The 72,089-nt window shown below is 44.0% G+C and overlaps 1 long non-coding RNA gene across 1 annotated transcript; it reads left to right on the top strand.

Moving 5' to 3' along the window:
• Nucleotides 1–36,724: 36,724 nt before the first annotated feature.
• Nucleotides 36,725–42,769, top strand: LOC309531127. The gene is made up of 3 exons (XR_014219094.1): nt 36,725–37,087; nt 42,067–42,151; nt 42,512–42,769. It is a non-coding gene; the product is annotated as an uncharacterized lncRNA (long non-coding RNA).
• Nucleotides 42,770–72,089: the final 29,320 nt, after the last annotated feature.

Raw genomic sequence — 72,089 nt, forward strand, 5'->3', positions numbered from 1 at the left:
TCCCCCTAATTATCTATCCATGGTTCTATCCTATTGTAGGGTGTATATTATAATTTTGTATTAGTGGACAAAATATCACAGGTCTTGTTCACACACAGTGGGGCATGGGAGCAGATCTTGTGGCTCTGTACCCTTCCCCACTATGCAAAGTGCCTCCAGTGTGAATCAGACTCTCTGAGTATAAATGTGCACTTATATAGGCTCTACTCAGGCCAGGCCCATTATTTCTGAATCCCATCATGTGACATGTGAAATCACAATACCTCTCAATTATATAATTTCCCAGAGGATTGTACAGCATAGAGGTTGCATCATGTGCTTGGCCCCATTTTTATGGACAGGTACAAAAAGGTAAAGGTAAATGACCCCAGATAGATTAAGTCCAGTCAAAGGCGACTATGGGGTGCGGAGCTCATCTAGCTTCAGGCCGAGGGAGCCGGTGTTTGTCCACAGACAGCTTCCGGGTCATGGGGCTAGCATGACAAAACCGCTTCTGGCGCAAGAGGACACCGTAATGAGTGCCAGAATGCACGGAAATGTCATTTACCTTCCTGCCGCAGCAGTACCTATTTATCTATTTGCACTGCTATACTTTTGGGACAGAGCAATGGGAGCTCACCCCATCACGGGGATTCGAACTGCTGACCTTCTGATCAGCAAGCCCAAGAGGATCCATGGTTTAGACCACAGCGCCACCCACGTCCCTGGATTCTAGGGACAATATGATGACTGAATAGGACTATATATTTGATGCTGTGAGCTGCCCTGAGATCTATGGGTAAAGGGTAGTATACAAATTTAATAAATAATAATAATAGATATGTTTTCCCTTCCAATGTCTCCCTGCCCAACCTTGACTTCCACACTTCCTGCCCACTTTCTCTGCAATATTCCTGGCTCTTCCGAATGGTCCACATGATGTATATCAGAGATGGGTTATGCTGTCTAGCCACAGCTGCTGCACTTCATGTTTCAGAATAGTTTACTCATTCTCTTCCTAGGCAGCTGTGACACTTCGGCTGTGACAGTAGAGGTTCCGGCAAGGAAAGCCTTGCATGTTGCTGTTCATGAGCTGGAAACTGTGTTGCTAGGGAAGCTGGCCCTGTTGCAGACTGTTGAGGCGCACAGTGTGATGTGCCCTCTGCGTTGTGACCACTGGTGGGGCCTTTGGCTGTGTGTTGTGATCCCGTGTGGTCATCTGAGTTGTCCAAACCTTGGCATCAGTCCCATCTGGAAGATTGTTTAAAAATAATTGTCTCATGGCCTAACCTTTATTCTTGCTTTGGTGAGCAGCATGCCTTTGTCTCTTCTGATTAGCAGCGGCTGAGGCTCACAGGGCTGGGCCCAGTACAGCACTTCTCCTGTATTAATGTGAGATAATAGTTGCCTGAAGACTTCTTTTTCTTCTGAGCTCCGCGGCTTATGTATCATCCCCAGAGGTCAGCGACCGCTGCAGCCTTCCTGAACTGCTGAAAGCTGGTGTGAATTCAGCTTCCGAAGCTGCAAATGAAGCTGAGAGGAGCGACTCTGCTTATAACCCTTCATAACTGAGGAATTCTGCGTCTTTCTGTGTGTGCAGTGCACAAAACCCTAAAGACTTATAATGGGCCGTTTGGTGAAATGTGTCGTGCCAGCAATCCCTCAAACAAAGGGAAAACATAGGACGTTTCCTTGACAGGCCTAAGAGCAAAAGCTGTGTGTGTATTTAATGGAATTGGGAGAAAGTGTGTAAAATTATTTCCCCTGTGTGGCAGATTGACTGGTTTACTTTCAGAAATATCGAACGTCGCTTCAGGAAACTCAAATGACAAGAAGGCTAGCCTTTGACTGGAGCCCATTTTGGACTGGGGACTTCTTGTGTGTGGTTAGAGGAAGACCTCGGGAGAGAAGCATTTCTCGGTAACATGAAAAAAGCTTATTTGTGTGTAAAACACATGTCTTTAATTTTTACTATGACCCACCAAGTCCTTGGAGATGGCGCACTGTGACCTTCCTTGGCTTGTTTTGCTTTCCCCTCTCGGGCTAGCTATAATTTGGATAATGTGGGCAAATAAATCTGCTGTTAAATTAGGAGTATTTGGTTATCAGATGTCCAGCTCTATAGTTCTGAAGGATTAATCGAAACTCCCCCTACAAGCCTCTGGACAGAAAGGCACGCACCAGTTGTTAAAGGATGCCAGCTGTAGACAATTGTTATGAAATATTACCTTGATGTGAGAACTGAAGTTGTGTGCATTTGCTACCTAATGAAGCACAGGAAAGGGTTTTGTATCAAGTTCAGGAACCAGCTATTAAGACTATACCCTCCTTTTAAAATTTGATTCCTTGGGAAATTCAGCCTGGGGATTTGCTATACATCATTCAAAGCAAAGGGTACAGTTTAACCCTTGCTATCATCTTAAGGCAGCACTCCCACTGAAGTAGATGGTGTTAGTGCCAGCGATGATTTATGGCCCCCGAAACTGCAATGGAGTGGGTGGGTGCCCTGGATGTATCAAAGAGGGTGTCTTTGAACTTTTAACCATAGCTGTCAACTTACAGATTTGAAAATAAGGGACCAGCAGCCTCAGAAATAAGGGATCAGCAGCCAAAATAAGGGATTTTCAGAGCAAAGGTATGTTCAACTTCTGAGCCCCTCCGAGCCAAAGACAAAAAGCCCAGCCAGCAGCCAAACGAAGCCACAGCGCAGCAACCCGGCAAAGGGGATGCAGCAAGGAAAACCACCGTCACCACTCTGCTGGGAAGTGCTGAGCAAAGGCGAGTCCTCAGGCAACGTGGCCGATTTGATCAGCTCAAGGCATGCAAGCTCCACCCCCCCCAGTCGTTCTTAGACTCCTCATTGGGTGAGCAACTCAGCCAAGAAACACAGTTGGAGCCTCCCTCCTCCCTGGCCAGCAGGGAGGGAGAGAGAGGAGCTGCTTCCTTTGAAACCTGGGAAATTTAAGGGGCATCATCAATAAGGGACAGCAGTGGGACACGGCACTGGGATAAGGTACTTTCCCATCAAATAAGGGGCGGTTGACAGCTATGCTTTTAACTGGATCAAGTTTCTTAGGAGGCATTTCTGAATCGTTTTAATCACTAGAATAATGCCTACGTTAAAGTGGCTAACAAAACAGAGTATTTTCGCCGATGTGGGGAAACATATTGATTTCCATCAGCTGCTGTGATAAAAATGACATGATGCTCTTTCCAAGGTGGCAGTTCTGGGGCTTTGAGGATGGGAAAGCTCATTTAATCATAGCAGCTGCTAAAGTTGGGAGCCAAAATGTTTTGCCACTTAAATGAAAAAATACTGTTTTGTTAATCACAGTAGAATCATAGAATCGCAGAGTTGGAAGGGACTCTGTGAGCCACCTAGTCCAACCCCCTGCAATGGAGGAATCTCATCTAAAGCATCCATGACAGGTGTTCATCTAACCTCTGCTTAAATACCTCCAAGGAAGGAGTGTCCACAACCTCCTGAGGGAGACTTCAACTGTCAAACAGCTCTTACTAACCCATGTGTTGCAAAATATGAGTCAGCAATACCAAAGCAACACAATGGCCAGAAATAATAACAATGTGAAACACTTTATGGAATAATTCAAAACATCAAAACTAACAAATTGAAGTCTCTACATAATCGCATGAGCACTGTTCCAGAGTATTTTTCATTATATCGATTCGAAAAATGATTGGTTAATGAAGAAATTCCATATCTTTCTACTTACAAGTGTTGAACTAATTGGCTGATGAAGAATTCAATGAAACAGTAGTTGTTATCCGGAAACACTGTTCAGCAGAGTTCAGAGTTGGACATCAGAATTGGACATTTGCTAATTATACAAAGCTTCACAGCTTGCTCTCTGCCGGGTAAAGTCTGGCACCGTGATTCATTTAAGAACTTTCAGAGACTTTCAGAGACTTTAGTTTGTTAGTTTTGATGTTTTGAATTATTCCATAAAGTTTTTCATATTGTTATTGTTTCTGGCCATTGTGTTGCTTTTGATATTGCTGACTCCAACAGCTCTTAGTGTTAGACAGTTTTTACATATGTTTAGTCGGAATCTCCTTTCTTGTAACTTGAAGCCATTGGTTAGAGTCCTACCCTCTAGAGCAGGAGAAAACAAGCTTGTTCCCTCTTCCATGTGACAGCCTTTATTTGAAGATGGCTATCATATCTCCTCTCAGTCTCCTCTTTTCCAGGCTAAAAGCCACACTAGAGAGCCAGTGTGGTGTAGTGGTTAAGAGCGGTAGTCACGTAATCTGGGAAACCGGGTTCGTGTCTCCGCTCCTCCACATGCAGCTGCTGGGTGACCTTGGGCCAGTCACACTTCTGTGAAGTCTCTCAGCCCCACTCACCTCACAGAGTGTTTGTTGTGGGGGAGGAAGGGAAAGGAGAATGTTAGCCGCTTTGAGACTCCTGAAGGGGAGTGAAAGGCGGGATATCAAATCCAAACTCCTCCTCCTCCTCTTCTTCTTCTTCTTCTTCTTCTTCTTCTTCTTCTTCTTCTTCTTCTTCTTCGCAAACCCAGCTCCTTCAACTGCTCCTCATAAGGCTTGGTTTCCAGACCCTTGAACATTATTGGTTGGTTGCTCTCCTCTGCACCCATTCCAGTTTTTCAACCTCCTTCTTAAATTGTGGTGCCCAGAATTTGACACTGTATTCCAGGTGTAGTCTGACCAAGGCAGAATAGAGAGGAACTATTATTTCATTTCATCTGGACACCATAGTTCTGTTGACAGATATGCAACATATGTGTGTATTTTTCTACATATATACACAAAGCCCTTGATTACTAGGCAGCTTTCTTATAATTTCAGTCTTAAAGATGCAGCTACCTTTCATCAGTAGCAAAAATGGGAGTGGAGAATGGCTTTTTTTAAAGTTCTTGATCTTTACAAGTTTTAGCAACCTGGTTAAATGAATGACACACATTTCTTCTCTGTGCTGTATGGCATAACACTGGGAGGCTAGTGAAAGAGGCTCCCCTTCTGCTCTGCTCTGTTCATGTTTGTTTATCAAATTCAAAATGGATAACACTAGCTATCTATTTGTTTTGCAAAGAGGTTACTTGTTTGGCTTCCAAGGGCGCAAAACATTCTTGGCTATCTACCAGTAGCCTTTGCTGTTTATTCTGCAGTGCAAACAGATAGCTGTCATGCTGACTTTTGGAATAACAAATCCAGTCAGCCAGAAGGGTTTTAATAACAAACCCAGTCAATCAGAATGGCTTTTAATAATTCTAATTAAACAATAACAACAACAACACCCTTCTCATTTATGCATAAACAGCAAAATAATTTATTAATCAGAAGATTTTTTGGGGGGAGGGGACTATGAAATCGCAGCACATCTGTATATTAGTCTAAAGTGTGAAGTAGATTGAAGATACCAAGCAGAAAATACTTGGGCATGCACAATTTATGGAATTCATTGCTAGATTTAGTGATGGCCATTCATAGATGTTCTTTTTCTGAGGCTCTGCTTTGGGTCAGAAATCCAGTTGTGGATACCCCAGACCTTATCAACTCTGTTACATGAACAGCAACCACAGTTTTATTCTGGCAACCTTTCTGGAGTTTGTTTCATTCTTGAATGTATCAGATCCCAAGAAGCACCAGCAGAAAGGGGTTTAGCAGGAGGGTGGATATCCCTAGCAATCTCCTGAAAACCCTTAGGGATGCCCTTGAATTCCTGAGGGTGGGGGGGGAGAAGGTGGCACCACCAAAAATCAGGAAGAAGTTGAGTTACTCTCATGAAAGGTGTCTCTGCCTGACTTTTGAGATTTTCTTCTGAGCACACCTACACAATGATGGGCTGTTAAATTCATGGTCTATGGCTTCTGAAGCTTGCATTAAAAGTGTAATATTTTTGCAATATGTGTTTAGTTTTTTATACTAGTACCCAAAAGAACCGGCTAGTGTGAAGTGAAAAAATGTCACTTCTATCCAGCGTAAATCTTGTGGGTCAATTATGTGCACTTAAAAAAAAAAAATCTGCATGGGAGATGGACTCTTCAAATGCTCTATGACTGAAACATCATACAGTGTACTGCTGCCTATATGCATTTATCTGGAGAAAAATAGTTGATCCCAATGCAGCTTATTTCTAAATAGAGATGCATAAACCCCCACATGCTCCTTCCATAGCAGAACAGTAGATATAACCCATCATTTGATCTCATGCAATACTCAATATTTTTCCTTCTGTGCAGATTTCATTGGTTTGGGGGGGAAAACGCTATGTAGAAAAAACAATCTCCAGAATTTTAGTCAAGTAAAATCCATAACATTCTATTTCATTAGTTTCAAGTCCAGAAAGAATTTGAATAAATGGTTGCTAAATCATCTCGTATCACTATGCTTTACTTGTCTGAGAATGGGGTATTTCAGTGGCAGACAAGTTCTTTGATAACAGCTTGAAAAGAGATAAACCATAGTGTTGAAGAGACTCATAAATTTGCCGCAACCATGAGTTTTTAAATAATGACTCTTCCTGAACTTCTTCCATCAGACAGAGTCTCAGAAGATTACCATCAGTTCTTTGCATATTTTGAATCCAAAAAAGACAAGGCTCTTATGTGAGGAGCAGCTTTGATTTTTAAGACTACACTTTCTTTTCTAACCAAAGGAATTTGGATATTATTTCAAAAGGAAAGAACTTGCTTTCAGAAACTTATTTTGTAATACTTCAAGTTCCTTTTCTAATCCCGTGCCCCAGAGTTCTACAGAATCTCTCTCTCAAGCAGGGTGAGGGGAGAGAAAGATTTAGCTTATTACAAATCAAGGACCTTCGGTTGCTGGAATAAGTACCCAAAATTTAGTGCTCCAGAATTTTAACGTGGCTTAAAAAGTTTTTTCAACCCAAAATTTAGAAAGGTGAAATGTGATGTTGCTCCCCAATAGAAGATTAAAAACTCACCCTTCACTATCTGAAATACTGTTCTTCTAGGGCATAGGTGGGGAATGTCAAGTCTGGGAGCCAAATGCAGCTATTCAGCCCTCTTCATTGAAATTCTTCCTAAGCCACTTGGAATGTTCCTAGAATGCCCCTCCTTTTAAAGAAACTTTATTGTTTTAAAAAATGAAGACAAATATAAACAACATCAAACATACAGGTGAAACTTGGAAGATTAGAATACACTGGAAAAGTTCATTTATTTCAGTAATTCAACTTAAAAGGTGAAACTAATATATGAGATAGACTCATGACATGCAAAGCGAGATATGTCAAGCCTTTATTTGTTATAATTGTGATGATCAAGGCGTACAGCTGATGAAAACCCCAAATTAACAATCTCAGAAAATTAGAATATTAAATGAAATCAGCAAAACAAGGACTGCAAATAGAGCAATATTGGACCTCTGAGAAGTAGAAGCAAGCATGCATATGTACTCAGTACTTGGTTTGGGCCCCTTTTGCATCAATTACTGCCTCAACGTGCCGTGGCATGGATGCTATCAGCCTGTGGCACTGCTGATGAGATTCTGCAGATGAGAACTGAGAAGGGGTAATTCGACCCCCTTTCCCAAAGAAGACACTGTTAGGTCTCAAGAAGTTGAAGAGTTAGGAGGCAGCCAGAGCATTGCTAGGCAATCCATACATAAGCAGAGGACTGAGAGTGTGTTGAGTCCCCATTCTAGGAGACTGGATAAGATCAGAGGACAATGAAAGGGCAAGAGGGGAAAGGCAGGAATTTGGCGTCCTTTCTGCAGTGAAAGGGTTGGTGATTCAGGCTGACCAACTATTGTCAATGCGAGCAGGTGAGAAGCCGTGCTCTAGATGTTTTTTGTTTGTTTGTTTTTTGCAATTAAAGGTCCATAAAACATAATGATAAGAGTCATTACTTCTTATTGGGGCTTGCTTGCCTGCCTGATATCATTACAGTTACATGTCACAAGATTGGGGAAGGGAAGTGGATGCACAGCGCATGTTTGTACATGCAATTTCCCACCCAGTTATGCATATGAATACAGACATACACATAGTGAAAGCATTTACAAAGAGAAGAAGGTGGACAGCCTTCAAAGACCTGCATATAGATTTGGAGTAGGCAGTGTGATGCCAAGCATAAGTTGTTAGACTATCCCTTACCTATGTTGGCTGATCTGAAGGGCACCACATTGGCATCTGGCATAGATTCCAGCATTCTTTGCAAGCACATCATTTTCTTTTCCAGAAACCAACAAAAGATACACAGCAAAGTTAACTGTTTGTTCAGAATGTCTGTATAGTCTCGCGATTTTCCGGAGCCCTAATATTTCCCTCTAGGTTGATATGTGACTTAGGTTAATTTTAAGCTATGGGATAATTATGCAGGACAGAACAAGTTACCCCGAAGGCATATTTTATAAACCAAAGATATTGAATGCAGCTTGTTCTGTAATGGTCTCTGGGTAACAGGAACTTTTTTTTTAAAAAAAAAGAAGAAGGTTAAATTAGCAGGTAACCTTGAACCAGTTTTGTCAGATCGTTGCACCAGAGAAAAAGATAAGACACCTGGCAGAGATGTTAGATCCGATTGTTTGTGGCAGTGAGGGAGATAAGCAATGTGGACATGAATATTGTAGCTGCTTGGAGTCCAAGGAGTCTCACACTGACCTGTACATTAAGTTATGTATTTGGATACCTGCCATGATTTAAACTCTGTTCCTTGGCTGCAGGAAGCAAAGACAGATTTTGCAATACTCCGACCTCATTTGGACCTCCTCCATGTCCTGTTTTTGAGCACTGAGAAGAATGAGGCCAAATTGTAACCAATTAGGGGTTTTTATAGATTTATAACAAATAGATTTAATGGACAAATAAATACTGCATAATATTTTTTAATAGGTTCAGATTTACATGTGGAGAGGGTTTCTCTGGGTAGCCGTGCAAAATCATTTAGTGGTTATGCTTAAATACCATTGTAAGTTGTGGGCAATAGTAAACACGGAAGGTAATTCCTATGGAACTATTTTTTTCATATTTCATTGAGATAGAAGAAGAAGAAGAAGAAGAGTTTGGATTTGATATCCCGCCTTTCACTCCCTTTAAGGAGTCTCGAAGCGGCTAACATTCTCCTTTCCCTTCCTCCCCCACAACAAACACTCTGTGAGGTGAGTGGGGCTGAGAGACTTCAAAGAAGTGTGACTGGCCCAAGGTCACCCAGCAGCTGCATGTGGAGGAGCGGAGACACGAACCCGGTTCCCCAGATTACGTGACTACCACTCATAACCACTACACCACACTGGCTCTGTCTTCATTCACACTGGGAGTCTTCATTTTGCAGTTTGAAGATGACCTTTTCATGAAGAGTCAGTTCAGACCTGATTTCAATCCATCTTCTTCCTTGTTAATGTCAATACATTCATTAGGTATGTGAGTACATAAGTTCCCGTTTCCTGTGTATAGTTACGTAAATGGACAGATTATGCGACTAACTTTGAACAAGGGAAGACCATTTGCAGGAGAAATTGTCCAAATCGGAGAAACTCAAGCGAGTGACAGTGACTTACAAGGCCGCAAGAAGCAAGATTATTATGAGAAGCTTAATGGGAAGCAAGACTTGCAGGAAATTATCCAATAGTACTTGGAAGAAAGGAAGTAAGATATATTTTGCTTAAATGATTTAGTGCTGAAGACTTGATATTTCTTATATCTTTTGTAACTCAGGGTCAACCCAATGTTTTTCCTCCTCTCTCTACTATTCTGAATAAGGCAAACACTGAAATTCAGTTCATTGCTAGTCATGAAGTCCCTTTAGGGCACAGAAGTGAAACAAAGAATCAAATCACTGAAAAAGAATGCTACTTCTCTATGGTTTTATCTTCTGTTTCATAAAATGTGTGTGTGTGTGTGCGCACACATGCACACACACATGCACACTGTATATTTCTTCACTTAAATGAAATAGTACAGGGCAAGTTCTGATGGCTGTATTTCAAATGAATATTTTTTTTGGGGGGGGCATATTGATGGTAAGAGCAGTTTGAAAATTTAACCAATTACCTAGAAGGATGGAGGACTCTCTCTCACTGAAGGTCTTCAAGCTGGTCTGGGATTGAAGCTGTTGCAAGTGTTCTAGCTCTCCATTTCCTGCATTGAACAGGAAGGTGGACGAAATGCTTTACACTGTCTCCTTCAACTCTATGATTCTGTGTTTAGCCCATGGAAGCAACAGCTCTTTGCCAAAAGAAATTGTACACTGCAAAGCTCTATAGCTAAGCCAGTGGGTCCCCCCCCCAAAAAAAATATCCCTGTTTTGCTCATATTCAAGGAAGGGGAAGGGAGGGAAGACCCCCCCCCCCAAATCCAGACAACCCCCAAACAGATGATGAAGTGGAAGCTGGTCCATTTGGGCAAATGGGTCCTTGTTCCACCAACCTTATTCTGCAGCCTCCGCCTGCCTGCCTTCCTATTTATTTAATCAACCAATCCAGTTACACAAGTCAGCCGTGGCAAAACTAAATTTAGCTGGCTCTGGCTGTCATTGCTCCTAGTTCCACTTTTTGCTGGCATCCTTGTCTTCTGCTTCACCAATCCCAATGGGCACCAGGAACCACTGGTGATGTTCATTCCCAACAAAAACAATTATGTTTTTGGAGGGCAGCAGTTGAAGAAGGAGCAAAAAGGGTTTTCTTGTGTGTTTCTTTGTGGCTGATTAGCTGTTTTCCCTGTGTAAAGGTCAGAGGGGGCAGGGTTTCTGTTGAGGCAGGGGATTAGCTGTGGGAGGAGCTTATCAGAGTTTGGAGGGCAGCAGTTGAAGAAGGAGCAAAAAGGGTTTTCTTGTGTGTTTCTTTGTGGCTGATTAGCTGTTTTCCCTGTGTAAAGGTCAGAGGGGCAGGGTTTCTGTTGAGGCAGGGGATTAGCTGTGGGGGGAGCTTATCAGAGTTTGGAGGGCAGCGGGGCGCGCCTAGCGGCGCGCGCAGTTATATCCATCTTTTAGATTTAGGGGAGCTAGTCTCAAACGTTTGTTGGGGGAGACCTAGGTTTTGTTTTTTTTTTTGTGCGGGAAGTTATTTGTCCTGTCTTCAAGCTTTTTATGATGGAGGACCTCTGTAGCCACCCCCAACGACACGATCTCAAGATGGAAGGGGAGGGGACAGCTGCAGTCGCCTGCGATTCCTGCGCAATGTTTGCCATCTTGCCAAAGGTTGCAGGCAGCTTTACCTGCAGCAATTGCATGTTGATTGCCCTCTTAAAAGACAAAGTCCAGCAACTGGAGGAACGTGTAGCTACGCTCCAAAGAATTAGAGAGCTGGAGCTCTTCTTGGAAGCAACAGAGCACACCGTCTCCACCAAGGAGGGGACAGGGGACTCCCCTGAGAAGGAGTCTAGTTCACCAACACAGGAGCCAGATATATGGAGAAACGTGACTCAAAGAAGTAGGAGGCCCAGGGTTCACTCTGATTGTTTAGAAATACACAATCGCTTTGAGGTCCTCTCCCCTAGCATGGAAGACGAAGAGCAGACTCCATTTGAGGATCTCTCCCTCATTACAGTCGATCAGGTATATGAAGACGAGCAGCAAAGTCAGTCCTCAGGGAATGTGCAGGCGACCTTGGAACGGACAGCTCACGGAAGAACCCCTACCAAACCCAAGAGGAGGCGTGTAGTGGTGATAGGGGATTCCCTACTGAGGGGAACAGAAGCAGTGATCTGTGGGCCTGACAAGATGTCTCGGGAAGTGTGCTGTCTCCCCGGGGCTAAGATCCAAGATGTAACTGAACGACTGCAAGGAATCATAAACCCACTGACAAATACCCCTTCCTCTTGGTTCATGTGGGAACCAATGACACTGCAAGCAATAGTCTCCAGAAGATCAAAAGAGACTACGAGGCTCTCGGCAGGAAATTGAAGCAACTAAATGCACAAATTGTCATCTCGTCTGTCCTCCCAGTTGAACGACGTGGCCCAGGGAGAGAGGGGAAAATAGTGGAAGTGAACAGCTGGCTTCGCAAATGGTGTAAACAGGAACGGTTTGGATTCTTAGATCACGGACTGCAGTTTCTTGAAGATGGACTTCTGGCGAGTGATGGGCTGCACCTCACAATGGTTGGGAGAAATGTTTTTGCCAAAAATCTCAGAAACCTCATCAGGAGGGCTTTAAACTGACTAATGTGGGGGAGGGAGACAGTGCTCCTGAAGGTAGGAGTTTATCAATTAATGAAGATGATCATCCAAATGTCATAGACCAAATGGAGCAAACAGCACGCGGACCTAGTGGTGGGAGGAAAAAATCCTTAAATAAGAGACACGGGGGAATGATTAATGGACTTCAATGTCTGTACACTAATGCGCAAAGCATGGGAAATAAACAAGATGAGCTTGAGCTCTTGGTACAGCAAACTAAATATGACATAATAGGCATCACTGAAACCTGGTGGGATAAGTCCCATGATTGGAATGTAATAATGGGGGGATACAATCTATTTCAGAGAAACAGACCAGACAAGAAAGGAGGAGGAGTGGCGTTATATGTCAGGGATGTGTATACCTGTGAAGAGATCCAAGATTTAGATCCTCAAAGCCAAAGTGAGAGCATTTGGGTCAAAATTAAGGGAGAGAAGAATAACAGAGACCTCATTGTGGGAGTTTACTATAGACCCCCAAGCCAAACGGAGGACATAGATGATGCCTTCCTGGAACAGATGGCCAAGCATGCAAAAGGAAGGGAGATAGTAGTAATGGGGGACTTCAATTACCCAGATATTTGTTGGACGTCAAACTCAGCCAAGAGCATAAGGTCAAACAGATTCCTCACTGGCCTTGCAGACAACTTCATTGTCCAGAAAGTGGGAGAAGCAACAAGAGGAACAGCCATTTTAGATCTGGTCCTAACCAATGTTGATGACCTGGTTAGTGGGGTAGAAGTGGAAGGATCATTAGGTGCAAGTGATCATGCTCTTCTGAAGTTTACTATACAGTGGAAAGGAGCAGCCAAGCATACTAGGACTCAATTTCTTGACTTTAAGAAAGCCGACTTCATAAAACTTAGGGAAGTGCTGGGTGAGATCCCATGGACAACAATACTAAAAGGAAAGGGAGTTCATGATGGCTGGGAGTTTGTTAAGAGGGAGATAGTAAAAGCACAACGTCAGTTTATACCAATGAGACGGAAACATGGAAGGTGCCTAAAGAAGCCAGGGTGGCTATCTAAAGAACTTTTAACCGAATTAAGATTAAAAAAGGATGTGTACAAAAAATGGAAAAGGGGGGAAACCACCAAAGAGGAATTCAAACAAATAGCCAGCACGTGTAGACACAAAGTCAGAAAAGCTAAAGCACAGAATGAACTCAGGCTTGCTAGAGAGGTTAAAAGCAACAAAAAAGGCTTTTATGGGTATGTTCGTAGCAAAAGGAAGAACAAAGAAACAGTGGGGTCACTCAGAGGAGAAGATGGTGAAATGCAAACAGGGGACACAGAAAGGGCTGAACTCCTCAATGCCTTCTTTGCCTCAGTCTTCTCCGATAAAGAAAACAGTGCCCGACCTAAAGAATTTGGAGCAAATGATTCAGCCAAGGAAACACAGATGAAGGAAACGCAGTGGATGTAGCCTACCTTGATTTCAGCAAGGCATTTGACAAGGTGCCCCATGATATTCTTGTAAAGAAGCTGGTAAAATGCGGTCTTGACTATGCTACCACTCAGTGGATTTGTAACTGGCTGACTGACCGAACCCAAAGGGTGCTCATCAATGGTTCCTCTTCATCCTGGAGAAGAGTGACTAGTGGGGTGCCACAGGGTTCTGTCTTGGGCCCGGTCTTATTCAACATCTTTATCAACGACTTGGATGATGGACTCAAGGGCATCCTGATCAAATTTGCAGATGACACCAAACTGGGAGGGGTGGCTAACACCCCAGAGGACAGGATCACACTTCAAAACGACCTTGACAGATTAGAGAACTGGGCAAAAACAAACAAGATGAATTTTAACAGGGAGAAATGTAAAGTATTGCACTTGGGCAAAAAAAAATGAGAGGCACAAATACAAGATGGGTGACACCTGGCTTGAGAGCAGTACTTGTGAAAAGGATCTAGGAGTCTTGGTTGACCACAAACTTGACATGAGCCAACAGTGTGACGCGGCAGCTAAAAAAGCCAATGCAATTCTGGGCTGCATCAATAGGAGTATAGCATCTAGATCAAGGGAAGTAATAGTGCCACTGTATTCTGCTCTGGTCAGACCACACCTGGAGTACTGTGTCCAGTTCTGGGCACCACAATTCAAGAAGGACACTGACAAACTGGAATGTGTCCAGAGGAGGGCAACCAAAATGGTCAAAGGCCTGGAAACGATGCCTTATGAGGAACGGCTAAGGGAGCTGGGCATGTTTAGCCTGGAGAAGAGGAGGTTAAGGGGTGATATGATAGCCATGTTCAAATATATAAAAGGATGTCACATAGAGGAGGGAGAAAGGTTGTTTTCTGCTGCTCCGGAGAAGCGGACACGGAGCAATGGATCCAAACTACAAGAAAGAAGATTCCACCTAAACATTAGGAAGAACTTCCTGACAGTAAGAGCTGTTCGACAGTGGAATTTGCTGTCAAGGAGTGTGGTGGAGTCTCCTACTTTGGAGGTCTTTAAGCAGAGGCTTGACAACCATATGTCAGGAGTGCTCTGATGGTGTTTCCTGCTTGGAAGGGGGTTGGACTCGATGGCCCTTGTGGTCTCTTCCAACTCTATGATTCTATGATTCTATGTGAACACTCTTTGCCCAGTGCTCACTCTTACACAATCTCATTCCTTGAAAAAAGGAAGTTGGGTTGCGGTTGCTGTTGCTGTTGACAAAATCTTGACAAATCATGGGGCACAATCTAAACATTGCAGGAAATCTCCTCCTCACAGAGGGGAGGCGTTATGATCGGAAGCCGTTCCCGCGCGGAGCAGGGGGCATTCCGGTCCCTGCTCGACATCACCGCTAACACGCCACGCCCCCACTAAACCTGGCTATCAGCAGCGGGCTCGGGGGCAGGGTTTAGCCACTTAAATGCGGCCACGGCAGCCCCGTCCCTCATTGCCCTGCCAGGTTATGGCCATTGAAAAGTCCAGGAAACTCATAAATCGTGTGGTTGCGCAAATTACGTTATATGAATGGCCAGGTTATTCCGCATGGTGACATTTGAATTGGCAATGAATCATTGTTCCGGGATGACGGTGTTCATCTTTCAGATCGTGGCAATGACATATGGCTGGCCGACATCAACAAAAGCCTCAGGGATAGGTTGCAGCTGTGAGGGTATTGGCGGCGAGCTTTGGGCTCGGGTGGTTGTTAGGCATTGGAACGTGTGGTTGTTGTATGGAAGGGCAGGGTGTGGCCATTGCCTACCCCTTCATTTATGGGTATTCCGTTAAAGGAATCCATCAGTCGTGGATCCTGTCCGATGCCCTGCTGGGCTGGTGGCCATTGGCACGACCCCCGGTGACATCAGGGGAGAGCTTACAGTTGTATTTGCATCAACAGGCTCCCCCACTAGTGATTAACCCCCGCTAGACTAACCCCTCTCTGAGTGGGTGGAGTCAACTTTGCTGTTATTCCAATGCCTAAGCCAATACCTCTCACATGCTGTAATCAATAAAGTTGTGGCCTTTTCTAGCCCATAAACCTAGAATACTGTGTCCATGTGTCTTTCTTGTCCCAAGCAAAGGAGGCGGGTCTTCTAATCACAAGCTGCCTTATCCTGAGTCCATTGGCCCATCTAGTCCATTATTTTCTACACTGATCGGCAGTGGCTATCCAGGCAGATTCTTTCCCAGCCTTACCTGGAGATACTGGGGACTGAACCTGGGATCTTCTACATGGTGTGCCTGTGTTCTACCCCTGAAGTATGGATGTAAAATGAGGTAACATGTTCAGAGAGGTTCATCAGAACTTCCAGGTACCGCTAATTTTGAATGTTTAGTGCTCTGCCATTGGATTCAGCGAGATTTGAAGTTTGGCTCAGCCATGACCCATGATTTGTACTCAAGTTGCTGAACAAATCAGCAGCTTTATTAGACCTGTCAGTGAATAATAAGAGGAAGCGATGTAACATCAATTTCTGTGGGGCCCTACAAATCATTTTGATCTAAGATAAATCTCTTTTGTGTGACAAACCATTTCTGATTTGCTTGCATCCCACATAACTGACATGCTTATGATTGTATCTTTAGAAAAGTTCATTGAAAATATCCTACAAGTTGCAACACCAGCAATTGTGTCTAATAACCGCTATATGATTTAAAAGCAGGAATTGATCCTTCTTCCGTGTATAATAGCTAAAGGTTACAATCATCCACCCCTCGCTCCCCACACTGCAATAAAAAGGAGCTACCTTTTCTTTTGTGTTTGATGGAACACAAAGTAACTTTGCCAGAGTTAAAGCAAAAGCCACTCCAACTCCATATACTAGTTTTAGCATGACGATGCCAACAAATATAAGCTTGGTTCCTAGATTCATTTCTTCTTCATCCTGGGATGGGCAATCTGTTACTTGCAGTGGTGAGTGGTCAGTGTATTAGGAAGACTAGGCCCGGGAACTAGGCTCCTTCCCAAAGCCCGGGAAGCTTCTGCCTACTTAGGGAGTGAGGCATAATGCTCTGATGGGTCCAATAGCCATTCCATCACCTTGCCAAAACTTGACTGGCTTTGGAAGGAGGACTACAGCATCCCGTCAGATAGCACCTCCTTCCCAAAGCTCAGTGTCAGGGGCTGGACTGAGGAGGAATGGTGAGAACAGGAGGACAGTACCTCGGGTTACATACGCTTCAGGTTACAGACTCCGCTAACCCAGAAATAGTACCTGGGGTTAAGAACTTTGCTTCAGGATGAGAACAGAAATCGTGTTCTGGCAGTGCGGCGGCAGCGGGAGGCCCATTAGCTAAAGTGGTGCTTCAGGTTAAGAACAGTTTCAGGTTAAGAACAGACTTCTGGAATGAATTAAGTTCTTAACCCAAGGTACTATTGTATAGATTTAGAACAGTGGTTTGCAGAAGGCCATTGTTCAGAGGCAGCAGAAGGAAAAAGCTGGGAAATATTGGAAGAGGAACAGCAGGAAGAAGCAGCACTGGGGGAGAAACAGCTGACAGACTCAGTGTCTTTGGAGAGAGTTCCTGATCCCACCACTCCCAGGACTAGGCGGACATTGAGGGTAGGAGAACAAAAAGCTCAGATCAGCTGGGAATGATGTAGGATAAGGGAGACGGAAGGGCTGGACTTTACTTGGAGCAACCACCATTATCTAGAGAGAGACCGCATTCCTTTCTCTCTCTCTGATTACTGAATAAACTATTTGGAAAGAACTTTAAAATCTGCTTCTTTGCTGCCACCATGGGAGGGAGTAGATTTCCTGAAGCCTGACACCCTGGAAGCTTCTGCCCAGCTTAGGGAGGGAGGCATGATGTTCACACGTGCGACATTAACACACATGATGTTGCCCCCCATTGCCCTCACAAGCTGGTGCCTCTGGTTCTAACTGTACCCCTTTGAAAAAATTAGCCACACATCATTGGTTGCTTGGCCTAATTGCTTGTGCACGGTAATGGGTGGGGTAGAGAGGAAAGGGAGTTGGAGGGGGTGCTTGGCTGCTTTGGGTTCTGGCCCCACCCAAATTTGGCTTTGGCCTTGCCCACCTCTAACTTGCTTCTGGCTCATGTCCTGCCTGCTGACAGCAGGCACTCCCCTTGACAGATTACCTCCTTGAAGAAATGCAACTCTGGACTGATAAAGATCAAATATTTGGCATGCTCTGATGAAATTGACTCTGGCCTACAGAAATGTATGTTGCAATGTGTTTGTTTGTCTTTTTGGTGCCACAAGACGCACCATGGAAGAAGACTCAAGAGACAGAGTAACAGTGAAAAGGTTGAAATAAATAAAGAAATAATAAAAAATTGTCCAGTAGAACCTTAGAGACCAACTAAGTTTGTTCTGGGTATAAGCTTTCGTGTGCATGCACACTTCTTCACATACACTGAAACAGAAGTCACCAGACCCTTATATATAGAGGGAGGGTGGGGTGGGGGTTTTTGCAGAAGGGTAGTAGGAGATGGGTGATTGACTCAATAGGTATGGTAAACCTGTTGACGACTGTGAACGACTGCAATTAGTCCTACAGGAAAAAGCAAGGGATAGTATGCAGATGACCAAAAATAGCTTTAGCATATGTAATGAGACAAGAATCTAATATCTCTATTCAGACCAGGTCTCTCCATAGTTTTAAGTTTAGAAATACGTAAACCATGTATCTGAAGAAGCGTGCATGCACACGAAAGCTTATACCCAGAACAAATTTAGTTGGTCTCTAAGGTGCTACTGGACAATTATTTATTTATTTTGATTGTGTCAGCCCAACACGGCTACCTACGTGAGTGAAAAGGTTGTATTTATTCAAATATAGCAATAGAAGATCTGCCAAACAATAACCAAATTATGTAAGCATGAGCAGGTGGGTTTAAATTGACCTTCTGCTGAAGAAGGTTTGTCACATGAAAGGCAATGGTGGTGAGTTGCATACTCTCTTGGTCTCCTCTTTGAACTTCTGCAGATCTGGCTACTGTCCAGTGAAGTGAATGGACCAATTGCCCAACACATCTCTAATGTTATTTCTTTGGCTGATAAAGCAGAAGTTGTTTTAGTTTGCACAAAAAATGTATCTTGGTTTATAGAGCTATTATGCACCTGTTAGTGATCATAAAGAGCCTTCTGATCTGCCCTTCATAGACCTGGAATTTCCTACTGCTCATCAGTGCAGGAGTTCCTGGACAGATGGAACACCCATTAAGCTGGATTGCGCACCTGCTATTGGCTGTCTTGGGCTCTGTAAATCGGCAAAAAGAATGGGTGGTCCAAGTATGAGCAAATGGAATATCAAAATCCGTCTTATGTACCATAGAACAGGCAGTTTCCTGATTATATTCTACCTGGGCTATTTAAAGTTATTCGTACCCAGAGAAATGGGTAATAGGCACATTCAGCCTTTCCTTTGTCGATTAAGAAGCATAAAGTGGTCACTGGAGTCTAAAATGTCTGATACATGCCATTGCATTATGTGAATGCTGATAGTCCATTGCTGTTTCCAGCAATGAATACACAAAATGTGGATGGGACATTTTATTAAAGAACTATTTGCACATGCTGGGGATTCTAGTTGTGCCAGTGTCACTGCAATGTATCCACAGATTCATGCCAGTCGTATTAAATGTGGAATTATTCAAAGGTTAAAATCCCATCTTACATTTATTTTGAGGCAAGATGCAAAGTACTGTCACCTGTTATTGTGCTTAACTCTATTGTCTTGGAATCAAAGGAAATTTAGGCTATCAGTGAGTGCCATGACAAAGCAGGGAACACTTTGAGACACTGTCTCTTTCTTCTGAATAAACATGCATAGGATGTCACTGTTAGTTGATTATTGAGTGCTATGGTATCCCACAATCCCTTTACATAAACTCCATCCTCAGTGAAGTAATAAAGATACTTTCTAAAATATGAATATTCTAAAATTGCCCTAAATATTTGTTAATAAAATAAAATCCAGTTCAGTCTTCTAGTTTAGCAGCGTTCTTGGCAAAATGAAATTTAAATTAGCAAATCAATCTACATAAGAGCTTGCATGTCATCAACTTTTTAACACCCTTGTTGAAAGCTAGGCTCTTCCAACACACATTATAGATGCACATAATTATTAGCCAGAAATTAAAAGCAAGATTCATATCCAAATATTTATAGAGTGTTTAGCTAAATTTATGGAATGCACACATACATATACATTGCCTCTCCATAGGAGTCCATTTGTGCAAGTTTAACTTGGAGTGTTATTGACATAAAACATTACAAATTTATCACCAGGATCCGGGAGAAAAAGTTAAAACATTATTCACCCTGCTTACCATTAAAAAATCTGATTGTAAAAATGTCTGATTCATACTGCAAGAAATGATAATCTTAAAGGTGTCTTATATTATGCACATTATGAAGCATATATTTATATGAAGCTGGCTAGAGCCTACAAATTGTCCACATAGTAAAATGGTACCAAACTATGGAACTAAGTGTGTCATAGATGCTGCCACTGTCTTTTTAGCCGACTAATTGAAAGGACTGAAAAATGAAATACAAGTGGTACCTTGGGTTACATATGCTTTAGGTTACATATGCTTCAGGTTACAGACTCCGCTAACCCAGAAATAGTGCTTCAGGTCAAGAACTTTGTTTCAGGATAAAAACAGAAATCGTGCTCCGGCGGCGCGGCGGCAACATGAGGCCCCATTAGCTAAAGTGGTGCTTCAGGTTAAGAACAGTTTCAGGTTAAGAACAGACCTCCGGAACGAATTAAATACTTAATCCAAGGTACCACTGCGTGTTGTTCTGTTTTCATTACATTTTTTCCCTTCAATGATCAATGTAAAATATGAATGTGTAACTCAGGAAAAATTCTGTGGTATTCTTGCTCACTGTGGTTACAGAAAAGACACAAACCTGATGTCAGGAATGGCATTATCCAGCAACCAGGAAGAGAACATTTCATTGAAGTATGCCATCAGGTTGCAATTGCACCCAGATGTCATTTGTGTTCTGTCAATACTGTATGCGGCATCTCTTTCAGCTTCAACATTATCACTTCCCAAAGAATTCTGGGTGGCACAGAAATGGGGGTGTAAAACCTTGCCTTTGAATCTGACTGTTCTAAATCAAATTGAAGACGCTTCTTTTAATATCAAAAAGCCTTTAATCCTGTAAAGAAAGTTCCTGCGCTTTAGTGGGGATACTAAAGTACTTTCCCTTGTACTGATTGTTCAATCAAGGGTGAAATTCTTCCTTCACATTGAATGCCTTTTGTATAATGGAAGGACATTTCATACCATTAATGTTCAGAACAAGAAAATGCTTTAGTTACTCCAACATCAAGGACTTTGACTTTTATTTTCAATTAATTCAGAGGATCAATGTAAAGAGGACCACGTGAAGCTCTGGAGTGTATTGAAGAGTTCATGTGCTCAAAATTAACCATGTATGATGAATTTTAGAATACTTTTTCTTGGGCTCCAAATAGAAAGAGACATGTTGTGTGGGTGTGAAGGTGGAGCCTTTGCAACCTCGTGGCATCCACACTTCCTAGCCATTAGAGATGTGGGAATAGGTCCATTTTGGTTTCTCTCATTTTCTCTTCCTCCCCCACATCTTAAGTTCAATTCTCCACATCTCCACACCAGTTTGAAACCCCTGCAACTATTAGAATTGGGAGGCACACTGGAAACTTCTCTAGCTTAACAATTATTATAACTATCTACTCTAACCATCTGAGCCTGGGAGCCTGAACACTGTATAACATGATGAACTACTGGACATCAGAAATGAAAATGCTGTAACAACAAGAAGATGAGAATGAGAGGAAAGGGAGAGAAAATTGCAAGGTAGTAGACTCCCGATGCAGTTCTTCTAAAGAAAAATGTGTATCTACTGAGAAAACCACAGCTTCTTGCAATCTAAATCATAGCTGAAACAATACTTTTTTTAAAGAAAAGTCACTCTTAGTAGGTTCACCTATCACTGCCCACATACTGATTTAAGAATTCATAGAATCAGTTCATTAAAATGGGCTCCTCCACATTTACCTTTTGTGCCATGTACAGTATCTAGGCAAAGTTCTACACTTTAAAGTGCTGTGTGAGTGTTTTTTTTTTATTATTCTGCCAGGGAGCTTTCCCCATAAAAACCCAATCTTTACCACTGAATGGGAGCAAAGGGAAAACCTAAATAGCCATGTTAAAGAGTATGTGGGTGGGGGTGATGGTCTGATATATTTTACCTTCTCCACTGTCTTTCAGTCACCTTGTTTATTCTTTGACCCTCTGTGAGTTCCTCTTTCCCAAAGCACAGATGGTGGATTTAAGTTGTTTCCTCTTCAGACTCTGGAGATCCTTCTGCTGGGGAGATGCTATGAAACGGTTGGCTGAAGGTCCCAAAATAGTCTCTCCTGTGCACATAGCTTGGTGCAAATATATTGTCCCATCCATCACATTGTGAGTTCAAGACAGGTTTACACTTGTTTTCCGAGATAACTTGTCCAGGTGTGTTTTCAAGTTGACAGGTCAGCTTCTATGCTCATAAAACCTGCTTGGTACATTGGCCACAGACACAACGCCTGCTCCAAAGCTCTTGAGGTCACCAGAAATATTCCCATTAACTTCAGTGGACCCAAATTAGTCCCATTTGCTCAACAACCCGGCGGAAGTTTCTGCTGAGGGAGTACAGATTTATGACCATACCATGCCAGATGCTAGAATTGACATTCCCTGTTCCATAATTCAGGTGTCAAACCCAAGCAGGAAAAGAAAGAACATCAACATTAGCAATCATAGGAGGGCACCTTCTTGTTGTTTCAGTGTTTCCTTCTTGTATCCACTGGAGACCTCTTAGAAGATCTCCTGGTTGCTGAGACCTAAAAGCAACCTTAACTGGGAAGCTTTCATACAGGTCAAGCCATATAGGCTGTAGTCTAATGGCACAAGGAGGGTTTTGTGACACCCAATGCATTATCTGCCAAAGTTGTGACAGTTGCTATGAGGAAGGCAAAAATCCCAGGTTGGCCAATAGAACTGCAGGACAATGACCGCTCCCCGCTTGAAATGGGGGGTGCCCTTTGCGTGGACGCGTGCAGCCCCTAGATCTGGAGCGGCTCCAACAGCATAGGCTTGGCTTTGCCTTCCCTCAGGTGGGATACCTGGAGGTCTCCACCTACCTCAGTCAGTTGTCCAATCCCACCTGGGGGAAGCGTTGCCAAGGAGACCAGGCCAGGTAGGGGAGGGATTACCTGCCCACACAATAGAGGCAGGATCTTACCTAGGAATCCACACTTGGCTCCAGAGCTTCTCCCACCCTACCCACCCCCAGTTAAGGTCTTATTTTGCAGATTAACTTTTCTTCACAGGTATGCGGGCGCTGCTACGTTAAGGTCGCTGTTAAAGGGCCAGAAAGGAATTTCCCTGCATTGGCAGGTTTCGCCTTTCCCGTAGCAAAACGTCACAACTTTGGCAGTATCAGGCCTTGGGCGGAATCCTTTTGTCCATCTTCCTCTTGCGGCGGCGATACCAGGGTTCCCCATTAAAGGGGTTTTCTGAAGGGAGGCTTTGGCCGTACACCGAAAGGTCGTCATTGCTCCCTCCTGCGGCGGCGGCGTTATGGGGGCGGCCATCTCTGCTTGAACATATGTTCTCCAGAGCCGGCCCATCCCCCCCACACACACTGGATAACCCTGATGCTCCCTAGGTCCCCGGCTGGGGACCGGGGAGGGAGAACGCCCAATGCCTGAGCCAAGGTCTACCCACATTTGAAATTTAATAAAGTTGTGGCCAATTTAATCCCATAGCATGTTGTCTTGAGTCGTTATTCACATGACGGGGGGACCGTGCAGGATCTGGGGACTCCGCCTGTCCACGCAAATTCTTCCCCAGCCCTGAATATGACAACTGATTGCCATCCATAGCAAGGTCAACAATGAAACAAAACCTCGAATAGGTAGGTGTAAACCTAAAAAGAGGGTAGGGGAGTGGGAAATCCTAATGGGCAATGGTGCCAGGTAAGGGGCAACCACTCACTTTAACCCCAAGGGACAGACCAGAGTGAAGTTCTCATGAGGATGCAGTCAGCTCCACTCCTTGGCCTGGTCAGTCCCATGGCTTGCCTGCCATTGGCCAGTTTTGCAGGTGGGTGATTCAAATTTCCTAGCTACCAGGAGAGGCTTCTGCTTCTCCTGCTGATGGGAAACCTAGCTGAGGGCAATGGGTGGGGGAGGTGGGGCAGCACCTTGCCACAACACCACACTACTTGTTAAAAGTAAGCAGAATTGTATCTGGTCTCCATGCAGTTCCTCATTTTGACCAGCACAAACTGCATCACCACCTGGTATCCCTCAGGTCCTCAGTTTCAGATCCACCATGGTGTTGTCCTAACACTAGGTATAAAGAGGGTACTATACCTTTGGGGAAGTTGAATATCTTACTAGGGCTGACCATCCACAAAATTAGAAATATAGGAAGCTGCTATAAACAGTCACATCACTGAGCCATCTAGCTCAGTGTTGTCTACACTGATTGGCAGCTGATGTTTCAGGCAAGAGTTTTCCCCAGCCCTGCCTAGAGATGCTGAGGACTGAATTTGGGTACCAATTTTATATTGTCAAGTGTCCTGATGATCTCTCCCAGGCGTTAAACTTAGGTATGGAGGCTGAAGTCATACACACATTTACTTGAGCGTAAGTCCCATTGAGTTCAGCAGGTCTTACGTCCGAGTAGCTAAATAAAGAGCCGCATGGTAGCTTTTGCAATCAGGTGTAATGTTGAAACTTAAGGGAGCCAATCTCACAATAATTTAAATATGTTCCCATCACGGATTCAGTTTTCTATTAAGACTGCAGGGATAGAAGTATAATTGGAAAGGTATCAAGAGACAAAGCAATGCGAGGCTTTACTGATTTCTTTATTTCCATTATTGAGCAATTTCAGCCTGGTTTTCCATTTTAATGAGAATGTTGATTACGATGGCATTTTGGTTCTTAGAAAGAGGCTGGGACATCAAAAATAGGAGTGTTGCCAAGTTAAGTGTTAAATGACAGATTCACATGCAATTGCTTTGTCTCAGCATAGCTGAATTCAGGACACCTAATTCCAGTGGAAGCAGAGCTTCAAAGTTTATAAAGCATAGCATGGAACTAAACCCTTACTGCAGTCTTGGTTGATGAAACAGTCGGCCAAGTCTTGGTGGAGATTTATGTTGCAAAAGTTTTGTGACCGTGCTGCAGGGAAACCTTTGCAAAATAAATACCCACAGGCTTAAGATTTTTTAAAAATAAAAAATAGACTAAATTAGCATTCCCCAAGGCCTATGTAAAAGAGTTAAAAAGTACGCAACTATATAATTTATTCGATACTTACCAAAGGAGTGGAGGGAAGTCCAAGGATCAGTTGAGACTAACTCAGTTATGTATTTTATTTATGATTTGTGAAGTGGATATAATTTGTATAAGGTATGTGGTGGATTTTTTGTTTATGTTTTTCCTGTATATATGTGCAAATATGAATAAAAAATTATGAATAAATAAATAAATAAATTAGCATTCCCCAACCTAATGCCTTTCAAATGTGTTGGACTACAACTTCCATCATCCCTGGCTATTGACCATACTGGCTGGGATTGATGGGAACTGGAGTCCAACATTTGGAGGGCGACACTCTGGGAGAATTACACATCCTTAAATTCTGCATTTCAGATTGTGGTGTTCTGCTGGAGGAGGGTGGAGTCTGGTTTGTATTTTTAAACTTTTATCTGTACAAAACCAGGAACATGGTCGACCACCTAAATGCAGCTAACAGTTGCTAGAAATTAATAAAGAATTTGAGCACATTGCTAATATCAAGTTGAAGCTGTTAAAGCTCGTTGCTTTATGCTTCCTTTCCCCTGCCATGGTTGTAGCATGCAATGCTGGATGTCAAATCAATGTGGCACACAGTTTCCACACCAGCAACCAGCAACCAGCTGCCTTCTGGTAATAATACTGACATGGGAACTCTCTGCACCAACAGACAAACTGATGTAATGGTTGGCACACTGCACAGTATGACTGTGTGACGCAGGATAAAAGTCCACACACAGTGTTTATATGTAATTGGTAAACACACCATGGCTCTTATTAGCCACTAGTTCAGCTGGTCACTCATAGATCTGATGGTAAAACTGGTTCCATTAGACTTACATCTCATCACACAGAAATGTCATTTGGTGTATTAGGTATTATTCAAAACCCAAATGACAGAATGGACTTGTCCCAGACTAAGTTAGTTGTGAAGTAAGTTTTCAATGGGTTTCAACTAAGTTGAAAGTTTTCAATGGGTTTCAACTGGTACCAGGAGAATCTAAGTTACTGTGGATCACACCTAATCATGTTTGGTGGTGACACAACTCAACAGAAAATGGCTAGCCCCTGAAAGATCAGATTTCTAGAGGAAACATTGTTCAGGAAGGGTGTGTCTGATGATCAGTCGCATATCAAGACAGGAGGTTCCAATTAAGGCATAAAAGCCAACAAGGAAAGCCCAGGAATGATGGAATCCAGCATGAAGGGTTTAAAACTATACTTTCAGTCCAAAAGCAATGAAAGGTGTAGTGGGGAAATGAGGACACATCACTTACTGAAACATTATCTTCCTTGTAATGACATAAATCAAGTCCCCCCCTCACTTTTGTGCTTAAACACACACAAGGGTAGGGCACTTGATGCGAAAAGTAACTATTTTGTTTGGACATAATTAAACTCTATCATTTATCCCAAGTTACAGAGCTGATTTCCCATTGTGTGCTAAGATAAATTGTAAAAAGATAACTGGATTTAATAGCAGATTACATTTAAAGGTGAAGGAATGTCCAATTTGGTTTTTGATGCAGCTAGAGATTGCTTATCAATTCTGGAATGATTATGTTCTCATGGAAGGAAATATATATTAATAGACTATAAAAATGCAGCTATAAAGAAAATGTGCTAAAGATGGATATGTTTTAAAACACACACACACACACAGAGAGAGAGAGAGACATATATAGTAGAGGAATGCCAAAGACAAATGGACCTGAAGGAAAATATTAACATGACAGAATAACTTAAGGAGAATGACATCACTGGGAACATATTTTTAAAAATTGTAATAAACCATACATGCTGATATTTCTTGTGAAAATGACTTTGGCTATGAAGATGGTTGCGAACAGCAAAAAAGCAAACTGAATTACCTTGATTGAATCATAAATATGCTTTCAGATCTCATGAAGTCTGTGAAGATGATTTGACCAAGTACAAATTCTAGAAATGTGGAAAGGCTGATCAGTGATCATTTTAGACATGTGTGGCAGTGTTATGTACAGTGGTACCTCGGGTTACATATGCTTCAGTTTACATACACTTCAGGTTACAGTCTCCGCTAACCCAGAAATATTACCTCGGGTTAACAACTTTGCTTCAGGATGAGAACAGAAATTGTGCTCCGGCGGTGCAGCAGCAGCAGGAGGCCCCATTAGCTAAAGCGGTGCTTCAGGTTTAAGAACAGTTTCAGGTTAAGTGCGGACCTCCAGAACGAATTAAGTACTTAACCTGAGGTACCACTGTATAGATAGAAAGATATTCAGGCAGACCTCACAAAGCAACCTGTATTAAATGATTAAAACAATAAACACAATAACAATTATAGAATTAAAAAAAATGAACTTGGAAAGAAACCCTTTTTGGAAACCTTTTCAGAAGCTGCTGTGATGGCAGTTCGGGTGAGAAAGAGGGGCCACCTCAGGTGGACAGTTTGAAGCTGGATGATGTCCACCAAACAGTCTCTGCTTCTTCTAGTTTCTCTTCAGCCTATGATAGTTATTTCAAAGAACCTGTGGGGACAGTTGGGTGGAGGGACCACCACTGAGAAATGGACAGTGGCAGCTTGACAAGCTCTTCCAGTTTCTTCTCCTGTCCCCTCAGGCCAAAATGGTTCTTCAGAAGAAATTCTAGGAGCAGATGGTGGGGAAGGACTGCCACTAAAACTGGTAGTAGTGTTTCTACTTCTTTTCTGCTCCCCTTGGGGCAGTATGGTTCTTCTGAAGACCCTGAGGTGGCAGTTGCCACTATTGGTTGTGTAATTGTGAGTCACAGTACTTGAGAACTTTGATTTAACTTCACTTGCTGATGTGCCATTTGTTTGTTTGTTTGCAACACATTGAATGAATGAATATCCATTGAATGCTGGGAAAGTGAAATGAAATTTGATGTGCATGTTTAGAATACAATTCTACATTTCACATTCAAGCACCCATTCCACTGGTGTTCATTGTCAAGGGGTTAGGAAAATGCAAAATATGCTATACAGTAGATTTTGGGCAGTGGTTTGTTAGTTCTCGGGACGCGGGTGGTGCTGTAGGTTAAACCACAGAGTTTAGGACTTGCTGATCAGAAGGTCGGCAGTTTGAATCCCTGTGACGGGGTGAGCTCCCGTTGCTCGGTCCCTGCTCCTGCCAACCTAGCAGTTCGAAAGCACATCAAAGTGCAAGTAGATAAATAGGTACCGTTCCGGTGGGAAGGTAAACAGAATTTCCATGCTCTGTTCTGGTTTGCCAGAAGTGGCTTAGTCATGCTAGCCACATGACCCGGAAGCTGTACGCTGGCTCCCTCGGCCAATAAAGCAAGATGAGCGCCGCAACCCCAGAGTCGGTCACGACTGTACCTTATGGACTGGACCCTTTACCCTTTACCTTTGTTAGTTCTCAATAGGTTTGGCTGCCTCTTGAGATATCCTTGCCAAGCTCAGCACCTAAGGTCAGAGGTCATCATCAATGTTTGGGTGCTGGGAGTCATTTTGAATCAAGATGGAGGGCTAAAATGTGACTTTGGTGTGACTTCAGTCTATTCTTTGGTGTGATGGGTTGTAACTATAAGGATTTGGACCTCTCTGAAGATATCAGGACCCTTTTGGGCAGCCCTTCATCATATTTGGCATGATGGTTCCAACCTGTGCCAATTTGGATGCCTCTTAACATACAGTGGTACCTTGGGTTAAGTACTTAATTTGTTCTGGAGGTCCATTCTTAACCTGAAACTGTTCTTAACCTGAAGCACCACTTTAGCTAATGGGGCTTCCTGCTGCCGCTGCACCGCTGGAGCACGATTTCTGTTCTCATCCTGAAGCAAATTTCTTAACCCGAGGTAATATTTCTGGATTAGCGGAGTCTGTAACCTGAAGCGTATGTAACCCAAGGTACCACTGTATTGTGACCCAACTCAGCATAAGGGTACCCGAGGTGGAGAAGGTGCTCTTCATCAATTTTTGGATGCCAGACACCATGTTGAATTAAGATGACAGACCAAATTCAGCTAATCAAGCATTAGTCCCCCCCCCCATGAAATTATTCAGGGTCAGGTCAGAGCCATGGGCTGGTGTGTGTGTGCACAGCTCTAAAACACACAAATTATACTATCTATTTAAAAATAAAAATCCCTTCAAATTCCCAGACAGTACTGGGCACTTCCCACTAGTATATCCTAAATATTATACCTGCATTGAAGACTTAGATGCTGGAAAGTCAATGCATGTCTGTACATTCCCTTATCCAACCTTAAATGCTGTGGATGCAAGGCACCAGTTTAGAATTTGCCATGACCTAGCTAGCACCATGTTCATCACTGCTTCCAAAGTACCCAGGAAAATGGTAAAACATGGAAGCATGTGATCTATCTAGGGATGGATGGATCAACCTGTTTCTGAAGCATCCTCTCCTTGGTATAGAAGCAAAACAAGATCTTCTGAAGGGCTGGGTGGCTTTTTTGTTGTTGGGTTTTTTCTGTAGAGGTGTTTTGTGTGTAAATATTTGAAAGGATACAAGAGGCCATCCAGGAAGAGGAGATAAACATTCACTGGGTATCTTGGGGCAGGTAGACTTCACTACCAACAGTGATGATAATTTTATGTGGCTGTTTAATAATACACTTTCCCCATGATGTGGAAGAATGACATGTGAACCCTATTTATAATTGACAAGCTACCAGATTTTACACTCAATAGTTGTTGCAATATTGACATCAAGTAGTTCTGCACAGTTTTAAATATGGACACCACATCCTCGCCTGGCTCATCTCTCTCTGCCACAGGCTTTGCTGTGTCTCCCAATCCATGCATTATACAATATGTTAATCTGAATATCTATCAGGTGCATGGAAATGCATGCTGTGTTTCACAAACAACTTTCTATATTCCTCAAGCATTTACTGCTATGGACATTCTTTGATTTGATTCAGATTCCCACTGGAAGACTGATTTGGAGGATTTTCAACTTTATCTTCTCAGCCCTTAAATAAAATTCTCATATATGCCACTTCCCGTCCAGGGTCATTGGGAGCCAGAAAGCTTGTCCTGAATAAATTAAGAGTATTTATTGAACAACTAAGTATAGGGAATGTTTCTTTTACACATCCTTAAAACGAGCTAGAGCTTTCACAAGCTATGTTATGTTATGTTATGTTATGTTATGTTATGTTATGTTATGTTATGTTATGTTGTTATGTTATGTTATGTTATGTTGTTATGTGTTATATTATGTTATGTTATGTTATGTTATGTTGTTATGTTTTATGTTATGTTATGTTATGTTATGTTGTTATGTTATGTTGTTATGTGTTGTGTTGTGTTGTTGTGTTGTGTTGTGTTGTGTTATGTTAGGGTTAGGGATTGACCCATTGAGTCAATCACCCATCTCCTACTGTTGTTGTTTAGTCGTTTAGTCGTGTCCAACTCTTCGTGACCCCATGGACCAGAGCACGCCAGGCACTCCTGTCTTCCACTGCCTCCCGCAGTTTGGTCAAACTCATGTTAGTAGCTTCGAGAACACTATCCAACCATCTCGTCCTCTGTCGTCCTCTTCTCCTTGTGCCCTTAATATTTCCCAGCATCAGGGTCTTTTCAAGGGAGTCTTCTCTTCTCATGAGGCGGCCAAAGTTTTAAGTATTGGAGCCTCAGTTTCAGGATCTGTCCTTCCAGTGAGCACTCAGAGCTGATTTTCTTAAGAATGGATAGGTTGGATCTTCTTGCAGTCCAAGAGACTCCTTCATGGATCACTGCCTTGTCATGGTGAAGGGGCTTGAATAACCCAGAGAAGACTCCATGGAAAAAGACAACAGGCATATAAAAGTTATGACGCTGGAAGATGAGCCCCTCAGGTCACAAGGCGCCCAACATGCTACTGAGGAAGAGCGGAGGACAAGTACAAGTAGATTCAGAGCTGATGTTGAAACTGCAGAGTTATGAAAAATTGAAAGATAAAGTGCGAGATTGGCTTCATTATTATCAAATAATGGAGGTGTTTAAGTCCGATAGGAAAAATGGTTTTCAGGTGGAGAAATCGAAATTGGAGACTGAACTGTTAGATCCCAAAACTAAGAATTTGTAAAAAATGTACAATTTGCTGTTGAAATGGAATACGCAGGATGAAACAGTTAAATCAGCTATGATCAAGTGGGCACAAGATATTGGTCATAATATCATGTTTGAAGACTGGGAATGGTTATGGACCAACGGTATAAAATTTACGGCATGTAATGCCTTAAAGGAAAATATTATGAAAATGATCTATAGGTGGTACATGACCCCAGTCAAGCTTGCAAAGATATACCACTTGTCTGATAATAAATGTTGGAAATGTAAAGAGATTGAAGGTACATTCATTCACCTCTGGTGGACGTGCCCAAGGATCAAGGCTTTCTGGGAGAAGATTTATAATGAAATGAAAAAGGTATTTAAATATACCTTCTTAAAGAAACCAGAGGCCTTTCTCCTGGATATGGTCGGCCAATTGGTGGCAAAGAAGGATAGGACTTTTTTCATGTATGCTACAACAGCAGCAAGAATACTTATCACAAAGTATTGGAAGACAGAAGAATTACCCACCGTGGAAGAATGGCAGATGAAAGTTATAGACTATATGGGACTGGCAGAGATGACTGGCAGAATCCGAGACCAGGGGAAAGAGACTGCGGAAGAAGATTGGAAGAAGTTTAAAGATTATCTTAAGAAGTATTGTAAAATTGTTGAATGTTAAGATGATGTTGATTTTGAAATTAACGGGTTTCTTGCTGTAACTATTATGTAATATGAAAAGAAAGCTTAAAATTCTAATCAAAACTAAGGGAAGGATTTGTTGAAGAGAATTAATTAGAGAATGGAATGCAGTAAGGAGAGGTATGAGGAGGTCGGGAAAGTAATTTTCATGAATATAAGGTAATGAAGTTATACATGTGATTTTTGTCTGTTTTTTGATTTTTTGGTATGTATTTTTGATTTTCTTTGTTGTTTTTGCTTTGTTGTTGTTTTTTTGTGTGATTTTTATGTTTTACAAAACTTGTGAAAATGCTAATAAATATCTTTTTTAAAAAAAAATAGATTCAGAGCTGATGAAACAGCTGGGACAAAGCCGAAAGGACGCTCAGTTGCAGATGTGCCTGGAAGTGAAAGGAAAGTCCAATGCTGTAAAGAAAAATATTGCATAGGAACCGGGAATGTAAGATCCATGAACTATGATGATGGTAATTTTATTATGTATACCCCACCCATCTGTCTGGGTTTTCCCAGTCATTCCTGGCAGTTTCCTGCACATATATAACATAAAATATGTCAAACATTAAAAACCTCCCAATACAGGGCTGCCTTTAGATGTCTTCTGAAAGTTGTGTGCGTATGTGCGTGGTTGTAAATCAAATGCAAGAGCTGCAGCAGCAAAACTGAATGTTCATTTTTAACATTTTTAACAAAACTGAATGTTCATTTTTAACATGGCTTCCTTCATTTTTTAAAAAAAAACCACACAGCAATGGCATTTAGAATGTATATCTGTTAGTTTACTTAAAATATAATAATGGTGTTACTTGTGAAGTCTAATGGAGCCACAAAATAAGGGCTGGATTCAATTAACCCAGCATACTAGCAGGAGCCAACACAAGAGCTCTCACTATTGCAATGGGTCTCATCCACACCTCTACCCACATATTGCATGGGGGGGGATAAATTTGATTCACTTCACATGTAAAGGTGCACTTTCCGAAACTATGTGAGAACCAAAACACAGCTGTGCTCCGAATTTTGCAATGCCGTTCTCCAACCAAGTATTGTGTACCAAAAATGTACATAATAGGGTAAAGTGTGCATACAGCTACATATATAATAGCAAAAATGGAATACAAAATGCTGGGGAGGGGAAGTCTTTGTAAAAATGTGTTTGTTAAGCTAAATTGCATATTCAAATGTCTGTAAGTAAATGTAAAAAAAATTTCAATATTTTTTCATGTAAAAATATTGAAAAATGTTCATGAGAACTTTTTTTAAATAAAAAATAACAAACTGATATAATAATTTGGAAAACTGAACTTAATTTGGGGTGGGTGGGGTGGAATGAGCAATTGAGAGAATCAGAAATTGACATATTCACCCATCACTAGATTCAAGTGTGGCTGCATTCAGATAGCACTTTATTCACTTTCCCTAGCACTTGCTCACCTGTTAATTTTTGTGTTTTATGTGATCTTTCATACACCATAAAAGCCACTTCTGGGGGAAAAATGGAGCCTAGCAGATTTTACCCCTCCTTTTTTGTTTCTAGCGGGGAAAAAATCTGTTTGCAACCCCATTAACTCAGAAAATCATGGGAGTTTTGTACTGTAATTTCCTCATCTTTTTCAGGATCATGTTACCGTCGCTCATGAAATAGGGTAGAAGGAGGGTGTATCTTGGTTAAAATGTCTTTCACACTGTTAAAAATGTAGCAGAACATGGCAGTATATCAATAAAAATAACCGCAGCTCAGTAGCACAACAGGTACTGCAGTGTAAAAGCTACATTACAAATGAGGACAGAAATGCTAGCATTGTAATCAGTAAAACTAACACAATAAAACCCATGTTTGAATGCAGCTTGTGTTTATGTAGGGGGAGTCACTGCAACCGCGATGCACGCAGTGGCGTAGCGTGGGTTGTCAGCACCCGGGGCAAGGCAAGTAATTTGCGCCCCCAGTGGCGTAGCGTGGGGGGTGCCAGGGGTGCCGGCCGCACCGGGCGCAACATCTGGGGGGGCGCGCTCGCTGCCTCCGGAGTCGCCGAAGAGCCTTGGGCGCAGGCTGTAGCGGAGCCGCATGTCTCGCGGAACCGACGAGCTGTGCGCGCGTCCGGGCTGAAGGCGCCGGCAGGCAGCGGCTCTCAGCGCTCACCACGGAGGACGCGCCAGGCAGCCCCTCTTCACAGCCCCGCCTCCGCCGGTGCTGCTGCAGCTGCTGGGCCGTTGCATTTTCCTCGCCTCTCTGCCCCCCTCCTCCTCCGGGCAAGCGGCGTCGTTTGGGCGGCAGCGGGGGGCGCAAATTACTTGCGTTGCCCCGGGTGCTGAGAACTCACGCTACGCCGCTGTGCGCCCCCTAACCCGTGGATTTGTGCCCCCTAACCCGTGGATTTGCGCCCCCTAACCCTCACCCCCAGATGTTGCGCCCGGTGCGGCTGGGCCCCCACTGCACCCCCCACGCTACGCCACTGGATGCACGGGGAGAATAAGTTCTGCTGATCAGCTTGGTTTTCCTGCTCAGGTTGCCTGTAACCCAACTGCTTTTCCACATGAGTAGCTCTATCTTATAGCAGTTTGGTAAAGCCTCTCCTCCTTCCAGAGGGGAGGTGTTGTGGGTGGGAGACGATTCCCGCGTCACGCAGGGGGCAGGTATGCCCCCTGCCCCATCCATATGGCTGGTGCGCCACGCCCTCGGTTGAGCACCCAATCGAGCGGCTTGGTGGGGGCGTGGTTTGCTGCTCGAGATGCACCCGCTCCAGCCATTCAGCCCATTTGCTCACCTTGTTGTTGGTGTGTGGAAGGGCAAGGTGTGGCCATCGCCTACCCCTTCAAATTTGGGTATTCCGTTAAAGGAATCCGGCGGTCGTGGATCCTGTCCGATGCCTGTGTGGCGGGGGGCCATGGCACGACCCTCGGTAACATCAGAGGGAGAACTTATAGTTGTATTAGCATCAACAGGCTCCACCTTCTGGTGAATAAACCCCCTTTGGGCTCACCCCTCTCCAAGTGGGTGGAGTCAGTCTGTTGTGGTTCAATGCCTAAGCCAATACCTTCTCACATGCTGTAATCAATAAAGTTGTGGCCTTTTCTTGCCCATTAACCTTATATTCTGTGTCCACTTGTCTTTATTCCCCAAGCGGGGATCGGGTCCTCGAATCACAATATTAAATAGTCAATAGCACGAAGGGAAAAGGTTGCTTTCCATTTGATCCATGCAGCATCTCCTTCTTCCAGATTCCTGATACTATTTCTGCATTATTAAAAAAGAGAGAGAGAAAGAGAGTCAAGGAACTACACATAACATATATTTTGGCTCTTGTTGAATATGACAGAGGGAAAAGAGCAACATGAACGTTAAGTTAACACATTCAGGAAGAGAGAGATTGAGCAAGCTGATGGTGTGACCTGGAACAATTTCACGCTTCAGTAAAAAAATTAAGGCAAGTGTGCTTGGCCTGGAGCTATTATGTAAGGGTTTTTTCCTTAATCCTGGAAGTCAATGCGACAGAGCAGCGAATGAACAATCTTGGTAGGACCGCATAATTAAATTAGGTACAGACTAACACTGTGAAATTCAACCAATCTGATTATAGTGAGATATGTTGGACCAACTACTTTAAGAATGATCCAAACTAGTTTGCTGCACAGCTTGTAAATGCCAGTTCACCCACAAAACATTTCTACTGAGAGCCAGTTCATACAGTCGTGAATACCAGCTGTCCCTATTTATTCCTAGATTGTGCTGATTCTCTGATACACATCCCTAGTAGATCACTATCCCTGCTTTCTTAATGTTGTTAGTGTGAGTTACTAGGAATGTTCTACTGGTTTCAGTTCCTGTCAAGAATAACTTTAATGAATTAGGTCCAGCCTGCCAGGCTATTGAATACAACATAAATTAGGCAGAAAGATCCTTCAGCAATGTGCAATAGAGGCATAGGGGAATGGGGGCATGCATATAATATGAGAACAGGGGAGTAACTAGGAATGCTTGAGATATTCATCTTTTGTGAACTGGTCTGATCCACACATCCTGTATGAATGTGCTGATTGCTGATTGGGACTTACAGTTATGCACCAGTTTTCACATTTTCCAAATAGGTTTCTTACTATGGTACCCTAGTGTCCACAAGTTACGTCAGTGGTTGGGAGTGGAGAAGTTCACATGTAATTCAAAATGCAAAGTAGAAACTTCATACAAAATATTCAGATTTTCATAATATGTTAAGCAGATATATTTGGTTTCCTTGGGATAAAATTGATGGTGGAGGGAGGGGAGTAAGGATTCAGAATATTTGGATTGAAGGAGTCTTTTTCACTTTCTTTCTGATATAACAAGTCAGATCTTGGGCTGTGGTTAAATGAAGCCAAGGACATGAATGGAAGCTATATAATTGCTTAAATAATGCATCACATGGGAAATTGCTGGGATGCATAAATCATTATAACTTATCTTCAATGTGTGCATTATTTCTAGATTTTGGATTGTAGAAAGCTCTTTGAGGAAGGCACCAATGTTATATATGGAATCAACTGTACTTATCAAATAATAATACACTTTCATCTGTATACTCATAGAATTGTAGAGATGTATTTGTATTATTTTCAGCTGTTCAGGTAGAACATGCACAGAGCATCAACCAATCTCTTCAGCCAGGCCACATATTGGAATCAGCTCAGCTATAGCTTCTGGGCTCATAGCTTTTTCTTTAAAAGTGGTCATGTGCCAGACATTTGCTTGATAAAGTACACATTATAGTAGTCAGTATATCACAAATTCATTCATAAACAGAACCCATCTATCAATTTAGTGAGTCTTGTCTGTGGTTTCTAGTTAAATTCCTAAGCTCTCTGATACAGCAAACTCTGCAATCATTAATTACAATGTAAAAGTTGCCTCTTATATAACTCATTTCTTTAGCTTGTAAAATTCATTTAACAGGATGCCAAGACTTCTTCCCGTAGGTTATGAATGCAGATGGCTTATATTTGGCAAGCGTGCTATCCTGTGAAATCTGGCAAAAGAGTTTGTGACTTTCGCTATGCCAGCTAGCCTCCAGTCACCAGATATTTTTGGATTTCTATATAAATACCTCATGAAAGGGCAGGAAAGACAAACTCAACAGGAGCTTACTGTCCTATTCATACATTTGACCATTGTTGCAAATGTCTGTTATGTTCTTTCAGGTCCCCAAAACTAGCTTGACTTGTCCTCCTTATAATGCACATTTCAGCCCATGTGGAAGTCAAGTGTTTATGCTTCCCAAGCCCTGACAGATTGTACCCAGAAATAAGTTCCAAAGTGTTAAATGGGACTTACTCCTAAGTAAGTAGAGATCTAATTTCAGTCTTAAGGCAGGAAGTTGCATGTGATACGACATACCGAAGCTGTTGTGGCGTAAGAGAAATCAGCAGAGCTGTTTGTAACTGGCACAAAAGAAAGAAAGAAACAGAAGAAAGAAAGAAATTAAATTCTGCAGTCAGAAAAGCTGGCTTCTGTGTCCTGAATTCCCTCCCAGGTGAGATCAGAGCCTGTTGAGTGCCTGGCACCTTAATTTATTTATTTCAGCAGTTTTAAGCCATTTCTCATTTTATGATTTTAAACTGATTTTATATTTGTTGAATATAATCGTAATTGAGCAACATATAAATTTCTCTCTTTTTTGCACAATAATTCATAATTTTTTTTTTCCTGTTTGTGTGACTTATAGCCCTTTTGCTAGTTAGGCGGAAGAACAAAGGACATTGTAGTCCTGCCATCTTATGACTAAATACCCTACCCAGAAACCTCTCTGGTTTCTGAGATTTCACCAGCCGTTGCCACACCTTCCCACTTTTACCTGGAGAAAAAGGACCGTAAGCAGTATTTTCACAAGAAAAGAGAAAGAAAGAAAGTTGAGATCTCAAAGGAGCATTATAATGGCAAACCCCTCCTCTCCCTCCTCCATGTTATATGTGTGTGCTGAGTATGAGGATTATAATTCAAACAGATTTTTCATAACTTGTTCTAGAGATGTAAGTTGTTTAGCCCAAGTGTACACATCTAAAGAACTTGTTTTGTGGCTCCCTTTCTTTTACTCTCACTCTCCCCTCTTCCTCATTCTGTCCTTCCTCCCGCCTCCCACTGTGAAAAAACATGCTGGGCCAACTGGAAGATATGCCCACCTATTGTTGTCTGGGTTGGCAGAGGATGTGGGTTACTAACAAGACTAATTGCATTCTTGGCAAGGCTAGCTGATTTCCCCATACACACACTTTTTGTGGCTGAGATATTTTAAGCACTGAGAAATAAGCTTTCCTCCAAATCTCCTTTCCTTAGCAGCTGTCTACTTTGCCTATAGCTAAAGCAGCCTCTGGCTTAGCTTCATTTTGATGCTGCTGGTGAATGAATAAAGCCATATCGCTGGACCTCAAGCTTGTTGATCTTTGCATAGGATTCTTAGCCATGGGACTTGGAGCTTTTTAGATTTAAGTGCCTCATATCAGCAGGCAGGATGGGAGCTGATAGATTAAAGTTTCATTTGGTTGCCTAACTGAATGGCTTTAGTTAGTGCCGTGCCAAAATGTGTCCTTCATTTTCTCAAAAGCTTTCCCCACCCCTCTTAACAAAGGAGGTTTGCATTTTCCTGCCTCATTTTTGGGACACCTGAACTTGTCTTTAGGATTTCTGACACTTTGGTGATTTGAGTTGACCTCACTGATGCAAACTGGCTAAGGATAGCTTGTGTGTTTTCCTTCCTAGCAAACATTTCCTCAGCACTCTGCAGCCTCCTTGGCTACCCACATTTCCCAATCTGAAAAAAATGCCTCATGGAGTTACCTCACAATTTCTGCCAACCTAGCACTTTGAAAGCATACCAGTGCAAGTAGATAAATAGGTACCACTGTGGCAGGAAGGTAAATGGCATTTCCGTGTGCTCTGGCTCCCGTCACGGTGTTCCTTTACTCCAGAAGTGGTTTAGTCATGCTGGCCACATGACCCAGAAAGCTGTCTGTGGACTTAACTGTCTAGGGGTCACTTACCTTTCACTTTACTTCATAATGTCTTCCCCCAGACTTTGATCAAAGTGTGGTCAACTGGTGAGATGCTTTCTAGAATGAAGGAAAGGACACTTTTCAGTCATTTTGAAAGCAAGGCAAGGACAAAAATATCCTGAACCCCACCCAGGATAATTCCACTGAAATTTTATCTCGCTTTTGTTACTTTTCAAATGCAATTTCTTCTCTCATTAATTCATAGAGAACACGGCAATTTTTTTGGCACAGCTGTAACTTGCACAGTATACCAAAGAACTCTGGAGTTTCTCAGAAAGTTATGAGAGGCTCTTTAAAGAGGATTTCAAACAAGCTGGACCAAATATTGCTTGAGATTGTTACACATCCATGAAACATGAAGGTGCAAGGAAATGTAGGGTACATTCAAATATATATTTATATTGTTGTAACCCACACCAGGTCCTTGTGTTGATGGACAGGTAAGTAATCTCAACAACAACAATAAGCACAGCACATCACAAGCATGCAAATTGGCACTCTCAATTTATGTGGGCCAATTGCCCAGATATAGTTTCAGACTATGGTAGTATAATGGTTGGATTGCATTCTTTTTAATAACTCGGTTGAAGACTATGCCATATGCTAGGCAATATGCCTCTATGTACCAGTTGCTAGGGGAAAGTGCCCTTGTGAACTTCCAATAGGTTGGTCACCATCTAAAAATGATGTTGGACTAGATCAAGTGTTGTGAAACTTTTTCTCTCCAGATTTTGATCAGGTACAGCTCCAATCAGTCCCAGAAAGCATAGCCAATCTGGAGGGCAAAAGGTCCTCTGTGCCTAGACTATAGGGATCCAGGTAGATTCCGATGTTCTTTTCTAGTCAATACAAGATGTTGGTTCTTTTTGTGTCTGTGTTTTATGCATTTAAAGCAGGTATCCAATTGAAATTTAATGAACATTCTCAAAATGCATTGCATTCTGAAGACTGCTATTCTATTCCGTGCTGTTATTGATGATAATGGTATATGCAATTTTATGCTCGTTAACAATTGCTTGTGAAGTAATAAGCTCATGTTTTGCAAGATTCTGCATTTCCTCCCCACCATGTTTCACAGACTACCTAAACTATTTCTTAAAGCAAACGAACAACTTTTCACCACACTTTCCATTCAGATAAGAAATAATTCAATCCAAAAGTTTTGTATAATTATTAAAATTATTGCTGCCTCAAATTGATGTATAGAACTACTGATTTTTGTGTGTGTGATTAATGAAAAAAGAGAGTGACTTTCGTATTTTTCACACTTAGTACTCTTAGAATTCCCTGTATGTCTGCTCCTCCAATACATTTTAATTAATCCGTTATTCAGATTGTCTCTTAGCACTGTTTGCAAGCATGATCAAGATGCTTTTGATGGCTCCCAGTTCTTCATTTGACATGGGACTCAAATATTTGTAGAAAAATGACTCTGAACTGGATACACTTTCATCCTGTTTCCCAGAACTGAACCCACTCAAAACACCTAGCTTATAAAAGGTAGGTTTATTGTAACTGGCCAATAGTTGAGAAAATCATCTGTATCTAAGGAGGATTTTTTTTAGGAGTGGCCTCATGAATGTTTCCGACATTTGATGGGCCCAGCCTGCCAACCCTGAGGGCCCTGCATCTCCAAAAACAATTTGCTGAACAACACTTATAATGACAAGGGGAAATTGCTCATTTGTTACCATTGCCATCCCAACAGAATATGCTCTAAAGTGAGCTCTATATTGGACTTGTGATTTTCCTTCAAGTGTGTTCTAATCATTGTTCCCAACTGCTTCATTGTTCCTTGCTCCTGAAAAGAGTTGATGGCTTTTTTTTTTTTTTTGCAGCAAAAGAAGTAATTTTGAACTAATCATGTCCAGTGCCTGGGACTAGGATAGCCAGGATATTGCCCTCCAATTGTTATTGGAATACAATTCCATTCAGACACAGTCAGCCTTTGGAAACACCTATTGCCCAGAACTTCACCACATCCTCCTTGTGGAAAAGAGAAGGACGATGTGAGTTTCCTTCTGGATTTTTTTAGGCCACAATGGTAAAACCAGACTCAGCAACATCCTGTTACTGTTGAAGGTTGATCAGGAGACACATCTCCTTCTTCCCCCGAGGGTATCCAGCTGTTGCCAGAAAGGAAATTTCCACCAAAAAGAGTTGCTTGTGCTTCTTTGAAATGGTTAGTTTTGGAACATTTTCTCTTGTGCTTCTTCTGTCAGCAAGTCACCCTCTTTACAAGTGGAAACTGATACCATGCAAAAATAAAATAAAAACCTACAGACTTGTTAGAACACTTGGGCTGTTGTTGTTTGAAGTGCCAAAAGATTAATTGTGTGAGCCAAGTTCTTCATAAAGAGCTCTGTGTCTCACAAAAGATAAAGATAATGGGAGGGGAGGGGAGGGGGAAGAGAATGGAAAAGTGAAGAAATCATGGCTGGATCCAAAACAAGTCTGGGATTTTTATAGACCTGCTTTAAATTGTTTGTCAGAAACAGAAGTTTTCATAGGTAGAACATTTGTGCCATCTGGGCAACCGTGAACCACATTTGCTTTGTGGTGATTTTAGAGTCCGAATAGCAGACTTTGCACACTTACTAGAGAAAAGCTATGTAGATAACAGCAGAACCTACTTCCAAGTGAACCTTCAGTCATAAAGGTTGTGCAAGAGTAATATGAGTAGACTTAGGAACTTCCTCCCCAAGGTCCCCATCCCTGGCTGAAGCCAAAGTCTTTCCTATGAAAATTATATATGAACATTATAAGATGCTTTATGCTGAGTCAGAATATTCATCTATCTAGTACAATATTGTCTGCAGGGTCCGGTAACAGTTCCCATGCTTTTATGCTGGAGTTTTCCACAGCACAACCTAAAGAAAGCAGAAATTGGACCTTTTACAAGCAAAATGCATGCTCTACCACTGAGCTATGGCCTCATCTCCAATGAGATCCTTTAACTATGGACAACCAAATCTATGTGTATTTGGTCGAGGCGAATTTCACATTTTTGAAATCTGTAATTCCCTTACATTCCTGTATTAACATGAGATTTATATTTATTTATTGGTTTTAAGTCTCACATTATATTAGGCATGCCATTTTATATGAAATGATCTTATATGGTTGATATGTCACTTAAATCTGCTGCAGGACCATTTGTTTTTAATGGAAACACTGGTGAAACTGGTCTAGGGTCTTAGACATGCAGAGCATGTTCTCCAGCAGTAAACTACAGCCTTCCCCATGGGACTTTCTGCTGGAATAGGTGACAATTTAAAAAGCTTTGTGTGTTCAGTGGTGGCAATTGCAGAGCAAATTGGATTAAATCATCCCTGGAGTCCCTATGACAGCTATGAAGGCTTGGGGTTTACATGAAAATGGTATGGGATTTTTTTGCAACTTGTACTTTAAAATTGTCTTGTGCATTTCTCTTCTTTTACTGTAATTATTTTTTTCTAACTAGGAACAGATGTTGGAAAATTAAATCCATCCAGATGACCGTTTTGTAACTCATCTTAAACGTTATCATGATCTTCTGTTCAATTGGGGTAGGTGGGATTGAGTGTCCAGGTGATGGGATTTCTGAACCTTTAATAGTGATGCAAAGGGGGGGGGAGGAAAATTCACTGCAGGAGCCCAGTCCTCTTTTTAGTCCAGCTATCTGAGAAAACAGCACAAAATGAGTGCTGTTCAAGTAGGTGCTGACACATTGTGTTGTAAGTTCTTTCGTACTTGAGCAGGAGCAATTAGGTATGTCAATAAAAGCCAAGCTAATTGATTCTTGATTAATGTTGATTTCATTACCTTGGAGTCTGGGAGGTGCTTATTGATTGTACTGTATTTCAAGACGGTGGTTATGCATTGCCTACATTTCTTTCCCCTCCCAAATCCTGCCTTTGGAACTTTAGGACTGAAGACACACCATTAAGATGGAGCTCTGATTTAATGATGCAGACATCAAAACAAGATGTGGGCCCAATCTGCCTTTGCTTTGAAGGACTAAAAAAAATAGCCAGAAGGGGAGAGTCTAAAGCTTGCACTGGAAGAAGCAAGGTCTATGGTTGGAACATGCAGTATTCATGTAGACTTTGTCAGCATGGAAGTGAGAACAAGCCTGAGATTGCTCTAATTGGCATGGTGAAACATATATCTGGATATCCCCCAAATCAGCCTTTCCCTTTTGGTGTGTGTGCTGTACAATCCCTGCCTTCAGCCTCTAAAGTGTCAACACAAGGAGTGTCAACACAAGGGGGCTTGTGAAGAAGGCGCAGCAGAGACTGTACTTTTTGAGAATACTAAGGAAAAACCATCTTCCACAGAAACTGCTGCTTGCCTTCTATCACTGTGCCATTGAGAGCGTGCTCACTTATGGCTTATGTGTGTGGTACGGAAGCTGTACTACCCAGGACAGGATGGGGTTGTGCAGGGTTGTTAAGGCAGCAGAGAGCATTGTTGGCTGCCCACTCTCCACCTTAGAGCAGATTTATGCCACAAGGTGCCATAGGAAGGCACTGGACATAGTAAAAGATCCATCGCATCCTGGTCACTGTCTCTTCGAGCTCTTGCCGTCGGGACGGAGATACAGGTCGATGAAGACAAGAACGAGCTGTCTTACGAACAGCTTCTTCTCCAGAGCGATCTCGGCCCTGAATGGGAAGCCCGGACTTTGAAAGTCATCTAATCTCCCTTGCTGTATTATACTGTATTGTTTAATTAGTGTTTTTATGGAGCAGTCAAGTAATTTCGTTGTCCCCGATGGGGGCAATGACAATAAAGATATTATTATTATTATTATTATTATTATTATTATTATTATTATTATTATTATTAAAAATAAAACTACAAAAGAGGCAGGGGACTGATTCTGTTCACACTTGTCTTCCAGTTATTTGCTCTGACTATTGTTGGCATCCATCCGTTACAAGAGACAATGGAGTGCTTCTCCGGAGGTGAAGGCAAATTGCTGGAGAATCACATCACCTGCTGCGGCTGCAGAGGCTGGTAACTCATAACTGCTGCCTTCCTCATTGTTTCTGCTGTCTTAGTAGCACCATATTGACTTCTCCAGAGTACAAGCCTGGGTGGTTTGTATGGAGGTCCTGAGCTGCCCACACAGCAAGACCCCTCTCTCGGCCTCACTGATGTGCTCCAACGAAAAGCAGAGCAATATCTTTGGCACCATCTTGGCTGCAGGAGTTATTGGAAGGAGGCATACAAGACACCATCCAACCACCTTAGGGACTCCACTCCAGATTTGTGTAGGGTTTACTCCTTAGCCTTTCCCTCTCCCAAAGATTTCCCACAAGCCAGTGGGGCCAGATTTTTCCTCAGGCTTTACTCCCGAAGTCTTTCTCATGATTGAGTATAGTTACAAGGCAGCAGAGGTTTAGGATAAGTTTTTTACTTCTTCTAGACAGGCTACTTTCCCAGGTTGACAAGCCCCATCTGCCCCTCAGAAACTTCTTTCTTGACTGTTGGACCCACTATTGGTCTCACCCACTCAGTCTGCCAAAGGCTGTCTTTGCATACAGGTGAAGTCAGTAATACACCGAGAGGTTGAGACCATCAGCTACTCTCACCTGATTTAGCCATTGGAGGCACATATTATAGTGGGGAAAGGATATATGCACCAAGTATGTATCAGAGAACCACCAAAGCATATGCCATCAGGATGCAACATCATCAAAATGAGAAGTCAGGTCATTCATTATTCAGATCAGAAATCCCCCACATTTCTCATGCATGTGCTCTTGGGTTGGGAAAACTGGCTAAAATGTTTTATAACGTTTTAAATGGTTCTAATTTTGGTTCCTCTGTTTTGTTTTTGTTGGGTTGATGCTGGTTTAATGTTTAGTTGGGGTGGGAGTTATTTTAATTTGGGTAGAAACTGTAAACTGTTTATTATTGTTGTTATTGTTGTTGTTGTTGCTATTATTAGTTTCTATTTATTAATTTTTTTTGTTTTTTGGTTGTTCATATAGGATATGTTGGGTTTTCAAAAAATGTTTGATGCTTTGTTGTCTTTTTATATATGTTGTAAGCCTCCCAGAGTGGCTGGGGAAACCCAGCAAGATGGGCGGTGTGTGTGTGTGTGTGTGTGTGTGTGTGTGTGTGTGTGTGTGTACAATTTAAGAGGGCCAGTCAAGGCCATTCCCAGGGTATGGCCACTGTCACATGCTGACAGCTTCTAGGAATCACAGGTGAGAGCTGAGTGTAGGGTGGGGACCAAATGTGGACAAATTATCCCAGAAGGAGACACATGTTGACCCCTTTCCTTTAATGCCCCATTTACTCTAACTGCTCGGTTCCTTCCTTCCTTCCTTCCTTCCTTCCTTCCTTCCTTCCTTCCTTCCTTCCTTCCTTCCTTCCTTCTTGCCATAGAAAATGAGGCACAGAAGTGAGCTGGCCCCTGATCAATAAGTTTAAAGTAAGCCAGATAGACAGATAGACAAAAACTGTACTTGTGTACAGTTCTTATGTTGGAAGCAAGTTTGACTGACCTCCTTCAAAGACAACAGTCCATTTCACAGGATGGGACTATCCATGAGTATCTGCGTACTATGCTCTTTTAATCTGGATCTGTTAATCAAGAAGCCTCAATATATAGTAGTAGTTTACCTCAGATTACCAGTGATGAGTGTGGCCTGGGGAGAGGGAATCTGACCAGGGGAAGGGCCTAACAGATAAGCTTTGAGGGCCCTATTTGGTCTCTGCCCCTGCAGTTCCCCACTCTTTTCTACAACATACCTGCAGACAATATATACTATTTACCCCTTCCCCCCAAAAAAACCCCCCGAGAGGAAATATCTAGCATTTAGACTAAATTTATTAAGATGCCCTCTGCCCCTTTGTTCTATTGTGAATGTTTCCCCGCTCTTTTCCACACACTTTGTCAGGCTTTATCTGCAATAGCTCCTTATCCACTTCACAATCCTGTTCTTGGTGATGGTTGTTCCAATTATCATTTTAATTCTCGAGTTCATGTACCGACTGTTCTTAATTACGAAGATAAAAATGTGATGTTTCTAATTTAAGATGTGGTGCTCTGTAGCTGTCACTGTTATCATGGTGCAGTGGACCCAAGCTATCTTGGACCCAAACTGTTGAATGTGATGATTCAGCCAAAATAAAACATAGCAAGAAGAAATTTGTGACAGTGACTGATTTAAGAGCTTTGCAGCAAATTGTCAATACAAGGATTATGAATGAAACCAAGGAGGTTTCATTTTTATTTTTTATTACAAATTTTTTTTTTGGGGGGGGGGAGGGCTCTCATTTAAAAATTGTGTGCGATGACCTCCAAGAATGAAGTGAGTGACAAATGTTGCGATCATAGGAGGTGGAGCAGGGAGATAATTAAAATGTAAAGCAGAGTTTCAGTGTGGGAGGAAGGACAATATTCTGCAACTGAAATAATACATCAGCTTTTGAAGCACCTTGGTGTTGAGACATCATTGGAGTTTACTTCTGGGTTCCTAATGCCTTCTCTGTCATTGCCCCCCACCCCAATATATAATAACTGTATGCATAGCAGACTCATTTTGATCCATTCACTTATTATTATTATTATTATTATTATTATTATTATTATTAATACACCGCCCATCTGGTCGGGTCTCCCCAGCCACTCTGGGTGGCTCCCAACAGAATATTAAAAACACGATAAAATATCAAACATTAAAAACTTCCCTAAACAGGGCAGCCTTCAGATGTCTTCTAAAAGTCAGATAGTATTTTATTTCCTTGACATCTGATTGGAGGGCGTTCCACATGGCAGATGCCACTACTGAGAAGGCCCTCTGCCTGGTTCCCTGTAACCTCACTTTTGCAGTGAGGGAACCACCAGAAGGTCCTCGGAGCTGGACCTCGGTGTCCGGGCAGAATGATGGAAGTGGTGATGCTCCTTCAGGTATACTGGGCCGAGGCCATTTAGGGTTTTATAGGTCAGCACCAACACTTTGAATTGTGCTTGGAAATGTACTGGGAGCCAATGTAGGTCTTTCAGGACCAGTGTTATACGGTCCCGGCAGCCACTCCCAGTCACCAGTCTATCCCAGTACACTATCAAGTGTACAAATGTACATGCAAACTTCGTCTTCTCTGTGTTTGAAGCTTTATTTGGTGGGATAACCTCTCATGACAGTATACTGAAGGTCAGAGTGGATAACAAACTAACATTTGGACTTGATCTGAAGTATGGATGTAAGGTGGCACCACTTTCTATTCCACTCCATGTTTGTCGCATGCAGCGCTGTTTGCATTCCATTGCAATTTTTTTTCTGACAAAGAGGATATTATTTGTCTTGCTGTCTGATGTGGAAAAATTATAAGTAGTTAATGATGTTATCATTACATCATTCCACACCATACATTTCAATGGAAGGGAAATCCAATGCAGTGTTTGTGTGTTTTGTAGGGGATGCGATAATCAAGTATGCATTATCTGTGGGCTGGAAACAGCAGCAACAATGACTACCAACAGTATTTACTGGATTGGTTTCCATCCTGGATATGGGATGCACAGCAAACATCAGCAATTTATTTTCCCATTTCTGGCAGAATTTTCCAGCTTTCTCAATCTGATGGCAAGAATCAGGATGAGAATGGGAGAAGCGCATGGGAACTGTTTGTAACCCAGGATCAGGACCAGAATCATAAGCCAAGTTGCAGACTGCCTGCAGTCAGCAGAAGTGGCAAATATATACCTCTCAAGAATCCTGAAAAGATTAAAGACAACCATTGTTAGCTTGTTAAGATCTAGAAGACAGAAGCAAACACAAAAAATGCAAAACACAAAGGAATGTGTCAGCCAACAAACTTTATAGTTCAAAAACCATTGAAATACACAAAGCAAAGCAAATGTTGACAAGCTCTTGGGGTTGGCTGATTTTTTCCTCTCCCTGTTTTGCTTGCTGCACACCCAGTGAAGGTTGTAGGTGTGCAAACTGATAAGGAGGTACTGGGCTATGAAGCAAGAATGGCAGAAACAGGACAAGGGGATCAGTGATGGGACTGAACGAAGCCATCCTCCTTCCTAAACAGCCTATAAATTTCACGGGGCATTAACTACTAATATTCAGCATATGCAAAGGAAACAGGAGCAGGCTTGCCCTTAGGAACAAGAGACTCCCCAGCCATCAATATTTCCTGTTTGCATTGTTCTGCTAGTGAATATGGTGCCATACATTCTATTTTTAAATGTATCTGCCAAGATAAATAAAGTCTGCATTTCTTAACACAATACACAATGGGGGACAAGCCAGCGATCATACAAAGGATATGCTTTTAAGTAGTGTGAAGGAGCTCTGACAGTTATCCACATTCTCATAAATGTTTTGGCCAGTTTTTTTTATTGACTTCCATAGATGGCGTCAGCATTGCATGTATAATCAAGCCCGTCAAGAGGCAAACACAGGTGCTTTGTTGTTTTGAACAGTCAATTCTCTGTATTCAACCACTGTTTCCCTGCTACACTTCATGAACCTTCTCACTTGATCTCCACAAACAAAGGAGAGTTCTTATATCAGCGGTGGGCAACCTTTTGTATGCCAAGGAACACATCTCCTTATGGGAGGTCATGTACAATGCTGAATGGAGCCAAATACTAAAATTGGATGGAGCAATGAATAATAATAATAATAATAATAATAATAATAATAATAATAATACCCCGCCCATCTGGCTAGGTTTCCCCAGCCACTCTGGGCGGCTCCCAAAAGAATATTAAAAATGCAATAAAGCATCAAACATTAAAAACTTCCCTAAACAGGGCAGCCTTCAGATGTCTTCTAAAAGCCAGATAGTTGTTTATTTCCTTGACATTTGATGGGAGGGTGTTCCACAGGGCAGGCACCACTACCAAGAAGGCCCTCTTCCTGGTTCACTGTAACCTCACTTCACGTAGTGAGGGAACCGCCAGAAGGCCCTCAGCACTGGACCTTAGTGTCCGGGCTGAACAGTGGCAGTGGAGACACTCCTTCAGGTTTACTGGGCCAAGGCCATTTAGGGCTTTAAAGGTCAGCACCAACACTTCGACCTGTGCTTGGAAACATACTGGGAGCCAATGTGGGTCTTTCAAGACCGGTGTTATGTGGTCTTGGCGGCCACTCCCAGTCACCAGTCTAGCTGGATACGTCTCTTAACTTTGTACAGTAGGCTACATTCCAGCCATGCACATCCCATCTCTCCATCATCCATCAGGCCAGCAAGGTCCAGAAGAGTTCAATGACACTTTCAAATCATGAGCAGGATGCTCATTTTAATTATATTTAATTTGCCCCAGGCTAGATATTGGCAGCACTGACAAGTGTTTTAGGTCTGCCTTTATTCTGGTAAGTATTCAAGTGGAGATGAATTCCTGAAGGCCTTCGAGATGTATCATTTATAGTGCTACAGCTGCTGTAGGTTTTATCTTTATTTTTTAAAGGGGAGTTCAATTATATGAAAACATCCACGCCGTCACTCACATATCGCTGAGTTTTGGAAGGTCATTCTGACAGCTCCAGGATCCTGTAAGAGCATGGTGTCTCCTTCCCTGAGCTGGGCAAACACTTCTCAGACTTGAGGAAGGAGGTGCGATGCTCTGAAGGGGTCCAAGAGCCATCCTGCCTCCTTCCCTCCCCCAAAAGTGGGTGGTATTCTGTACCGTAGCGTACCGCCAGAAAAAAAGCACTGGCCATTTTGCTTTTCCCCATCCACATCAAAGAAGGGATGTGTTCTGAGTCAATTCAGGGAAGTGCTGTGCCTGTTGTCATATTCCTTCTAGTTCCCTTGTTTCACCAACCAGTAAATGCCAGAGCTATGAGCATGTGCATTGGTGTCTAATTTTTACCAGTTGATCTTCTATCCTGACAGGTAGCTGAGGTTTTATTATTGACAACAGGCGCTGTGGGTTAAACCACAGAGTCTAGGACTTGCCGATCAGAAGGTCGGCAGTTTGAATCCCCGTGACGGGGTGAGCTCCCGTTGCTCGGTCCCAGGTCTTGCCCACCTAGCAGTTCGAAAGCATGTCAAAGTGCAAGTAGATAAATAGGTACCACTCTGGCGGGAAGGTAAACGGCGTTTCCATGTGCTGCTCTGGTTCGCCAGAAGCAGCTTAGTCATGCTGGCCACATGACCTGGAAGCTGTATGCCGGCTCCCTCGGCCAATAAAGCGAGATGAGCACCGCAATCCCAGAGTCGGTCATGACTGGACCTAATGGTCAGGGGTCCCTTTAAAGGTAAAGGTAAAGGTACCCCTGCCCGTACAGGCCAGTCTTGCCAGACTCTAGGGTTGTGCGCTCATCTCACTCTATAGGCCGGGAGCCAGCGCTGTCCGCAGACACTTCTGGGTCACGTGGCCAGCGTGACAAGCTGCATCTGGCGAGCCAGCGCGGCACACGGAACGCCGTTTACCTTCCCGCTGGTAAGCGGTCCCTATTTATCTACTTGCACCCGGGAGTGCTTTCGAACTGCTAGGTGGGCAGGAGCTGGGACCGAAGATGGGAGCTCACCCCGCCGCGGGGATTCGAACCGCTGACCATGTGATCGGCAAGTCCTAGGCGCTGGGGTTTTACCCACAGCACCACCCGCGTCCCAGGGGTCCCTTTACCTTTACCTTTATAGGAACAAGACTGAGTGGGTCAGTTAAGAGCAGTGTGTCATCTACAGTCCTGTTTGCCCATTTGAAGCCTCTCAGTTCATTGGACTCTTTAATGAAGCATGCTATAGGTTCTAGGACTATATCAAATACCATTGAGGAGAGGGGACAATCCTGCCTTAATCTCATCAGAGGTCAGGAATGCATGGCCTTCCAGATTTCTTGGACTTTAATTCCTATGAGCCCCAGCTAGCATGGCCAATGGATTAAGGATAATGGGAGTTGTATTCCAGAAGCTTCTGTCATTCTCTTCCCTTGCTGAATAGAGGCTGAATAGAGTCTGAATAGTGGCCATTGGTTGCTCTTTCAGTCCCAGTGTGAGAGCCAGTGTGGTGTAGTGGTTAAGAGCGGTAGTCATGTAATCTGGGAAACCGGGTTCGCATCTCTGCTCCTCCACATGCAGCTGCTGGGTGACCTTGGGCCAGTCACACTTCTGTGAAGTCTCTCAGCCCCACTCACCTCACAGAGTGTTTGTTGTGGGGGAGGAAGGGAAAGGAGAATGTTAGCCGCTTTGAGACTCCTGAAGGGGAGTGAAAGGCGGGATATCAAATCCAAACTCTTCTTCTTCTTCTTCTTCCCTTTCAGACACACAGACGCCCAACATGCAATGACAAGAAAGGTGTAGAGATCTAAGAAGCCCCCTTAAGACCATCCCACACAGAACAGGAAGGTAGGGGCGCAGCTGGTGAGCTCAGTATGTCTGGGAACATTGTGGGCACGATGAATGCCTGTACCTCTTTCCTTCTACAAACATTTCACCTCCATGTGCTCAAGCTGAATGCCCGAAGAAGGCTCAGATCCTGAGAATTTGTGATTTTAAAACACTACTCTATAATTTTAAACCCTGATGCTCCTTCAAGTACTGTATATGCCTTCCCTCTGGTGACCTGTACTTGGCACCAAAGATTAAAAATTTGTTTGGGGGTTCTTCCTAGCAGACTATGCAGCTGCTAAGTCAGTCTTTGAACGGGTGAATCAAAGCTGCTGCTGCGAGTGTCCTTTGTGTTAAACACCTCCTATCATTTGATGCCTGACTGCTTTTAAAATGAAAAACATGAAAAAATGCTTAAAGGGCTAATACTGTAAAGTAAATCGCTTAGAAAGATATTCCCACATGCTGGCTTTTTTAGAAGCTTAATGGGAAGAGATGTCCTTAGTTTACTACCTCAATTTTTGTTCCCCTCTCTCTCTTTCTCTCTCTCCCCCCTCACTCCCCCCCCCCCTCAGTCTGAAGAAGGAACAAAAATTCTCTTCTGGAGATTTCTTCAGGGGAAAGCACAAATATCTGGGCAGGGTAACACAATTTGTGTGTTCCACCAACCTGAAAACAGCCTACTAGTCATCTATTCTGTTTTGCCATGGGACAATCAACGCCTCCCCCCATATGAACCAATACAGACTTCACAATCACCATCGAGTCCCTTCCTTGTGTGCATCTTTCTCGAGAGGTTTGGAGGGCGGCAACACAAGAAAGGGCCTTTTCTACGGTGGCCCCCCATTTGTGGAATGCTCTCCTCAAAGAGGCTCACCTGGCGCCTTCATTACATATCTTTAGGCACCAGTCAAAAACATTTATCTTCTCCTAGGCCCTTGGCTGAAATACACACACACACACACACACACACACACACACACCGCCTTTAAACTCTTTGTGTGTGTCCGGGGGGGGGGTATTGTTCTTGTTAGCTATTATGTTATATATTTTTGTATTTTTATATTGTAAACCGCCCTCTGATCTTCAGATGAAGGACATTATAGAAATTTTGTAAATTAAATAACAATAAAATAAAAATCTAGGAATTTAGGAATAACCAGGGCTTTTTTTTTCAACTGGAACTCAGTTCTGTCACCTCTCATGTGGACACCATTGCCATTATAAGAGAACAAAGGAGGCATTCATGGTGAGATCCAGCACCTCTTTTTCTAGAAAAATAGCACTAGGAATAAATAATTCTGCTTTTAAAAATGTTGCTAATTTGCCTCAGGTATTATTATTCTTTTAGCTGCCATTTGAAATGCTGACACACATGATTTGGGGGAGAAGGAATGTAAAAGGCCTTCATGAAATGCCTGTGGTTGCTTCTCTCTTCCTGTCTGAAGCTCGTTGTACAGAGTCAGACCCAACCAAGTTTTAATGTTACCACACTAAATGATACACCTCCCTCTCTCCCTCTGAATCCATTGCAGAAGGCAGGAACCCTGAGAGGCTGCAAGGCAGCAGCTGGAGAACCCTAGGCTGAATAAACAAGTTAAAAAAATTTCATGGCTGACTAAAACATATGGCTGATGTGGGCTAAAAGAGTTGTGCCCCTTACTTTCATCTAGAGTTTGCTCTGTGGAGAAAACTATTTAACAGCAGGTTGGTTTTGCTTCAGGTATCATGCCTGTCAAGCTAAATGCTCTTGCATTGATTATGCCTCACTGGCATCGCAAGGGTTCTGCTGCTATGAGTCAGTCTAGGGCTAGAGAGAACCAGATTTTTATACAAGTGCTGCGGTGTTGCCTATGTGAATGTGTCTACCTCTAGAGTCAAGTATTTTATACAAGCACAATGGCATTGTATGCTGCTGGGGGCATCCGGTAGATTTGAATTCTCCTGGCTCTATTGTTAAGACTTTAAACTCCTCAGGAAACAACATTAATCTTTGCAACTTTTGAGAGATTTAAAATCTTCTCCAAACAATATACCCTGATTGCCCTCAAGGATACAATAAGATGTAGATGCCTCATATCTTATATAGCACGTGTCAACAGGTATTTCCAGACTACCTGCTTATTGAGCATTCATCCCGATTTGTTTGCAAAAATGAACCTCAAGTTATACTTTAATAAATACAACCATTTACCAGACTTGGTCTTTCAAGTCTTCGTTTTGGATGTGTGGGCAATAGAATCAGAATGTATGGCTCTCAACGCTCCTAGTACTCTAATGTTCTGCTTTGGACATCGTACCAATTTGGAACATCATCATCATCATCATCATCATCATAATTTATTTATATCCCGCCTTCCCCAGCTGAAGCTGGGCTCAGAGGGAGAAATGCAGGTGATAATTTTTAGAAGCATCCTTAACTCTTCCTGATCTGTGGCCTTCCTGAAATAAGGTCTCTGAGAACATTGATGGGACCTGGACCATTTATTGCTATAGCCACACTGCCTGAAAGTAATTCCCATGGTTGCGAAAAGATAATGAAATAGATGCAGAAATTGTGATGCGGTAGCTGTGAGCATCTGCCTGATTCATTTGGGAAGCCAATAGCAGAGAGATGTACTTAAGTGGAGAAACTTAGTGAACAAACTCTGTTTCTGTGGACACATTTAGAATACCCCCCTGCCCCAAACCCAGCTGCTTGGTGTGTTTTACCCTGATAAAGTCAAGCTGACTTTATGATTAATAGGCATTCATGATATTAAGCTTTGGACATTACTTGTTTCCTCAGCTAACACAATACTGTCTTGAGTCACTGAGGTCCCCCCCCCTTGGAAAAACAAAACTAAGACACTTTTCATCAGACTGACATTGTCACAAAAAATGACAAGCATGTTTTGAATCTGAAATGCTTGCATTCGTGCATTCTGATGTCTATAAGAGAGGATGTGTTAGATTTAGAACAGTTGAGGCTTAGAGGGATGTTGTCATCCTTAAACAATCTTTTTCTTTTCTTTTTTTCATCATTCCTTTTTGCTACACCTTCCCCCCCTTCAGACACACAAAGATTATTTATGCACTTTTCCATATTTGGGTTTTCTGCAGAAGGATAAATTTGTGTGTGTGTGTGTGTGTGTGTGTGTGTGTGTGTGTGTGTGTGTAATTCTACCTTATTTCTATGCAGCTTAAGGAAACAGAAAAGACATGTCGCTTCTTGCAACAACCCTGTGAGGTACATCAAAATGAGAGAGAAAGTCTGGTCCAGTGTCTACCCATGAATCTTATTACTGAGTGAGATTAGAACTCAGGTCTCTTGTCCGCCCTTGTCTCATCTGGAATTCTAACCAACACTCCCCTGACTCACAGTGTTAATCTTCAGATGGCTAATGTTTCCATGGGATGTCACTTAGCTGTAAATTAATTTTCCTTTTTGGCCTCACAATTAGCTTGGTACTTCATCTCCATATTCCAGTTTTTTAAAAGCCCTCTGTTCTTTCCATCTCTGTTATGCCTGCAGTAGAGTTTAAGTCTAGGAGAAGGGATTGTATCTATTTAATAGTTCACTGTACAGCTCCTTCTTGTTGTCGGTGCTGTTCAACATTTCTCTGATGAAGCTAGGGATGTACTATTTAATAATAATAATAATAATAATAATAATAATAATAATAATAATAATAATGTGCTTCCAACATATATAAAAACATAATAAAACATCAAACATTTTAAAACTTCCCTATAGAGGGCTACCTTCAGATGTCTTCTAAAGGCTGCATAGTAACATATCTCCTTGGCTTGGGGCCACATAACTCCATACCTCCCAACATTTCTCCGATGGAAATAAGGACATCCTAAGGAAAAGGGGAACATTCCAGGATCAAATCAGAAACTGGGACAGCTTCTGTAAATCTGGGACAGTCCCTGGAAAGTAGGAGCACTTGGAAGGTCTGAGTTATTTTACTTCAGGGTAGGGAATATGGATTAGCATTTATTCAGAGCTAAATGAAAATACTTTCCCAACCCAATGAAGCCTTAAAGAAGTTGGCAGTTACAAAGCCAATGTTAAGAACAAGAATCCTCTAGGTCAACTCAAAAGTTAGTCCCATTGAATTCAATAGGATTTACTTCAAGATAAGGGGATATAGGATTGCAACCTTTAACTCGAGAAATGTAGAATTGTAGGAATGTTGGTGTTAGTCAACTTTTCATGGTACCTTAGTGGTTCTGCTCTCACAGAAACAAGAGCATTTGCATTAGTAATTCCCCCCCTCTCCTGCCTCTCTGAACCTCTGCTTTCAATTAAAATGTGTCCTGGAGATTTTTGTTTTTACCTCACCTGAGGTAAAGAATTGTCCTAAACCACAATAACTTGTTTCATCTTAAGGAATTTACCCCTAGGTTCTGGTAAAGCTTTCCAAAAGGTCAGCTTGGTTTCTTCAGTGCTTCAGTCTCCAGGGTTTTATTTATGTTGGTTATAGTTATTTAAATAGGAATGCATTAATTAGACATCCTGTGCCTGTGTTTGTGTGCGAGAGAGAAAGAGAGAGAGAGAGAGAGAGAGCACATCACCTAGTATGCATGTAACCTTTTAAAAACAGAATTTCCACAATAAAGCTTAAAACTCATAATTGGGACCTGTTTCCTCTTTTGTTGTGCGCCTGTCATTTTAGAGAGCTTCTGAAGGATCGACCATATAATCCATGTTCCTTTGATCAAAAATATTGGTTTATTACAATGGGTTGTGTTATTATCATGACATCCTCTCACGGCTTGTTGAATCTAAGCTTGGCTGTGGAATCTACAGTGTATATTATGTGGATTGGCTTTGTATAATGTTTGCTCAGTAAATTCCTTCAGAGTGCTTGAAAGTCTCTCCCTGGAACTTGGCAGTTGTGTGCAGCAAAGAACATTGGAATGGGTGCTCAGCGACCACGCTGCGATTTCATTCTTTGCTTGACTGCAGTTTTAAGTCTCAGTTTGCTGCCCCACACAATATTCTGCAGTTTTAGTTAGACTTATTAATGCTCATGCAATATGGGTAAGAGCAGGGCCATTTATTTCTGCCTTTTTGTGGCATCTCAATACCCTCCATCCACCATATATTGGATAATGTATGCAGACATTATGTACAACAGGGAGGCTCCCCACAGACTTTAGAGCACTGTTTCCCAAACTTGGATCTCCAGCTGTTTTTGGACTACCCATCATCCCTGACCATTAACACCGCTAGCTAGGGATGATGGGAGCTGTGGTCCCAAAACAGCTGAAGACCCAAGTTTGGGAAACATTGCTTTAGAACATGACTGGCACAAAACAAGTTGGAACCCGTGATGGACTACATGACACTGGCTGAGATGACGGGCAGAATCCGCAATCAGAGGAAGGAGACGGCGGAAGAGGATTGGAAGAAATTTAAAATTTATCTTAAGAGCTATTATAAAATTGATGAATGCTAAAATGTTGAGGTGTTGAGAAAGAAAAAGGGATTACAGTGACATAAGAATAAGTTGAAGAAAAGACTAAGAGGGCACATATTTGACAAAATTACTTAGAAGCTGCTGAAATAATCTTGGAAATTGGGATGCGGAAAGGGGAGGTATGGGGGAGTCTGAGAAATGAGGGTGATGAAAAAAAGGTTATGAAACTATACATGTTTGTTTGTCTTTTTATTTGTTTGTACTGTTTAAAAAATGCTGTAAAATCAATAAAAAAATTATTTTAAAAAAACAAAACAAGTTGGAACCCTCCCCTCAGTCCCATGTACAGAAGCTGATGGGTAGCTGAGTCATACTTGAATCAAAACTGGTTTCATAAAGAGCTAAACAGACATTTATCAAGTGCTCCCCCTCCCCCAATGTTGGGTTCATTTTCATGACATCCTCCATGCACTAGAGAGAAGCAATGGGCACAGAAAAAGCAGAATAGCAACCCAGCTCTGTCCTCCAGCACCTCGCAACAACTCCTCGGCCCCAGTCACCTGTCATCTGAGGCCAGCCTTGATGAGCACCATTTCTTCAGTGCTTCATGGTTCCTTTCTCCCAAGAAGATGTCAAAAAGGGGTCCTTTCTCAGAAGCTTGGTGGTGATGCCAGTTAATGTGGTAGAAAGCAGGATTGGACCTTTCTGATTATGTGGGATTCCAACTCCCCTCAATCCCAGCCAGCATAGAATGACATGAGTTGTAGTCTAATAACAGCTAGAGAGTCACAGGTTCCATACCCTGGTGCAAAGGATGAAGGCAAGCATAGGAACTGTTGCTTCCTTCTCTTATCCTGTGATGAAGGGCCTCAAGGGACATGTGGCCAGTAACAAGGAGCATGATTGCAACCAGAACCATGCAAAGAAGTGGCAGTTGTTGTGAAACTGTTAAGAAGAAGGGAGCAGCTTCATGAGAACCTAATTGCATAGCCACCAGATTCAAGTCATAAAACGTTCTCTAAAGAGGTTTTGGCTCAGCTCTATGAAAAATGTTTTTTATTATTATTATTTCATGTAAACAGGATGTAACCTGAAACTTCCGTCAAATCAGATTTTCTTATCTACCGTTTAATACTTAGCTATCTACTACCAGTTCATAATGCTTATCTACCAATGTCCAGTAATCCCGACATAAATCTAAGCTTCCCCGGGATATGACATTTCTGCTGGATGTGATAGGCCCTGGGTTACCCTAAGGGATGGGTAGTGTTGATGAGTAGATTTGGGCGTGCACAAATCATGTTATTCAGCAGATTTCTCAACAAGTCTGATCCCCTCAAAAGGAAAGTATTTGATGAAACATGCATGCTAAGTAGCTATGGCACTTGCCCAAATCGTGTTTTGTGAAATTAAATTTGTCTGGGAGCTTTTTGGATACACAGAGGCTAATGAAAGCATTATGAAGGAATATCATACCATTCCTGCTGCCGTAGGACCTCATCTAAAATTAACACTTTAAAGCCTGAGCATTTCTAAGTAGTCGTTATCAGATGCGTGTTGAATATTTTAAACAGGGGGCAGAGCACTTCCTTGTATATTACCCCGAAGGTCTTCAAGATCAAAATCTGACAGTGAACCTTTGTCTGCAACTAAAAGCCAAGTATGTCTGTCTGATCTTTCTTGGGGGTGTCGGGCGGGGGGGGGGCAGCTTATATCCTGAACAGAAAACAAACCAAGAACCAGCATTCCATTGAAGAGATACAATTCTATTCGTAATCTTCTATGCTTCGGGCTAGGGAAATAGTGTCAACATGACTTTTGACAAAAGATCAAGAACGGGGCTTAAAAGATCTGAAGAGCCAAAGTCTCACACAAAGGCGATAAGGATTCCTTCCTTTAGCAGTAATAATTTTCTGGCTTTGATATGACCTCCTATTTGGATTTCATCCAATGGGTTAGCACTAAGAAGTCCTGGACAATCTAAGGGCTCACCCACAATTCTGTTTTTCCCATGGTTTATAGGCATGGGTCTGAGAAAAAGAGAAAAGAATAGAACTTCTGGTTCTTTGTCTGTCATCTCTATATAGAAGAAATATTCAAAACATCCACCCAACAATTGCACTTTCTACAAACCAACATTTTCTTCCATCCTCAAACCCAGATATCACAAGTTCATTTTCTTTTTCAAGCAAAATAGAATATACAGTATTTAGCAGAATACATGCGGCAAAGAACTGATGCAGCAAAGCCAAAATGGAAGCTAGGCTGAAGGAAGATCCTAGGTAACCTACAGGTAGGTACAGATAGAAAGCGGGAAGGCAGAGACAGAGCCTAAATGGACTGAACTGAAAAGGAAGATTTCCCATCCCAGAAGCTTTTGTCAACTGCCAGAAGCACTCTTGCTCTGTTGTTATTTTTTCTCTCCCACTCTTGGTAGGCAGTATTACCATTGCTCTGGGATCTATGACATTGTGTGTCGAGGTCCCCAAGACACCCCCACCCCAATAACACACACGTCAAACAGAATTTTTGTTTAAGGTTTTTGGCATAATTTTGGGCACAACTTTATTAACATACATGGATGTGAGTGGTTGCTTAGGCATTGGTTAGGACTATCTGTCCCCCCGCCTGGGGACAGAACTGACTTCCGGATTCCAGCAAAAGTCAGTGAGGGGAAACAATGTTGGGGAGACCTGGAGCTGCGCCACAGGCCTAAGCTTCTCCCCGCATGCTCCCAGGGGCTTACGCGGCCCGAACCTGATTCTAGGGGGTTGGACGAAAGGATGGCAAGCCCCTGAATTCCTTTAACGGAATTCCCTTGCAGCAGCAGCATTGGAGGGGCAGGCCCAGCCAATCCTTACCCCTCCTCCAACCAATTTTAACCAATGCCTAACCACAACCATACAAGTTGTGACGATTTGCTATGCAGTAGGCAAAAACCAAATGGCACCAGCCAATCAGCCAAATGGACAAAATTCCTACCAGGCCCCTGCCCCAATGGCAGACGACCCCATGACAGGCATAGCAAGGTCAACGGACAAGACCCAAATTAAGGGAGGGAGGGCGGGTGATCTGGTGCACGCAGCGAGAAAGCAGATCGCTGCGAGCACTGTTCAAAAAACCTCTGTTCCCACCCCCAAATTTGCAACATCAAAATTACCCCAGCAACTCAGGCTACCAAACCCTGCCAGGGCCATACCATCCCAAACTGCCTGGCAACAGAGGGGTGTCTTGGCTGGCCCCCACCGCAACACGTGCTCTCTCTTAATGAGAACACGCCTTGTCATGCAGACCAGTCTGGCTGGCGTTACAATAGTGTTCAGAATCTTAGATTCTGTGGGTATGAGCAATGCCGGGCAGCTAAATGGTGGATGAGAAGGCGTTGCAGAACTCTACCTCCACAGCACATGGTGCATGGCTAAGGTCTTGCCAGCAAATCCTGTCTTTGGAATTTTCCTGCAGTACTGCTGCTATCTCCCCCCCCCCCCGGCTGGCACGTTGATTGGGCCTGCTGCCATCATACAACAGCCGTGATCCAGCAGATCCATGTCCAACCCCTTCCCATCCTCAGAATGCCCCATATCAGAGCTTTCCACTGGCCCCCACCACTGGGCCTGCCACCCACCCACCCATTTGGCGAGAGAAAACAAGGGGTCATCACTCTGCTGATGGAGACCAGCCGGACCCTACACCATTGCTATATTATCATGTCAGGAAATGCAGCACCTGTAGATTTTCTGTTTTCCATATCACAGAGCCACTGTTAGGGAAAAGGTGGCAAGAAGCCCTTTCCTTCAGACATCTGTGGGATTCCAGCATGACAAGACCTCAGATCTAATGTGATGAGCTAATGGATGCCATGGTATAATTGTTAACAGACATCTGCCAGATCTAAATATAGGTTTCATAAACTTTCAGTCTGGACTTTTCCGTTTCTTTCTTTTCCTGCCTTAATCTGTTTCATCCCCTCTTATGTTTCAAAAAGAGTCGGTACCATTGTCTGTAGTGGTGTGTAAATGTAACCACATGCATGTATGTGGTTAATAGCCTTCGCTATTACGATTCCTGTAAGCGATGGCTATTTCCCCCTCCCTTCCCAATTACAAAACTGTGGCTATGATGCCGCGATGACAACAAAAGAAAGCTATTCCCACTTCCTTGACTTGCAGCGGAACAAAACGCTCACAAATGGAATGCAGATTCTCAAATTTATATTAATTGCAAGGGAAGTGAAAGACATGTCTGGAACAGACAAAAGGAACACTCTCAAGAAATGAGAATCATGGCTGTGTCAGAAACAGTTCTCACCAGCAACCATTCTCTGATCTGTTTATAAACTTGATAGCCCTGAATTCTTTTATATTCTGCTTGGTATAGTAAAAACCTTGTGGATTTGTCCATCTAGACCATAGCATGCATGTGAATATGTCTAAAAATCTCATTTTATTGCATTTCATTTTATTCTTTAGGGGCTCTTTCTCAAATGGTACTTGAATATTTTTTAACCGTAGAATCTTAAAGCAGGCATTGGGCCAAAAATACTTCTAATGAAACTTGATAGCTTATGTAATGCTTTATTGATCATTAGTGACGTAATGAGCTGTATCCTCGAGTTCTTTTCAGTCAACATCTTCCTCTACGTAAAATTAAAATAACCGCTACTGTTTTCCATTCCAAGTTGGATCATGGGACAATATATAGCATTTATAGTTTGTGCTGAGTTGACAGAAGCATTTTAGACAGATGAGACAGGGATTTTGGTGTCATGCAAGGGGGGGAATTGTGAGAAGAGTAACCAGAGGCAGCTAGAAGTATGGCTTCATCATATGTCCCCCCAACCCAACCCTTAGAATGTGACAATTCATGAGAAATACCTTGTCTTGAAAGCCAGCCTTGCAACAGGTGCTTAGGTAGTTGTTACTGATACTGAGCAGTTTATCTGGGTGTTGACATGTTAACAGCATATCCAGGAGCTGTAATTCAGTGGCAGGGAAACTGCTTTGCATGCAGAAAGATCCTGGTTCAGTCTCTAGATAGGGAAGCAGAAAGCTCCTGTCCAAACCTCTGAAGAGCATCCATGGTCTGTCCTTCAGAAGTTAGCTTCCTATGTTCCACACTAACTTCGGGGCATGCTAATGGCAAGTAACCCTTCCTCTAACTCTGCTGAGCTGGAACTCATGATCAATAGGTGGCTTCTTCTTCTTCTTCTTCTTCTTTGCTATAGCGTGTTCTCCTTCATGGAGAGCATGTGTTGCGGTGGGGGCCGCCAGGACACTCCAAAGTTGTGGGGCGGGCTAATTGATCATTGGCCACTGATGCGATTGGGCTTCCCTTGTTGTTGGGAAGAAGTTAATGATGCCATTTGTTGATTGACAGCCAGAAATGCTAAAACTCCTTGCACGAGGCTAGGGCTTCCTCTTTTCGCCCGTGCATTGGATTGCCTGTCTCCCCCCCCCCATATTTAGGGTTGTTCGCTTTGACCTTGCTATGCCTGTCATGGGGTCGTCTGCTCTTGGGGCAGGGGCCCGGTAGGAATTTTGTCCATCTGGCTGATTGGCTGGGGCCATTTGGTTTTTGGCTACTGCATAGCAAATCGTCACAACTTGTAAGGTTGGCAGTTAGGCATTGGTTTATGGTTTGGTTGGTTGAGGGGCATGGATTGGCTGTGCCTGCCCCTCTAATGCTGCTGCTGCAAGGGATTCCGTTAAAGGAATTGGGGGCTAACGATTGCTTGTCCACCCTGTCAAGGGGGCTCGGGCTATTGCAAGAGCTCCTGCTTGCATTTGGGGTGAGGGCAGGTTCCCTGCTCCGTCGCTACCCCCAATTGTATTCCCCTTTTCTGACTTTTGCAGGCGTGAGGAATGTCAGTCTGTCCCCCATGGGGTGGGGGGCAGATAGTCACGACCAATGCCTAAGCAACCACTCACATTTTTGTATTTTAATAAAGTTGTGGCCAAAATTATGCCAAAAACCTTAAAGAAAAAATTTCTGTGTGATGTGTGAGTTATTGGGGTGGCCCTGTGGACCTCGACACGCAACAGGTGATTCCTTGACATGGTCATGAGAAAAGATTTGAAGCTCCCTAACTAAACCTATTTGGGGTTTGACTTCCTTGTTGCACAGCTTCTAAATTTACTGCATGGCTTTTAGCCTGGAAGGGAACGCAACACTTTTGTTTTAAGATGTTGTTAGCGCCCTACTCCACAGAACTTGGGAATACTGTAGTAAAATATCCAAAAGAAATGAAACTTTTTGCTTTTTTATGAGACTCTTCTGAAGCTGATTTGTACAAACAGGACTTCCGTTTCTGTTCCTGGAGCCTGCTTATATAAGCATTTATTTGCTTTCCCATGTTTCGGTAATGTCATGGCTTTGTCAATTTATTGGGCTCTTACATTCTCCTTGAATCAGGGTCTGTCAGGTGAGACTGCCTCAAATAAATTTTGCTGTCCCAATATGGCTACAAAGGAATGAGATAGCAAGAAGGACTTTGCTTTGTGAGAGGAATACAGGTGCCCAAATGTAGACACAGGTGCTTTATTTTATGCAGTTGAGCTGGAGAGCTTTTACTTTGCAATTTTTTTATAGTATCATAATTTTCACTCATAAGAGTGCCATAAAGTTTAATGGAAAAACACTGCTACTCTTGCCAAATACAAGATGGGAAGTCAAATGTTGCCCCACCCCAACAATTTGGGTGGATTTTTAAAGAGACTGGACAAATTTCATCCAACATAAAGGCTATCAGTGGGTACTAACGCCTCACTTTTGAATTTCTGGTGCTTTTCTTCTTTTTTGAGGAAGCATTTAAAGTAATTTTTATCTGATCCTACAGCTAATTTCGAATGATTTTATCCATATTGTAAATCATTTGCAACCTCATCATACAGTGCTTAGAAACCAGTATATAAATTGTTGAAATTAAGGAAAATAAAATGAAATAATGGCTAGATCTGGTTAGCTACTGTGAAGACAAAATATTTCACTTGGCAATTTCATGTAAGTGTAGCTGCACGTTATAACTTACTCTAAGATCACAATGATGAAAGGCGGGATATACACAAATAATAATAGGATCAAACATAGGTAGCCCTTGCGTGCTAATTTGTGGCTTGATTCACCCCCCCCATTTCCCCCCCAATTTTTTATTATTATTAGTACTACTACTACTACTACTACAGTAGTTTGTGGATTTTTTCCAAATGAAATGCATTGTAAGGTAGGTAAAGGTAAAGGACCCCTGGACGGTAAAGTCCATTCAAAGGCAACTATGGGGTTGAGGCATTCATCTCACTTTTCAGGCCGAGGGAGCTGGCCTTTGTCCACAGACAGCTTTCTGGGTCATGTGCCAACATGACTAAACCGTTTCTGGTGCAACGGGACACCATGATGGAAGCCCGAGTGCTTGGGAACACTGTTTGCCTTCCCGCTGCAGTGGTACCTATTTATCTACATGCACTGGTGTGCTTTTGAACTGCTAGGTTGGGAGAAGCTGGGACAGAGCAACGTACGGATTCAAACCATGCTGTGGTCTAAACCACTGAGCCTCTTGGGCTTGCTTATCAGAAATACATTGTGTGTCAGAGGTTATATGAAAGTTCTCTCCAACTCACAATGGCTCATTTAAACACTCAAGTTATTCAGTAGAGAATATTCATGTGATAGCAACCATAGATAATGGTCTAATCATGGGCAAGGAAGAGACTCTATAAGGAGTGCTTCACATGACAAGTAATTGCCAAGAATATTTTTAATGGACAAGTCAGAATGTGTAGGTCACACTGGCTGCATGGATGAGTTCAAAGCTACTTGCACTGTATCACAAATCTTATGGCAAACTCCCTGAAGTCTCAACTAAAAGCATCAGGTTAGAACCCACAAATGCACACCCCCCCCCGAGCGATTCCTGCCCTCAGGCACCAGCATGGAAAAAACATCAAAACATCACTCTGCTGCAATACAAAGTAATGAAAGGAAGTGAGACCTCTGACAAGCAAGCATGTGAAACACAGAAATGTCGAAATAAGCCTGGTATCCCAAATTGCACAGGTTTCCGCTTGGTTCTTACTTTGCCAGGAAACATGGGAATAATTGATTCCTTAACCTTGACACTATTAAATCATTGGCCTTAAAATGCAGAGGCCAATTAATTGTATTGAATACAGCATACCCTTCAACATTTCTCCAATGAAATAGGGATGTCCCATTCAACAAACAACAACAACAATGTTATTATTATTCTTATGCCTGACAACAAACCCTAACTATTGTATTCTTTTGCCCCATCTTTTTGTGCCTGCCAAACAGCCATGTCACGCTTAGGATAATATTTTATTCGCCTGTTAATTATGCTGTTTTAAATGTGCATTTTATATTTGAATTCACTTAGCAATGTTGTTGTTTTTTTGAAATGTTGTTGTTTTTTTGTTAAGTTTTTTTGTGTTAAATATGTATTCTCTAGCTGATCTCCTTTGTAATGTTTTATTTTGAAATCTAAGATAATATTTTTGTTTTCTGTTAATTATGTTGAGATATATTCTCTTACACTTTCTGGAAAGTACTGTCAGCTGCTCTGCACATGGCACCAGTGGCGGAGGAAGGGGGTGTGGTGGGGGCATTCTTCTCCGGGTGTCACCACTGAGGAGGGTGACAAAATGCCAGGCGGCACTCACCGCAGGGCCTGCAGTATGCCCGAGCCACGCATCTCTCCTGGGAGAGACGCAGTGGCTTGCACATGTGCAGGCTCCGCGCTGCCCAAATGGTTCACCCGCTTCCTCCCCGCCCCCCCCCAGTTGTAGGGTGACTGAGTGGGAGGAGAGAGACAGACTCCTCAGAGGCCCCGCAGAGTGTCCTGCCCCGGCTGAAACTCCCCCCAGGCGTCTGGTCAGCTTGCTCCACCACTGCATGGCACAAGACTGTCAGGTGGCCTTGCTCTACAAGTCTTGAAGAAGGCCATCAACCGGTCCCTTAAATGTCATTGGAAAAGTGTCACATTTGTAGTATGTGTGTACTAGCCTCAGCCACTGGGGTCTATGACCAAGAGATATGACTTATGTGTGCTAGAAATTCGGACAGAGTTTGCCGTAACCAAAAGGCCTCCCAACCTATTTATGACCTGGGTTCAGCTGTATATACCAGGCCTGTCCCAATACATTACTGCTCACAATGGAAATCCACCCAGCATCCCTGCTTCTTATTTTTTGAAGACTTTCTAGTCTCATGTGGATTTTTTTATGTTCCTTGATACATTTTCTGCTTTATGTTTTTCTTATGTTTATTCTGAGAAGCTCTGTGCACATTTGTGTACTGGAACCCCACAGATGCACTTGACAACTCCCCTCTTGCAAGTTCACAGCTTATCTCTTGCCTTTCTCCATGACAGCAGGTTTCTGAGGTAATTGACAATAACTGAAAATAATACCTAACAGCACATTATTATTATTTTTTAAGATAGTAATAATCTACGTAGACTTGAGGGTGGTGGTGATGGCAAAGGTACAGGCCCCAGGCCTTAAGCCAATGGAAAGGGGGCCTGTATGCACAAGGAAGGCATGTTTGTAGACATGTAATTAATTTCAATGCATTCCTCTGAAAGGGAAATGTCAAAAACAGTGTAGAAAATAGTGTAATTACTTGCATTAACATTTGTTGACAAAAAACCCCAATGATAGCAAACACTGCTGTCAGGGGTTCAGGAGCAGAGGCGAGGGCAAGGGAGGAAACAGAGAGCGAGGGGGAGGAGGCAGAAGAAAGGATGAGTGATGACGACGACCCGAGATCTCCGAGTCTTTCCAGTGAATCAGAAGATTCACAAAAAGGAGCACCAGTGGCCAGGGCAAGGGGGGAGACTAGGGGGACACCCCAGGAAGAAAGAGCCAGAGGGGACTCAGAGGGGAGCAGTTGGAGATCGGGACCAACGTCACCGCCAGAGAGTAGGAAAGAGGAAGAGCGCCAGGGAGCAAGCGCTGGCAGCTCGCAACAGGAGGGAGGGCACGAGTCAGGAGTGGCCACACCTTCATCGGGGAGCGAAGGGACGGTTAGACGGAAAGTGGAAGGTTGGGCGCGCGCGCCAAGTTCAAATGCACAGGAAGGTGGCGCAGTAGGCAGCCCGGAAAGGGAGCCAGGTCCTAAAGCCCGGCGCAAGGAGACAGGAGAGTCAGGGGGGTCAGCGTCAGAAGAATCCCGGAAGGAAGAGACCCAGGGGGGCAGAGGGACCCAGAGGAGAACTGTCAGGCGGAAAAGGTGGAGCAGGGCTAGGATATTAAGTTGGTGCGCAAGGGGCGGAGACTCAGACGGAGCTTCGCCGATCTAAGCATAAGACGTAGGGTTGCACGCAGCAGCTCGAGAATGGAGACTGTAACTCGATAAAGACTTTTATTTAACGATCGCTGGCTAGCGTGATCCTCTGTGAGCTAGGATCTGGAAGTAACCTTGACAGTAAGCTCCGTCCCATCAAATTGTGGGCATCCACGGCCTCGCGGAGAGGAGGGAAAGCGGGTGCCTACAAGAGAGCTCACGAACGGCAGACAATATGACGGCCGAACAGCAAATAACGGAACTCAGAGAAGCAGTTTCACGACTGAATGCCGAGGCGCTGGCGTCCAGGAAGAGAGAGGAGGAAGCAGCTGCCGCCTACAGGGATCTCCAGGTCAGGTTGGACGTGCTTACGAAGCAAGGGCAACAGACACCCAAATCAGAGGGGATTGGGTTGGGGAGACGCACAGGCGGTCTGGTCTCGCACTTCGATGGGAATTTGCAACAGTACCCCAACTTTAGAGCAGACGTAATGTGTGCACTGCAACTACTGCACAAAGACTTTAGAGATGAACAAGAGAAAGTGGGGTTCATCATGTCCCATTTGCATGGAGACGCAAAAGCATGGCTGCGCAATTTGTGGAGAGATAAGGCTCCTGCGCTCCAAAATGCGGACACCTTTATTAAAGCGATGGATGGCTGTTTTTTATCAAGCATTGACGTGGATCTTGCCCGAAAGGAGGTGCATGGACTAAGGCAAGGGAGGGCCAGCGTAAGGCAGTATCATGCCCGCTTTTTCGCTTTGGTCAGTGCCCTGGAATGGGACAGAGATTCGGCTCCTGTCAGAGACCTTTTTTGGGAGGGCTTGCACAACTCGGTTAAAGATGAGATTGCGAGGGGGGAGAGACCCCGGACCACGCAGGAGATCGTTCAGAGGGCGCTGGCGGTGGGGGTGCGGCTGGAAGAACGTCCGTGGAGCAGGGACGAAGGGCGCAGCAGGCGCGAACCAGCCAGGGGCTCCTCCTTCCTTCCCAGAGAAGCAGCGCGTGCGCAATCCACGCCTCCAACAGGGGGAGGGGTGGAACCGATGGAGGTTGGGAGTGCAAGGGCTCAGTCAGCAGCCAGAGCCCTAGCACCGGCAGCAGTGAAAGCGAAGCCTCCTAGAGGGAACAGGAAGTGTTATATCTGCAAGGATCCAGGGCATATGGCGAAAGAGTGTCCCCGGAGGCTCCACAAGCACACTGCAGCCTCAGCAATGGTGACTGCAGCAACGCAGCACGGAGAACCACAGCAGGGAAACGACGATGTCTGGCTGGAGGAAGAGGCACTGGGGCCCAGCCAGATGTGTCAGTGAAGCAGTCCCCAGAGATTTTACCGCCCATGGACCCCCTCCCGCCCAAGCCAGTAGTGAGGCTCACCGCATCGCTCCAGCTACCCAATGGAATCACCATGGACGTGCCAATCACCGTCGACTCGGGAAGCAATGCAGACTTCATAGGGCAGGACTTTGTCGACCGGCACGCTATACAGTTGCTGCCTGCCACGCTGCCCCTGCAGGTTGTCACGGTGGATGGCAGGGAGCTGTTAGGGGGGCAAGTGGTGAAGCAGACGCCACCTATGGTGCTGCGGCTTGGAAATCACAGGGAAATCATCAGCTTCAACGTCACTCAACTCTCGGACACGCCTATTGTATTGGGCATGAGTTGGCTGGACAAGCACAGCCCGACGCTGGCTTGGTACCAGAGGCAGCTGACCTTCGGCTCTTCCTTTTGTGCTGAACACTGCATCATGCCCCAGCAGGAAGGGGAGCAAGAGGAGTCACAGCTGCTGCTAGGCACGCTGCAAGCGATTCCCCACAAGTACGCAGAATTTTTGGAGGTTTTCTGCGAGAAGGAGGCAGACGAGCTACCCCCCCACAGACCATATGACTGCAAAATTGACCTGCTGCCGGGGGCGGCGCTGCCCAAAGGGAAGCTGTATTCCATGTCTGAAGACGAACTGCAGGAACTCAAAGAGTTCATAGATCATAATTTGAAGCGCGGTTTCATCCGAGAGTCCCAGGCAGCGGGGGGCAGTCCTGTATTCTTTGTGAAGAAGCGAGACACGCCCCAAAAAAGACTCGTAGTGGACTACCGCATTTTGAACAGTGTCACCAAGCCATCGGACTTCCCCATGCCCCGAATCGACGACCTCCTCACAAAAGTACGCAAGGGCAGCGTGTTCACCAAGTTGGACCTGCGAGGGGCGTACAACCTCATTCGCATGCGGGAAGGAGATGAGTGGAAGACAGCCATGTTCACGCCCCTGGGCACCTACGAATATAGTTATGCCTTTTGGATTGCAAAATGGCTCCCACGTTTTTCAAGCTTTCATGCATCACGTGTTGGCGGGGCTCCTCTACAAGACGTGTGTCTGTTTCTTGGATGACATCCTGATCTTTTCGGAATCTCAGCAGGAGCATGACAGACACGTCAGGGAAGTGCTGAGCAGGCTACAGCAACATAGGCTTTACGCCAAGCTGGAGAAGTGCCAGTTCGACGTGACGGAGGTGGATTTCCTGGGCTACAAGTTGTCTGACAAGGGGCTCGCCATGGACAGCGCCAAGGTTCGAGCGGTGTTGGATTGGAAAAGCCCACGCAACCGGAAGGAGGTCCAACGGTTTGTCGGCTTCGCGAACTTCTATCGCAAGTTCATCAAAGGCTTCGCTATGCAGACAGCGGCCATCACGGACACGCTCAGTTCCAAGAAAAAGAAGTTCATCTGGACAGCGCAGGCGGAGCAGTCCTTTCAGGCACTCAAGCGTCTTTTCGCATCGGAGGAACAGCTGCTTCATGTCGACCCCAGCAGGCCGATGAGAGTTGAAACAGACGCCTCGGACAGGGCCGTCGGAGCAGTCCTGCTGCAGAAGGACCCGCAGGGGGTTTGGAGGCCCAGAGCGTTTTACTCCAGGAAGCTCAGCAAGTCCGAACAGAACTACACCATCTGGGACAGGGAGTTGCTGGCTATTCATGCAGCGTTCAAAGCATGGAGGCACTTCCTGATTGGAGCCAAGCACACGGTGCAGGTCTGCATGGACCACAAGAATCTGGAGCACTGGCGCACGGCACAGTTCCTGAACCAGAGGCAGATACGTTGGGCTGAGTTCTTTGCGAACTTCGACTTCCGAATAGAGTATGTCCCGGGGGACACCAACATCATGGCGGACGCGCTCTCCCGTAAGCCACAGTATCTGGAGGACGCCACGCCAGCGGCCGCCATGCACATCTTCGCACCAACAGTGTGGGCGTGCGCTGCGGCGACAGTGGACCTGGAGGCGGTGCGACGAGCGTTGCAGAATGACTCCTTCGCGCAAGCAAAGATGTCAGAGATGCAAAGGGGCACGGCAGCAACCGACGGGTTCCAGCTGAGAGATGGATTGCTCATCCGCAAAGGGGCCATCTACGTGCCGGGAGACGAACTTCGCGCCAAGGTACTGCATCAGCTGCACGACGCGCCCACTGCCGGGCACTTTGGCAAGGAGAAGACGGTGGAATTAGTCGCCAGGGATTTCTGGTGGCCCGGAATGAGAGGGGAGGTCGCGGACTACGTGGCGAGGTGCGACACCTGCCAGAGGGCCAAACCAGTGCACAGACCGCCGGCCGGACTGTTGGAACCGCTGCAAACTCCGGTCGAGCCATGGGAGAGAGTCGCCCTGGACTTCGTCACGAATCTGCCCAGCTCGAGGGGCAAGACGGCCGTGCTGGTGGTGGTGGACTTGTTCTCCAAGATGGCACATTTCATCCCGTGTGCGAAGGTGGCCATGGCGGAACAAACCGCCAAACTGTTCATAGACCACGTGTTCAAGGTTCACGGTCTGCCACGGTCTATTCTGTCCGACCGCGGGCGGCAGTTCATCTCGAATTTCTGGCAGAAGCTGATGGGCTTCCTAAACGTCAAGATCAACCTGGCATCGGCGAGACACCCGCAGACCAACGGGCAAGCGGAGCGGGTCAATGCCATCATGCAGCAGTACCTGAGATGCTATGCGAATCAACAGCCTGCGACGTGGGTGGATTACCTGCTGCTCGCCGAGTTCGCCTACAACAACACGAAGCACGTGTCCACGGGGGTCACGCCGTTCTTCGCCAACAACGGGAGGCACCCCAGAACCTTCCCGGGACTGGAAAGACTGGTGGAGGGGGAGCCGCAGACAGCAGATGCGTTCGCGTCGGAGTTGCAGGAGGTCCACGATCAGCTGCGGCGGCACCTGGAGCTGGCCAAACACGCATACAAGGTGCAGGCAGACAAACACAGAAGGGTTGGCGAAGAGATCCATGTGGGAGACTGGGTCTGGTTAGCAGCCCACGCAGTGCCGGCCAGGTCGTTGGCCAAGAAGAAACTAGGGCATAAGCAACTGGGGCCCTACCAAGTCGAAGAGCAGGTCAACCCGGTGGCCTTCAGGCTGGCGCTTCCGGAGGGTTCCAGAATGCATCCGGTGTTCCACAGATCGGTGCTCACTCCCTACAAGGCACCGCACAGGTTTCAGGAACCCGGAACGGCGCCGAGTCCGCTCCGAGAGGGAACCAGGCAACGGGGAGTGGCACAGGAGGTGCGCCTCAACGAAGTCACGGAGATTTTGGACTCCAGATGGGGGGAAGAGGGGGTAGAATACCTTCTCGCTAAGGAGGGCACCCCGGCCAGTGCCAACAGCTGGGTGCCGGGCTACGCTTTAGATGAACCTCTGCTCAAGGAAGAGTTTCATGCCCTCTTCCCCCATAGGCCAATGCCAGCGGACTTTTTCGACGACTGGCTTTTCACGCCCACGCTTTCAGCCAGCACGTTCCGGGGGTTCGACTCGGATGAGGAACCGACACGAGACGCCCGTTCCCCAGAGGGGTCGCCCTCGGGATCTGCTTCAGAACCCTCGTATTGGTGGGATGATCGACCAGAGGAGCAGTGGCGCAGGAAGTGGCTGGAGGGTCCAGGACGAGCAACGCCTCCAGAAGGAAGCGAGGGAGAGACGGACATGGACGTTTTCGGGGACGACCAGGGGCTCGAGCACGGCGGCACAGAGATGGAAGCAGAGGTGACCGTCGTCGACGAGAGCAGGGAGGAAGAACCGGAAGACTTCGGATGGAGACCCGCCACGGGAAGCGAACTGTACCCGACATTCGTCCCCTTGACAATGCAGCACCCAGTTCCCGCACCGGAAGGAGGGGAGGGGGGAAGAGGGGGCTTCGAGGGGGGGATGGATGTCAGGGGTTCAGGAGCAGAGGCGAGGGCAAGGGAGGAAACAGAGAGCGAGGGGGAGGAGGCAGAAGAAAGGATGAGTGATGACGACGACCCGAGATCTCCGAGTCTTTCCAGTGAATCAGAAGATTCACAAAAAGGAGCACCAGTGGCCAGGGCAAGGGGGGAGACTAGGGGGACACCCCAGGAAGAAAGAGCCAGAGGGGACTCAGAGGGGAGCAGTTGGAGATCGGGACCAACGTCACCGCCAGAGAGTAGGAAAGAGGAAGAGCGCCAGGGAGCAAGCGCTGGCAGCTCGCAAC

The sequence above is a fragment of the Podarcis vaucheri genome, assembly GCF_965113315.1.
Source record: "Podarcis vaucheri genome assembly, chromosome: 4".
Classification (NCBI taxonomy): Eukaryota; Metazoa; Chordata; class Lepidosauria; order Squamata; family Lacertidae; genus Podarcis; species Podarcis vaucheri.